Source organism: Oncorhynchus nerka, linkage group LG2, assembly GCF_034236695.1.
Source record: "Oncorhynchus nerka isolate Pitt River linkage group LG2, Oner_Uvic_2.0, whole genome shotgun sequence".
NCBI classification, from domain to species: domain Eukaryota; kingdom Metazoa; phylum Chordata; class Actinopteri; order Salmoniformes; family Salmonidae; genus Oncorhynchus; species Oncorhynchus nerka.
In genome coordinates this window covers 52,744,368-52,816,456 of record NC_088397.1, presented here as the reverse complement: position 1 = coordinate 52,816,456, position 72,089 = coordinate 52,744,368, and the positions used below count along the sequence as shown (strand labels likewise).

At 43.2% G+C, this 72,089-nt stretch overlaps 3 protein-coding genes across 3 annotated transcripts in view; 1 reads left to right on the top strand and 2 right to left on the bottom strand.

Annotated features, from left to right (window-relative positions):
• The window catches only part of LOC115145642 (potassium channel subfamily K member 15-like), a 3,736-nt gene extending 1,148 nt beyond the window's left edge, over positions 1 to 2,588 (bottom strand). The window contains exons 1-2 of the mRNA XM_029687164.2: positions 2,229 to 2,588; positions 1 to 91 (exon numbers count right to left, since the gene is read on the bottom strand). The exon at positions 1 to 91 is cut by the window's left edge and continues 1,148 nt beyond it. Coding sequence (XP_029543024.1) covers positions 1 to 91; positions 2,229 to 2,511 — 374 coding nt within the window. The 5' untranslated portion in view covers positions 2,512 to 2,588. The remainder of the gene's footprint in view (positions 92 to 2,228) is intronic.
• A 32,518-nt stretch (positions 2,589 to 35,106) lies between these two features.
• On the top strand, positions 35,107 to 63,585 carry LOC115137809 (death-inducer obliterator 1-like). The gene is made up of 17 exons (XM_065000088.1): positions 35,107 to 35,355; positions 39,252 to 39,365; positions 40,236 to 40,351; positions 40,629 to 41,291; positions 41,327 to 41,849; positions 42,108 to 42,426; positions 42,898 to 43,104; positions 47,436 to 47,652; positions 50,706 to 51,234; positions 53,210 to 53,369; positions 54,102 to 54,218; positions 54,438 to 54,593; positions 55,003 to 55,156; positions 55,323 to 55,996; positions 57,211 to 57,300; positions 57,409 to 57,604; positions 59,192 to 63,585. Exons 3-17 carry the CDS (start codon positions 40,270 to 40,272, stop codon positions 62,899 to 62,901), a joined length of 7,797 nt encoding a protein of 2,598 aa, XP_064856160.1. The 5' UTR covers positions 35,107 to 35,355; positions 39,252 to 39,365; positions 40,236 to 40,269; the 3' UTR covers positions 62,902 to 63,585.
• LOC115137871 (opioid growth factor receptor-like protein 1) lies at positions 63,584 to 69,525 on the bottom strand. Its single transcript, XM_029674154.2, has 8 exons — positions 68,906 to 69,525; positions 66,081 to 66,146; positions 65,900 to 65,938; positions 65,695 to 65,749; positions 65,533 to 65,611; positions 65,396 to 65,462; positions 65,101 to 65,249; positions 63,584 to 64,936 (listed from the first exon to the last, which is right to left on the bottom strand). The coding sequence occupies exons 1-8, from the start codon at positions 69,272 to 69,274 to the stop codon at positions 64,315 to 64,317; spliced, it is 1,446 nt and encodes a 481-aa protein (XP_029530014.1). The 5' UTR covers positions 69,275 to 69,525; the 3' UTR covers positions 63,584 to 64,314.
• Positions 69,526 to 72,089: the final 2,564 nt, after the last annotated feature.

The following is a 72,089-nucleotide window of genomic DNA, read 5'->3' as shown; positions in this document are numbered from 1 at the left end:
AACATGACCAGCGTCAGTGGGATGCCCAGAACAGCATAGAACATGCAGAATGTCCTGCCAGAGTCTGTGCCTGGAGCAGCATGTCCATAACCTGCAGAATATCATAGTTATAGACACATGTCCATTACGAAAACATATTGCTGTCAGAGTGCAGTATGACTGCAGTTATTCTGCAATTACTGTGTCCAACCATCACAGTCGACTGTAGTTACTGCACTTTTATTACAGCTTCAAATCTGCAAACATTTTTTTGTAAGGGGTGTGTACATGGACACACAGACAAACACAGTAACTCTTTAAAACATTTGTTATAGATATATAGATATACAGTACCAGTCAAAAGTTTGGTCACAACGACTCATTCAAGAGTTTCTTTATTTTTACTATTTTCTACATTGTAGAATAACAGTGATGACATCAAAACTATGACATATGGAATCATGTAGTAACCAAAAAAGTGTTAAACAAATCTAAATATACGGCTACCTGCCACCAAATAGCCCTTACACAGCCTAGAGGTGTGTTGGGTCATTGTCCTGTTGAAAAACAATAGTCTCACTAAGTGCAAACCAGACGGGATGGCGTATCGCTGCAGAATGCTGTGGTAGCCATGCTGGTTAAGTGTGCCTTGAATTCTAAATAAATCACAGACTGTGTCACCAGCAAAGAAACCACACACCATCACACCTCTTCCTCCATGCTTCACGGTGGGAACCACACATGCAGAGTGTCACGGCCGTTAAAAGATGAGGACCAAGGTGCAGCATGGTGAGTGTACATTTTCTCTTTATTTGGAAAATGACGCCGAACAAAACAATAAACACTACAAAAACAAACCGTGAAGCTAAAGGCTATGTGCCCTAAACAAAGTACACTTCCCAACAAACACAGGTGGGAAAAGGGCAGCCTAAGTATGGTTCTCAAACCTACCCGGCCAAAACATAGAACTACAACATAGAACATAGAATACCCACCCCAACTCACGCCCTGACCAAACCAAAATAGAGACATAAAAGGATCTAAGGTCAGGGCGTGACACAGAGATCATACGTTCACCTACTCTGCGTCTCACAAAGACACGGAAGTTGGAACCAAAAATCTCAAATTTGGACTCATCAGACCAAAGGAAAGATTTCCACCAGTCTAATGTCCATTGCTATTGTTTCTTGGCCCAAGCAAGTCTCTTCTTCATATTGGTGTCCTTTAGTAGTTGTTTCTTTGCAGCAATTCGACCATGAAGGCCTGATTCATGCGGTCCCCTCTGAACAGTTGATGTTGAGATGTGTCTGTTACTTGAACTCTGTGAAGCATTTGTTTGGGCTGAAATCCGAGGTGCAGTTAACTCTAATGAATGTATCCTCTGCAGCAGAGGTAACTCTGGGTCTTCCTTTCTTGTGGCAGTCCTCATGGGAGCCAGTTTCATCATAGCGCTTGATGGTTTTTGCGACTGCACATAAAATAAACTTTCAAAGTTCTTGACATTTTCCGCATTGACTAACCTTCATGTCTTAAAGTTATGATGGACTGTCGTTTCTCTTTGCTTATTTGAGCTGTTCTTGCCATAATATAGACTTGGTCTTTTACCAAATAGGGCTATATTCTGTATACCAACCCACAACTGGTTGGCTCAAACATTAAGAAGGAAAGAATATTGCACAAATGAACTTTTAACAAGGCACACCTGTTAATGGAAGTGCATCCCAGGTGACTAACTTATGAAGCTGGTTGAGAGAATGCCAAGAGTGAGCAAAGCTGTCATCAAGGCAAAGGGTGGCTACTTAGAAGAATCTCAAATCTCAAATATATTTTGAATTGTTTAACACTTTGTTTTATTACTACATGATTCCATATGTGTTATTTCATAATTGTGACGTAATTCACTATTGTTCTACAGTGTAGAAAATAGTAAAATAAAGAAAAACCCGGAAATGATTAGGTGTGTCCAAACTTTTGACTGGTGCTGTATATATAGGGGTCTATGTTATTTTATTCTCTAGAACAGTAGTATCTATCATGCAACCCTTTATAACTTCCAGTTTTGCTAATAATTCAAACCAAAGTGCAGCACCAGTCACTCAGCGCCCGTAAGGATAAACTCTAGGCTAGAGGAATTTTTTATTTTTTACATGTAAAAACAGATTTGTTGTGGTTAGTCATACCAGTATGCATGGTTTAACTTATAGAGCAAATAAACCCATAAAACATCGAGACATATCAAATTAACTTACCAATTGTTGTGATAACAGTGATGGCAAAGTAAAAAGATCCCGCAAATTTCCACTGTCTCCCCGCGCGATGTGGCTCCGACTGTAGAACCACTCTCTCGATCTCCCGGTAGTCGTCCTGAGTGAATCCGTACTTCTTCTTCAGCTCATTGCGCTTTTGTTCCAGGATTTTTTTCTTCGAGCTCTCGGTCTCGGACTCGAGGGCGTCGAACACCGCGGCTCCCACAAGCAGGTAGGATATCATACACAGGATGAGAGAAAGGGTCCGAATGTTCTGCACCTTCATCCTCACTCCGAGCGAACTCGAGTGGGCACTGAGAGGAGAGTGGGTGTGTTCCGGAAGAGAGACCGGTGTACACAACAATTCTGTTAGAACCAAGCGCGCATGAACTCATTCATCCATTCACATACCAATTAAGAGTGGCCTACATAGTTGATTGATATAACTCATCAGTGGCCTAGGCTTATAGTATTATGGTAGATTTAAGGTACATGTGCCGCTCTCTTTTTTTTTACACAGGCACTGCATACACTTTCCATAGGCTTTGGAGTTTGTGTTCTCATTTAGGCCCTATGAGTTCCGGTGTGTATAGTCTATTCCGAATGGCGCAAATTAAGACTGACTGGTGATCATCCGAGTCCAAAAAGGAGACACTTAGGTTAGGCTACTGGAACGTTTTTTTAGGAGGCTACCAAAGAGCATCCTCTAGCCTACATTGCTCTCACTCATCTTTAACCGAACCAACCTCTAATATGAGAAGGCAGCTTTGTAGAATTATACCATTATCTTTATTTTAACCTAAATTAGTTAAATAAACTGGGGGCCTTGACCAAAAGTCATACTGCGCTGTGATTGCATTGAGCTGGTGCTGTCGGTGATGCTGGGCCCTGTTTTGTCATTAATGAATGATGGTCAGTGGGATGGCTTCAGTTGGTGATTGCTGTTAAGTTCTTTTGGTTCTTATTAAAGGGGGCATGGCACTGTGGAAACAGCTGGCCTTTTCATACTCTTCTCTCTTGATTACTTTGCTTTGTGAAGCGTAGCCTACATGTGTGAAGTATTCACAAAACGCTTGGCTAATGTATTACTCTGACTGATGAAGCATGAGCCTGTGGCAGATTTGACCTTTATAAAGCACACTTAGTCCCAGAGTGATCAATGGAGCCTTCATAATTAAAGGAGCAATCAGCAGTGGAAACAATAACAAAGCATCTTCCCCACCCCTGTTTCTGTAAAGAAAAAAAGCTGAGTTATAGGGCTGGAGAAATGCAACCACTCTTAAATTCATAAACAGCTCCAAGGAAGGGCTGACCATGCATGATATTGAAAGTATAGTTTGCTTTGTTTACAAACACTGGAGTGAAACAAGTTTATATTTGGTGTTCTGATCTTGTACGACAGTTGAACTAAGCTCATGCGGCATTTATAAGTTATATTCTTCAATAATAAATCGGTACCTTTAACTAATTCAACTTGAACTAATTTAAGTCCAAAAATGGATGAAGCAACTGCAGATTGCCCTTTTAACTATGTCAGAGAGAGAGAGAGAGAGAGAGAGAGAGAGAGAGATGGAGAGAGAGAGAGAGAGAGAGAGAGTGTGTCAAGGTAGCTAACCATGTGTGTATTTAATGAGCCCCAAAGCATCAGGACTTAAATGTCACGATTGCTCTGAAATCCTCAAAGACTAGGACATGAGGTAAATTGGCATGGGTCTGATTAGACACAGAGACCATGATACAACATTTAATTGGTCACACCCAACAACACACCAAAGGTCAGAAGAACATAAGGAAATTATTATTACTATAAAACAAGTCTAACAGTGTTATTTTTGTTTTTGTGCATACCAGGTTACATTTAAATTTGTCCAGCATGGCTTTGTTTTCTCTACTGTAAAAAGGATGAGAACAATCATTACTATTTGAATGGATTTTGTCCAGTTAATCAGTTAATAACCAACATCTAATGTCCTCTCCTGTCCATGTGGCATCTACATGCATAGTTATTATGGCAGATCACTTATAAAACTACAGCTTTAAAGTAAGGTACAAATGATACAATAGAAATACACTGAGTGTACAAAACATTAGGAACACTTTCCTAATATTGAATTGCACCCCCTTTTACCCTCAGAACAGCCTCAATTCGACGGGGCATGGACTCTACAAGGTGTCGAAAGCGTTCCACAGGGATGCTGGTCCATGTTGATTCCAAAGCTTCCCACAGCTGTGTCAAGTTGGCTGGATGTCCTTTGAGTGGTGGACCATTCTTGATACACACAGGAAACAGTTGAGCGTGAAAAACCCAGGACTGTTGCAGTTCTTGATACACTCAAACTGGTGCACCTGGCACATACTGCCATACCCTGTTCAAAGGCACTTATATATTTAGTCTTGCCCATTCGTCCTCTGAATGGCACACATACACAATCTATGTCTCAATTGTCTCAAGGCTTAAAAATCCTTCTTTGACCTGACTCCTCCCCTTCATCTACACTGATTTAAGTGCATTTAACAAGTGTCATCAATAAGGGACCATAGATTTCAGCTGGATTCACCTGTTCAGTCTATGTCATGGAAAGAGCAGGTGTTCCTAATGTTTTGTACCCTCAGTGTATTGGCTTGTGATTCTATATAAAACAGAAAATGATCTTTGAGCATTAGTCCCCAAACCCTCTAATGACTTTCTGGCTGCTGATGCCTACGGAGTATTAGAGTTGTTATCTGATTTGCTAAGCTCCTATTTTATCTCTTTATCGCTCTCTCTCTCTCTCTATATATATATATATATATATATATATATATATACAGTGCCTTGCGAAAGTATTCGGCCCCCTTGAACTTTGCGACCTTTTGCCACATTTCAGGCTTCAAACATAAAGATATAAAACTGTATTGTTTTGTGAAGAATCAACAAGTGGGACACAATCATGAAGTGGAACGACATTTATTGGATATTTCAAACTTTTTTAACAAATCAAAAACTGAAAAATTGGGCGTGCAAAATTATTCAGCCCCCTTAAGTTAATACTGTGTAGCGCCACCTTTTGCTGCGATTACAGCTGTAAGTCGCTTGGGGTATGTCTCTATCAGTTTTGCACATCGAGAGACTGAATTTTTTCCCATTCCTCCTTGCAAAACAGCTCGAGCTCAGTGAGGTTGGATGGAGAGCATTTGTGAACAGCAGTTTTCAGTTCTTTCCACAGATTCTCGATTGGATTCAGGTCTGGACTTTGACTTGGCCATTCTAACACCTGGATATGTTTATTTTTGAACCATTCCATTGTAGATTTTGCTTTATGTTTTGGATCATTGTCTTGTTGGAAGACAAATCTCCGTCCCAGTCTCAGGTCTTTTGCAGACTCCATCAGGTTTTCTTCCAGAATGGTCCTGTATTTGGCTCCATCCATCTTCCCATCAATTTTAACCATCTTCCCTGTCCCTGCTGAAGAAAAGCAGGCCCAAACCATGATGCTGCCACCACCATGTTTGACAGTGGGATGGTGTGTTCAGGGTGATGAGCTGTGTTGCTCTTATGCCAAAAATAACGTTTTGCATTGTTGCCAAAAAGTTACATTTTGGTTTCATCTGACCAGAGCACCTCCTTCCACATGTTTGGTATGTCGCCCAGGTGGCTTGTGGCAAACTTTAAACGACACTTTTTATGGATATCTTTAAGAAATGGCTTTCTTCTTGCCACTATTTCCATAAAGGCCAGATTTGTGCAATATACGACTGATTGTTGTCCTATGGACAGAGTCTCCCACCTCAGCTGTAGATCTCTGCAGTTCATCCAGAGTGATCATGGGCCTCTTGGCTGCATCTCTGATCAGTCTTCTCCTTGTATGAGCTGAAAGTTTAGAAGGACGGCCAGTTCTTGGTAGATTTGCAGTGGTCTGATACTCCTTCCATTTCAATATTATCGCTTGCACAGTGCTCCTTGGGATGTTTAAAGCTTGGGAAATCTTTTTGTATCCAAATCCGGCTTTAAACTTCTTCACAACAGTATCTCGGACCTGCCTGGTGTGTTCCTTGTTCTTCATGATGCTCTCTGCGCTTTTAACGGACCTCTGAGACTATCACAGTGCAGGTGCATTTATACGGAGACTTGATTACACACAGGTGGATTGTATTTATCATCATTAGTCATTTAGGTCAACATTGGATCATTCAGAGATCCTCACTGAACTTCTGGAGAGAGTTTGCTGCACTGAAAGTAAAGGGGCTGAATAATTTTGCACGCCCAATTTTTCAGTTTTTGATTTGTTAAAAAAGTTTGAAATATCCAATAAATGTCGTTCCACTTCATGATTGTGTCCCACTTGTTGTTGATTCTTCTCAAAAATATACAGTTTTATATCTTTATGTTTGAAGCCTGAAATGTGGCAAAAGGTCGCAAAGTTCAAGGGGGCCGAATACTTTCGCAAGGCACTGTATATATATATATATATATATATATGAAAATACAGAAATACAGACTGTATTTCTGTATTATGGAAGTAATACATCTTGAAAAGCTGATTGCTGACATGCTGACATGCAAAACCATTTGGGACTATATCAACAAAATGCAGTTTTTGGGTGGAATTTTTATTTAAACTTTGTTAACAAAGCCTTTTATATTATGTTCTCCCCTTTGTTTAACTCCACTTACTTTTAACTCCATATTATATGTTGCTTTTTATTCTGGTTAGCCTTTTCTGGGTCAAATTGAGTGTGTCCTCATGGTGGGTGTCTTTTGGGACCCCGTTTCTTGTTGCTAGTCAACTTTCAGTGGACACCCCCATGAGTGTCTTTGAGAACCAGAGAAACACTCTTTTCACACCACTTCGATACAGCTATGACCAGAAGTTACTTTTTCGTGTCAGGTTACGAGAATTTACGCAGCAGGTTAAGATAATTAACGTAGCAGGTTATGAACATTTGGTTAAGGTTAGGGAAAGGGTTAGCAAAAATGCTCTCCTAACCTGCTATAAAAATCACTTCCGGTCATAGCTGTATCGAAGTGGCATGAGTGTGTCTAGGGCTGTGACGGCCACGGAATTTCGTCAGCCGATGATTGTCAAGCAAATAACTGTCAGTCTCACGGTAATTGACTGTTAATTAACATAAACACATTTAGCATCTCCTGGCTTCCACACAAGCCACTGATGCAGACCTTTGGAACATCTACATTTTAACAAGTCTAATAAATCCATGTAATATAGCCTACACCTTCACAATAAATCTATAATTTATTTTAGACAGGTCTAAAGAAACATGATATGAGACAATGTAGTATATTTCAGAAGAACAGAATACTATCCCCCGAGTTGTCCTTATGTTAGGCCCTGATCTGCCTATCCCAAATGGCTGTGGGCTACACTAGTTAATTTATCAGACAAGATTTGCTCTGAGTTCCATGGCATTATTTTATGGTATGAAGAATACAATTGAACAAAGCTGAATAATATAGACAATTTATTTTCTCCAAACGATTTGAGGGAGTGTGCACATTCGTCTATTCTGTGTTCAGCGGTTAACAAAGAAATAGGTATTCCTATATGCTTAATTTAAAGTTATTCATGTAACTTTAGTTGTTCAACAAACATTGAGCTATATGTCTTGATTTTTACAACATTGTAAGGGTGCATGATGCGACTCTGATGATTTGAAAAAAGTTGCTTGAAAGGCATGAGCTCTGCTTTGTTTTTTGTGCAGGCTGTACACACTAGAGGTCGACCAATTAATCGAAATGGCCGATTAATTAGGACCGATTTCAAGTTTTCATAACAATCGGTAATCGGTATTTTTGGACACCGATTATGGCCGATTACATTGCACTCTACAAGGAGACTGCGTGGCAAGCTGACTACCTGTTACGCGAGTGCAGCAAGGAGCCAAGGTAAGTTGCTAACTAGCATTAAACTTATCTTATAAAAAACAATCAATCTTAACATAATCACTAGTTAACTACACATGGTTGATGATATTACTAGTTTATATAGCTTGTCCTGCGTTGCATATAATCGATGCCGTGCCTGTTAATTTATCATCGAATCACAGCCTACTTCGCCATACGGGTGATGATTTAACATGCGGATTCGTGAAAGAAACACTGTCGTTGCACCAATGTGTACCTAACCATAAACATCAATGCCTTTCTTAACATCAATACACAGGTATATATTTTTAAACCTGCATATTTAGTTAATATGGCCTGCTAACATGAATTTCTTTTAACTAGGGAAATTGTGTCACTTCTCTTGCGTTCTGTGCAAGCAGAGTCAGGGTATATGCCACAGTTTGGGCTGCCTGGCTTGTTGTGAACTGTGTGAAGAACATTTATTCCTAACAAAGTGTTCATTCAGTATTGTTGTAATTGTCATTATTACAAATATATATGTAAAAATTGACCGATTAATTGGTATCAGCTTTTTTTGGTCCTCAGTATGAGGTTGAAAAATCATAATCGGTCGACCTCTAGTACATACTATATCGGTCACTCATTCAAGATTTGACAAGCACTTGATAATGCCTAGAATTTCACGGTGGCATCCCCTTTGTCAGGCCGTAATGCAGCCTAAAAAAATCCATGCCTTTTGTGGCCAGTGGCAATTGTGCCCTTTTCTCTGAGTACTGCGCGCTCCTCACAGACACATCAGGGACGCAACTGCACGAGTCCTTATCCAATTCCTATTAACATATTGAAGATATTATATAGATAACTGACCACATTTACTTTTCGTCAGACAACAAGATGAGCAGGCCTAATGAACAGCAAAAGCACTAGCCTATGTCAATCTACTATTCCCCATAGTACAAAGGTCGACCTATTCTATTCTGTGCGAGAAATAAATATTCCACAGTTATGGGATGCAATAGATCCCAAATTAATACAACCACTAGCATTAAAAAAACTTTTTTACACAATGTGGTTTACCCAACAGATGAGAACGTATAGCTTAAAATGTTGATGAACTACTAGGCTATTTCTTCACATTATAAGCACAGCAATGCACCCATGTTAATAAGCTATAAGCGCAAATGTTCCATTAGCGGGAAACACCATTTTTAAAAGTGACCGCAAATGCAATTATGCATGTAATGCTTTTATTATAAAGGTGCATTTTTATGGTGAAAATGATCTTCCCCAAACTTGAAAATCACGTGCTGCTTATGCATGCCAGTTAGGCTCTACACCCCTTGTAAAGCAGATTCATGTGGTTAATTTTAAGAAGTTATTTGGCCACTTTAGTTGTGATACAAACCTTATTAAAACATATAGGTCTATGAGGTGTGCAACTATGATTCGAAAAAGTCGCAAAAAAAGGCATTGTTTCTTATGCTGGGCATCATTCACAAGTGATAATATATAATTCACAAGTGCCGGGCTAATATTGTCACCCATCAGACTATTGTTGATTAATCTTGTATTTATATATACTAAATAATGTATGTGTGAAATTTGTTTTGATTTAGAATGGACCATAATCATGAACCTGTATCGATACAGTGGCAGCAGGAAAAATACATGTCATCTATGCACTTAAAAAAGTGAATGGAGGTCGCTTTTCCCCGTGGTTTATTTTCATGCCAGCCAGGTAGGCTATACTCCTGTTTTTAAATATTAGCAATGTACTTAATATTAGGAAAGTTGAAAAAAATATATAGTAGGCCTAGCTTATAGAAGCTGATTCTCCTCTTTTTAATAGAGGCCATCCCTCTGTTTTCTCTTGCAATTGCATAGCCTATTGAAATTTTGCACAGCATGAGCTCATGGGCTCTCATGAAGTGTTTGATTAGATTGATTAGCATTTATGTCAGAGTGATTAGAGGGACAACAGAGTGCTGAGTACCAGGCAGTTAGCAAGTTTGGTAGGCTACTAATGACCATCAGCAGCATCAGAGCTTGGAGAAGCCTAATTACCGTGACTAAACAGTCACGTGGAATTTGACTGACTTCATGACTCATGAATGCCAGTGTGGCGGTTTTACGGTCACCACAACAGCCCTAAGTGTGTCCCTTGAGAACCCATTTTAAAACCCCACCTGTTTTGTTCTCATTTGTAAGTTACTGGTCTCTGTTTAGTAACAGTATTTTTGGTTTCTTATTGGGAAACGTAACAAGTATACAGAGACCCGTGTGTAATACACATTTTATGCTGAGTTATTCAGAATGAAGGGGGATCAGTAAGATTTCGGGGTTTGGATGATGGTAAAAAGGACCCACTGACTTTTTCAGCTCTCTCATTGTGCTAATACCTAAGGCACTGGCTCTTTCCCCAGAGGGATACACAGGTGTCACAGAAGGACACTGACTTGAACTTTACAGATAATGTGAGTATGCTTTGAGGCTTATTAACCAAAAGGGCAGAATGACAGACCTTTCATTCCTCTGGGACAGCACCTTAAGGGAGGCCTGATGACTGTGACCAAGTATTCAACTGGAAGGATCACAGCACAAAATAAATTAGTCTATCTGGTTTATTGGGAGAAATGATGAACAGACATGAAACAAACAGCGAATACAATGTAGGCTATATTGTAGTACAGCATATTAATTTAGAGTATCATTTTGAATATGCCCCATTACTTTCCTTGGTGACTGCAGATGGAATTTAGCTAGATTTATAACTCAACATACTATACAACACACAAGTTATGCAAATAAAACACAAATTAAAAAAAGACATGTATTAATAGACAATTTACAACAAGGGACGAAAAGGTATCGTGCATGCAATTTCTGGACCACACATTTTGTATTGGTTCTCAAGTGCCCTATAACGTCAGCCCTTGAAATTCAGAGCTCCCACCCAGACCCTATACAAGCTCCCTGTGCAGATGTCCTGAATCATGACTACTAATTGATACTTAGAATTGGAGTGCCCTTCCTATGATGCTCTGAGAGGAAGGGTGGGAAAGGCGATGGCTGAAAATGGAGAACACTGTTCTACTGGATATTTTATATCCTGGATTTGGCAACAACAAGGAACATCGATGTGATCAGTCAATGGGGTCCAGCATGTAGAGTAACCTCTTCATACACCCCACAAAGGAGTGATTTGTTATTTATTCTTATCACTGGGCACTAAAAGCCCACCAGGTTGAGTTGTTCTCCTGTCTAGGCTCTAAAGATCTTATCACACCCCTATCTTAGACACATAGGCTGTTAGAACTGGTTAGAACCTGCTTTTATTTATTTTAATGATGTAAGGGAGTAGAGCTAAATACCCCTTATCTCTCATATTGTCACGACTCCTACCGAAGGTGGTTCCCCTTCCTATTCGGGTGGCGCTCGGCGGTCGTCGTCACCAGCCTACTAGCTGCCACTGATCCTTTTCCCCCTTTCTGTTTATTGGTTTCACCTGTTTTGTGTTTAGGCTGATTAGTCGGGCTATGTTAACCAGTAGGCCCGCATGCTCTTTGTGTGGGATTGTTTGTGTAACTAGTGTGCACGTTTGAGTTTAACGTGTTTCCCATTTCGTGTTTGGGGCATTTGTTTTGTGTGCCCCCTGTGTTTCGTGGGGTGGCTTATGTTCGCCGTTTGTGCATTAAATAGCACTACCCTGAACTCTCTGCTTTCTGCGCCTGACTTCGCACCCACTACACCCAGATCGTTACAGAATCCCGCACCTTGTAATGGAGTCAGCAGGAGTAGCTGCCAACCATCATACCACCGTCCTCCATCGGGTAGGATCGGCGATGGATCAGATGATGGAGAGAATGGACCGATGGGAGAAGAGTGGTCTCCTCTCTTCACCTCCGGTTCCTCCGATGAGTCCACCTTCTCCTCCTTCCACATCCGGCTCCAGCGCACTTCGTCTTGCGCTCCCGAGGGAGTATGATGGAGCGGCGGCTGGGTGCCAGGGGTTTTTGCTCCAACTCAAGCTGTACCTGACGACCATGAGACCAACTCCCTCGCGGGAGGAGTGTGAGTGCCCTCGTCTCCTGCCTGACGGGTCGTGCTCTGGAGTGGGCCAACGCAGTCTGTTCTAGATTCCCCACATCATAGTTCCCGTCAGCAGGGGTAAGACAATGGGAGTGAAAAGCTCAGGGGTGCAGCTATTGGTCCTGGGCAGAAAGCTGGGACAGGGCGACCCCCACTCCGACATGCGAGGCGTCGACCTCCACCACAAACTGACAGGAGGGTCTGGATGGATTAAGATGGGGCTGTAGTGAATCAAGACAATCGTGAAGCGGGCACGACAAAATCTAGATTTGGCATACGTCCTCAGATCCACTGCACCATCGAGAGCATCCTGACGGGTTGCATCACTGCCTGGCATGGCAACTGTTCGGCCTCCGCCCGCAAGGCACTACAGAAGGTAGCGCATTCGGCCCAGTACATCACCGGGGCCAAGCTTCCTGCCATCCAGGACCTCTATACCAGGCGGTGTTAGAGGAAGGCCCTAAAAATTGTCAAAGACTCCAGCCACCCTAGTCATAGACTGTTCTCTCTGCTACCGCACGGCAAGCAGTTTCGGAGCGTCAAGTCTAGGTCCAAGAGGCTTCTAAACAGCTTCTACCCCTAAGCCATAAGACTCCTGAACGTCTAATCAACTGGCTACCCAGACTATTTGTCCCCCCCCCCCCCACGCTGCTACTACTCTCTGTTATTATCTATGCATAGCCACTTTAACAACCCTACCCGCATGTACATAATTATCTCAATTACCTCGACACCGGTGCCCCCGCACATTGACACATTGACTCTGGACCGGTACCCTCTGTATATTGCTCCGCTATTGTTATTTACTGCTGCTCTTTAATTATTTGTTTTACTTATCCCTTACTTTTTAAAAACTTTTTTTACGGTATTTTCTTAAAACTGCATCGTTGGTTAAGGGGCTTGTAAGTAAGCATTTCACTGTAAGGTCGACACCTGTTGTATTCGGTGCATGTGACAAATACATTTTGATTTGATTTGATGTTTGAGGTCAGAGAACGCCCGGTCAGCTGCTGGAGACCACGTGAATGGAACCTTGGGAGAGGTGAGTGCTGAGAGGGGGGAGGCCAGTGTTGTGACTGTCATTAATCTGATGACAGTTATTTTATTTTATCAACTAACTATGTTTAATTGTTACTCGATTAAAGGAATCATGTAACAATTAACACATTAGGAATTTGAGACACCACGGGAAACAACGGGATCTCCCAACTTAAACTCTAAAGATATATAGATATCTCTTACATCAATAACAGTCACTTATTAATCATTATTACCTCATATCAGTCTCATTCTGTACGTCGCATACTCCTTCATATCTGCAACAACCCTAACCTTATTGATGAATCATCTATACACAAAATGGCTTATTTATTTATTTACTAACTAACAAACGGTATAGGTTATTGATTACTAACGTAATACAATTTATTTTACCAGGTAAGTTGACTGAGAACACATTCTCATTTACAGCAATGACCTAGGGAATAGTTACAGGGGAGAGGAGGGGGATGATTAAGTGACCATGATCGTATGAAGGACAGCTTGGGAATTTAGCCAGGATACCAGGGTTAACACCCCTACTCTTACGATAAGTGCCATGGGATCTTTAATGACCTCAGAGAGTCATGACACCCATTTAACGTCCCATCCGAAAGACGGCACCCTACACAGGGCAGTGTTCCCAATCACTGCCCTGGGGCATTTTTTAGACCAGAGGAAAGAGTGCCTCCTACTGGCCCTCCAACACCACTTCCAGCAGCATCTGGTCTCCCATCCAGGGACTGACCAGGACCAACCCTGCTTAGCTTCAGAAGCAAGCCAGCAGTGGGATGCTAGTGGACTAACAAAAGCATGACCATTTGGTTATAAAATATGGCGGGATGGAAATAGAGGGAGAGGGAGAGACAAAGAGAGTGAACTATCGTTGTTACATTTGGAAGCTACACTCATGGAAATATGAATACGTAGCACCCTAATCACCGCTCATTTGGATTAGAAATGCAATATATATTTACGCGTAGCTGTCTTTCTCTTGAACTCGATGGGTCCTATGGTGAAGTTGTCGAGGGATGTAAGACTCTGATTTGTTCACCAGAGTTCACAATGTTCTTTGTAGAGCTTCTCTGGTAGTGGAGTGGTTGTTAGACAGATACTTCAGATGTACCAATGGTTGTCTGAGAGGGATCTGTTCTCCCCTCATGCCTTTGGTCAAATGTCCTAGACTACTTTACATGCCAGCTGCAGACTGGTAAATGCTACAGTCTAGTGAGTTTCTTCTTCTTGTGTCGAGATTGAGAGTTTCGGAGTTTCACCTTTTCAAACATATGGACTAAAACCATTTGTCTCATTCAGCTCGCGCTGTACGTTCTCTGGTCTCGTAGTGGTCTCAAGGTTGAGATTCAGGCTCCTGACCACTTTACACGCCAGCAGCAACCCGGTATGTTTTGGTCTCATTGTGGGGGTTATCTCCTCATCTAGTGTTGGTTTTCAGAAGTTCCAACAATTTCGTAACGTTCAGCTTTCGTAACGTTGCTTACACAAACACTTGGACATGGCTACTGACTGTGCATAGCTTATGTGAAAAACAATTATCTCATTAGAATACTAAAATCACATTTCTATCTTTTCAAAAATACTCTCATACTTAATAAGGATTCCCTTAATTCCCTTAATTTGTTCAGAGCACTTTGAATAGCGGGTAGTTAGAATGCAAGAATACGTCTTTTTGCGAGACTGACCTTGAGGGAGAGACGTTGAAGACCTCCCGGAGGCCCAGGTACTCGGCGGGAATGGAGGAGAGATCCAAGGCTTATCCCAAGCCTGCAAGAAGATCTCCCGAGGCAGGCTATGCCGGCTTAAGACACTGCACATGGCAGAACACAGTCCAACCCACGATAGAACCAGTAGCCCAGTCGATCAGAGGATTGTGCTTCTGGCCGTGAATACCCCATAACCGGGGTGGTATGGAGAGGGGTACGAGTAATGGGAGATTGGAAAATCCCCGAAAAGGCTCACCAGAGTACTCGTACCTACACGTGAGCCTGGTCTTTTTAATGGACAGGTAGAAATAAAATGTTGTGTAGTCCCGCAATACAGACAGCTCCTGGTGCTCAACCTGTATAAACATTAATCCGGAGACAATCTAGCCCTTCCCAGTAGCTTGGGTTCTGGAGGAGGCGAGTCGACCACCCTCTGTGATTCCTGTGGGAACTCGGGTGACCTCGGATTCTCTCAGGAAGGTAGACATCAGGAACTTCCGGGATTCCTCGGAGGTGAGGTGGGAGCAGTGGACGAGTGAGTGTGACCGGGAACAGACCTCCTCTCCCTCCTACGTTCCTGTAGCCGCCAATCGATCTATACGGTCAAGGCAATGAGGTCCTTGGGAAGCTCCCGGGCTGCGAGCTCATCTAATCTCATCGTTTACTTCCGGGTTGGAGCGAGCGAGCGGTCGCATCTGCACTCGGTCCGCAGGTAGTATTACATTTCATTACATTTCATTATAGTACAACGGTTTGATTTGTCTAATCTTAGCAATTTCTTCTTAGCTAGCTACATAGCCGTCTTTGTATCATAGATAATTGCGTAATTATCGTATTTCGTCGTCCTAACGCAGTCTACACTGCCCTGCAGCTAGCCAGCTAGCTAACGTCCACCGTTAGCTAGTCCACCGTCTACCGATTAGCAGCACAACTATTACACTCAACTGAACGACTTGATTAGTGTAGTGTTAGCTAGCTACATAGTTGTCTTTGCTGTCTTCGTATCCAAGATAATTGTGTAGTTTAGAGTGTGTAGTTTTATGTCGTCCTTAACATAGGAGACTCTGCTAGCTAGCCAACAGCTAGCCAACGTCTACCGAACAGAACTTCTGCACTCAACAATCCGGTCGCATTTCGCTTCGCTCCACAGGTAGTATCACATTTTTCATTTCATTTCATTACAGTACAACGGCTTGATTTGTTTGATCGTAGCTAGCTACATAGCTAGCTACATAGCCGTCTTTGTATCAAAGATAATTGTGTAGTCTAGAGCGATTTCCTAGGTTAGCTAGCCAGCTATTGTCGTTCTTTTAACGCAACGTAACGTAATCAACACTGCTAGCTAGCCAGCTAGCCCCGAATAGCAGCACAGTAGAAACTATTACACTCAACGGAACGACTTGATTAGTGTAGTGTCAACAACGCAGCCAATGCCAGCTAGCCTACATAGTCAACAACGCAGCCTCTGCCAGCTAGCCTACTTCAGCAGTACTGTATCATTTTAATCATTTTAGTCAATAAAATTCTTGCTACGTAAGTTTAACTTCCTGAACACTCGAGACGTGTAGTCCACTTGTCATTCCAATCTCCTTTGCATTAGCGTAGCCTCTTGTGTAGCCTGTCAACTATGTGTCTGTCTATCCCTGTTCTCTCCTCTCTGCACAGACCATACAAACGCTCCACACCGCGTGGCCGCGGCCACCCTAATCTGGTGGTCCCAGCGCGCACGACCCACGTGGAGTTCCAGGTCTCCGGTAGCCTCTGGAACTGCCGATCTGCGGCCAACAAGGCAGAGTTCATCTCAGCCTATGTCTCCCTCCAGTCCCTCGACTTCTTGGCACTGACGGAAACATGGATCACCACAGACAACACTGCTACTCCTACTGCTCTCTCTTCGTCTGCCCACGTGTTCTCGCACACCCCGAGAGCTTCTGGTCAGCGGGGTGGTGGCACCCGGGTCCTCATCTCTCCCAAGTGGTCATTCTCTCTTTCTCCCCTTACCCATCTGTCTATCGCCTCCTTTGAATTCCATGCTGTCACAGTTACCAGCCCTTTCAAGCTTAACATCCTTATCATTTATCGCCCTCCAGGTTCCCTCGGAGAGTTCATCAATGAGCTTGATGCCTTGATAAGCTCCTTTCCTGAGGACGGCTCACCTCTCACAGTTCTGGGCGACTTTAACCTCCCCACGCCTACCTTTGACTCATTCCTCTCTGCCTCCTTCTTTCCACTCCTCTCCTCTTTTGACCTCACCCTCTCACCTTCCCCCTACTCACAAGGCAGGAAATACGCTCGACCTCATCTTTACTAGATGCTGTTCTTCCACTAACCTCGTTGCAACTCCCTCCAAGTCTCCGACCACTACCTTGTATCCTTTTCCCTCTCGCTCTCATCCAACACTTCCCACACTGCCCCTACTCGGATGGTATCGCGCCGTCCCAACCTTCGCTCTCTCTCCCCGCTACTCTCTCCTCTTCCATCCTATCATCTCTTCCCTCTGCTCAAACCTTCTCCAACCTATCTCCTGATTCTGCCTCCTCAACCCTCCTCTCCTCCCTTTCTGCATCCTTTGACTCTCTATGTCCCCTATCCTCCAGGCCGGCTCGGTCCTCCCCTCCCGCTCCGTGGCTCGACGACTCATTGCGAGCTCACAGAACAGGGCTCCGGGCAGCCGAGCGGAAATGGAGGAAAACTCGCCTCCCTGCGGACCTGACATCTTTTCACTCCCTCCTCTCTACATTTTCCTCTTCTCTCTCTGCTGCTAAAGCCACTTTCTACCACTCTAAATTCCAAGCATCTGCCTCTAACCCTAGGAAGCTCTTTGCAACCTTCTCCTCCCTCCTGAATCCTCCTCCCCTCCCCCTCCTCCCTCTCTGCAGATGACTTCGTCAACCATTTTGAAAAGAAGGTCGACGACATCCGATCCTCGTTTGCTAAGTCAAACGACACCGCTGGTTCTGCTCACACTGCCCTACCCTGTGCTCTGACCTCTTTCTCCCCTCTCTCTCCAGATGAAATCTCGCGTCTTGTGACGGCCGGCCGCCCAACAACCTGCCCGCTTGACCCTATCCCCTCCTCTCTTCTCCAGACCATTTCCGGAGACCTTCTCCTTACCTCACCTCGCTCATCAACTCATCCCTGACCGCTGGCTACGTCCCCTCCGTCTTCAAGAGAGCGAGAGTTGCACCCCTTCTGAAAAAACCTACACTCGATCCCTCCGATGTCAACAACTACAGACCAGTATCCCTTCTTTCTTTTCTCTCCAAAACTCTTGAACGTGCCGTCCTTGGCCAGCTCTCCCGCTATCTCTCTCAGAATGACCTTCTTGATCCAAATCAGTCAGGTTTCAAGACTAGTCATTCAACTGAGACTGCTCTTCTCTGTATCACGGAGGCGCTCCGCACTGCTAAAGCTAACTCTCTCTCCTCTGCTCTCATCCTTCTAGACCTATCGGCTGCCTTCGATACTGTGAACCATCAGATCCTCCTCTCCACCCTCTCCGAGTTGGGCATCTCCGGCGCGGCCCACGCTTGGATTGCGTCCTACCTGACAGGTCGCTCCTACCAGGTGGCGTGGCGAGAATCCGTCTCCACACCACGTGCTCTCACCACTGGTGTCCCCCAGGGCTCTGTTCTAGGCCCTCTCCTATTCTCGCTATACACCAAGTCACTTGGCTCTGTCATAACCTCACATGGTCTCTCCTATCATTGCTATGCAGACGACACACAATTAATCTTCTCCTTTCCCCCTTCTGATGACCAGGTGGCGAATCGCATCTCTGCATGTCTGGCAGACATATCCGTGTGGATGACGGATCACCACCTCAAGCTGAACCTCGGCAAGACGGAGCTGCTCTTCCTCCCGGGAAGGACTGCCCGTTCCATGATCTCGCCATCACGGTTGACAACTCCATTGTGTCCTCCTCCCAGAGCGCTAAGAACCTTGGCGTGATCCTGGACAACACCCTGTCGTTCTCAACTAACATCAAGGCGGTGGCCCGTTCCTGTAGGTTCATGCTCTACAACATCCGCAGAGTACGACCCTGCCTCACACAGGAAGCGGCGCAGGTCCTAATCCAGGCACTTGTCATCTCCCGTCTGGATTACTGCAACTCGCTGTTGGCTGGGCTCCCTGCCTGTGCCATTAAACCCCTACAACTCATCCAGAACGCCGCAGCCCGTCTGGTGTTCAACCTTCCCAAGTTCTCTCACGTCACCCCGCTCCTCCGCTCCCTCCACTGGCTTCCAGTTGAAGCTCGCATCCGCTACAAGACCATGGTGCTTGCCTACGGAGCTGTGAGGGGAACGGCACCTCAGTACCTCCAGGCTCTGATCAGGCCCTACACCCAAACAAGGGCACTGCGTTCATCCACCTCTGGCCTGCTCGCCTCCCTACCACTGAGGAAGTACAGTTCCCGCTCAGCCCAGTCAAAACTGTTCGCTGCTCTGGCCCCCCAATGGTGGAACAAACTCCCTCACGACGCCAGGACAGCGGAGTCAATCACCACCTTCCGGAGACACCTGAAACCCCACCTCTTTAAGGAATACCTAGGATAGGATAAAGTAATCCCTCTCACCCCCCCTCCCCCTTAAAAGATTTAGATGCACTACTGTTCCACTGGATGTCATAAGGTGAATGCACCAATTTGTAAGTCGCTCTGGATAAGAGCGTCTGCTAAATGACTTAAATGTAAAATGTAAATGTAATCCGTGAAGGAACATGTTGAAAAGGGCTTCTGGGTGTCAGGTACTCTCAGCCGCCAACGTGCGAAAATCCACTGCGTAGTCTGCCACACTACGGGAGTATTGATGTAGTTGGAGCAGTTTACGAGCAGCCTCTCTCCCGGACAAAGAAGAATCTAACACTTTTCGTACCTCTGCCTCCAGACTGAGGCAAACGGTGGACTGTTGCTCCCACACCGCCGTAGCCCAGGCATGTGCACTCCCAGACATCATCATTATGAGGTACGCTATCTTCGAGTGGTACGAGGGGAATGAAGAAGGCTGCAGCACAAAGATGAGGGAGCACTGGGAGAGAAAGGCCCGGCAGGTTCCAGAATCCCCAGCGTAGCTCTCCGGAGGAGGTAAGCGAGGTTCTTGGGACACCGGGGTAGGCTGGGAAGAAGCACTGCTTGTTTGGCGGGGTTGCTGAGAGTCTGGGGGATTACTGTTGTGGCTTGCTGCCTAGTAGGGAATCCACAGAATTGCTCAAGCAATGTATTGAATGCATGGTCATGGAGTTCTGCCAGTGTATGGAGTCCCTCAATAAGGCTTTACAATAACTCCTCGTCTTCCAATGATGGCTCCTTGGGAGGAGACAGCGTTGTGGAGCTGGTCGAGTCTGCTGGGCCAGTTCGTACTGGTAGTCTCAGAGTTTATTATAGTACACGGGGCAGGCAAAAGGTAAGTCAAGCCAAGCAAAGAGTCATCGTTTTTTCTTAAGTACACAATCTGGATCCCTGCACATTGAAGATCTTGATCACTTTTCTAGCCTCTTTGGACTAAAACCTAATTATGACAAGTATACCATAATACGTATTGAATCATTAAAAATCAGTGTTTACACTACCTTGTAGTTTACCAATAAAATGGGCGGATGGTGAAGTAGACATGATTCCAAATCAAATCAGACTTTATTTGTCACATGTGCAGAATACAACAAGTGTAGACCTTACCTTGAAATACTTACTTGCAAGCCCTTAACCAACAGTGCAGTTCAAGAAGGGTTAAGAAAATATTTACCAAATAAACTAAAGTAAAAAATAAGAAGAAGTAACACAATAAAATAACAATAACAAGGCTATACAGGGGGTATGGTACCGAGTCAGTGTGCGGGGTGCAGGTTAGTTAAGGTAATTTGTACATGTAGGTAGGAGTAAAGTGAATCTACATAGATAATAAACAGCGAGTAGCAACAGTGCACAAAACAAATGGAGGGGGGTGTCAATGTAAATAGGTGGCCATTTGATGAATTGTTCAGCAGTCTTATGGCTTGGGGGTAGTAGCTGTTATGGAGCCTTTTGTTCCTAGACTTGGCGCTCCGGTACCATTTGCCGTGCGGTAGCAGGGAAAACAGTCTATGACTTGGGTGACTGGAGTCTCTGACAGTTTTGTGGGCTTTCCTCTGTCACCGCCTATTATATAGGTCCTGGAAGGCAGGAAGCTTGGTCCCAGTGATGTACTGGGCTGTACGCACTACCCTCTGTAGCAACTTACGGTCAGATGCCGAGCATTTGCCATACCAGGCGGTGATGCAACTGGTCAGGATGCTCTCGATGGTGCAGCTGTATAACTTTTTGAGGATCTGGGGACCCATGCCAAATCTTTTCAGTCTCCTGAGGGGGAAAAGGTTTTGTCGTGCTCTCTTTACGAATGTCTTGGTTGGTGTGTTTGGACCATGATAGTTCCTTGGTGATGTGGACCACGATCAGCTCCTTTGTCTTGCTCACATTGAGGGAGAGGTTGTTGTCCTGGCACCACACTGCCAGTTCTCTGACCTCCTTGTAGGCTGTCTCATCGTTGTTGGTGATCAGTCCTACCACTGTTGTGTCGTCAGCAATCTTAATGATGGTGTTGGAGTCGTGTTTGGCCATGCAGTCGTGGTTGAACAGGAAGTACAGAAGGGGACTAAGTGCTCACCCCTGAGGGGCCAATGCTTGGTGTTCACATCTCAAAAAATATAAATGAACTTACCACAATCAATTTCAAAAGAAAGTTAGCAAAAATACATAAGATTCTGCAACCATGGAGAGGTAAAATCTTGTCTATTTATGGAAAAAACACATTGATTAACTTTTTGATCCTATTACAGTTGATTTACTTTCTAATGGCACTGCCTACTGAAGACGACTCGTTTAAATAAATAATATGAGCAAAAAATATTTCATTCAATATTTGGAATGCTAACCAGTAAAAATTAAATGTGTCTATTTATATAATGAATATGAGTTTGGGGGGCAAAAATGATTAAATATTAAAGCATTAAACCTCTCACTAAAAGCTTCACTCATACATAAATTATACTTAAACCCGAAATGGCTCTCCAAGTAGATTATTAATAAAGGTTCATCCTTTGTTCAAAAATTGCATTTTTGCCTTTATACAGATTACAACTTGTCATTTCCGACTAATTGAAAAATAAATGTTGTTTAAAGTATCGCCCTTTCTTAAACAAGCCATACAAAGCTGGATACAATTTCATGTTATGGTTAAAATGTTATGGTTAAACTCAAATATACTGATTAATAAAAAAGCATTCTTTATGTATTAAAAAAATTGTATTATATGTATTAATGATATTATGAATAGAAACGGAGGAGCAACTATCGAAAATATATGTGAATATCTGCTCAATCCAAACTTACAACCAACTGATTGCAGCATTACCACGAAATTGGAGGAGGCAAGCGGAAAAAAGGAGAAGGTAGGGATCTTGTTTTCCTGCCACATAATAAAGATACAAATTGGCTGTAAGGAATTGGCAAATTTACCAGTTTCATTTGAGGACAAAAATGTTGACAGCTGCGCCATAGAGGTTGCAAAATAAATGGGAAGAGATTTTCGATGTACCGATTCCATGGCACATGGTTTATGAACTGGTACAGAAAAACAACACTTGATTCAATACATATAGTTTTTCTATTTAAATTATTATATACAATTCTTGCCACCAACAGAATGCTATATATATGGGGCATACAACAAAATCAGTTCTGTAGATTTTACTGCGGAGACAGGATCAACAGATAATATATTCTGGTATTGCCCCTATGTAGCTTGTTTCTAGTCACAGGTTCAGGAAAGGTTAAAAAATCACAACTTACGCTTAAAATTAACCTTACAAATAGCAATATTGGGCGAATTGGAAAGCCATAGTCAGTCAATGAATAATATAATAATACTGGTAGGAAATGTTTTCATCTTTAATCAAATCAAATTAAAATCACATTTTATTGGTCACATACACATGGTTAACAGATGTTAATGCGAGTGTAGCGAAATGCTTGTGCTTCTAATCCGACAGTGCAGTAATATCTAAGAAGTAAACTAACAAATTCACAATGACTACCTTATACACACAAAATAGGGGGATGGAATAAGAATTTGTACATATAAATATATGGATGCGTGATGGCCGTGCAGCATAGGCAAGATGCAATAGATGGTATAAAATACAGTATATACTTATGAGATGAGTAATGTAGGATGTGTAAACATTTTTAAAGTGCCATTATTTAAAGTGACTAGGGATACCATTATTAAATCCATTAATTAAAGTGGCCAGTGATTTGCGTCTGTATGTTGTCAGCAGCCTCTCTATGTTAGTGATTGCTGTTTAACAGTCTGATGGCTGTTTTTCAGTCTCTCAGTCCCAGCTTTGATGCACCTGTACTAACCTCGCCTTCTGGATGATAGCGGGGGTGAACAGGCAGTGGCTCGGGTGGTTGTTGTCCTTGATGATCTTTTTGGCCTTCATGTGACATCGAGTGCTGTACGTGTCCTGGAGGGCAGGTACTTTGCCCCCGGTGATACGTTGTGCAGACCGCACTACCCTCTGGTTGAGGGTGGTGCAGTTGCCGTACCAGGCGGTTATACAGCCCGACAGGATGCTCTCGGTTGTGCATCTGTAGAAGTTTGTGAGGGTTATAGGTGACAAGCAACATTTCTTCAGCCTCCTGAGGTTGAGTAGGAACTGTTGTGCCTTCTTCACCATGCTGTCTGTGTGGTTGGACCATTTCAGTTTGTCTGTGATGTGTACACCGAGGAACTTAAAACTTTCCACCTTCTCCTCTACTGTCCCGTCAATTTGGATAGGGGGGTGCTCCCTCTGCTATTTCCTGAAGTCCATGATCATCTCCTTTGTTCTGTTGATGAGAGGTTATTTTCCTGACACCACACTCCGAGGGCCCTCACCTCCTCCCTGTAGGCCGTCTCGTCATTGTTGGTAATCAAGCCTACCACTGTAGTGTTGTCTGCAAACTTGATGATTGATTTTGGGAGAACAGGGAGTACAGGAGAGGGCTGAGAATGCACCCTTGTGGGGCCCCAGTGTTGAGGATCAGCTGGTGGGGATGTTGTTTCCTACCTTCACCACCTGGGGGCGGCCCGTCAGAAAGTCCAGGATCCAGTTGCACAGGGCGGGGTCGAGACCCAGGGTCTCAAGCTTAATGATGAGTTTGGAGGGTACTATGGTGTTGAATGCTGTAGTCAATGAACAGCATTCTTACCTAAGGATTCCTCTTATCCAGATGGGATAGGGCAGTGTGCGTTGTGATGGCAATTGCATCGTCTGTGGACCTATTGGGCCGGTAAGAAAATTGGAGAGGGTCTAGGCTATCAGGTAGGGTGGAGGTGATATGATCCTTGACTAGTCTCTCAAAGCACTTCATGATGACAGAAGTGAGTGCTACGGGGCGATAGTCATTTAGTTCAGTTACCTTAGCTTTCTTGGGAACAGGAACAATGGTGGCCATCTTGAAGCATGTGGGGACAGCAGACTGGGATAGGGATTGATTCAATATGTCCGTAAACACACCAGCCCACGTGATCGAAGCAATCTTGAAGCATGGAATCCGATTGGTCAGACCAGTGTTGGATAGACCTAAGCATGGTTTTTGTTTTAATGGTCACAGTGGGTGCAACATCTCCAATGCACTTCCTAATAAACTCACTCACCGAGTCAATGTATACGTCGATGTTATTGTCTGAGGCTACCCGGAACATATCCCAGTTCACGTGATCGAAGCAATCTTGAAGCATGGAATCCGATTGGTCAGACCAGCGTTGGATAGACCTAAGCAGGGTTTTTGTTTCTGCCTATAGGAGGGGAGCAACAAGATGGAGTCATGGTCAGATTTGCCGAAGGGAGGGCGGGGGAGGACCTTGTATGCATTGTGGAAGTTAGAGTAGCAGTGGTCCAATGTTTTGCCAGAGCGGGTGCAACAATAAATGTGCTGGTAGAATTTGGGTAACCTTGTTCTCAAATTAGCTTTGTTAAAATCCCCAGCACCAATAAATGCAGCCTCAGGATCTATGGTTTCCAGTTTGCATAAAGTCCAGTGAAGTTCTTTGAGGGCCGTCATGGTATCTGCTTGCGGGGGAGGGGAATATACACGGCCGTGACTATAACCGAAGAGAATTACAATTACAAGTCCACTCCGAATACCTCTTCTCCGCCGGCGGTGTTTTGGATCAGCCTCTGGAATCAATTCAATTGCCCTGGGGGGTACGAACAAAGGATCCAATTCAGGAAAGTCGTATTCCCGGTCGTAATGCTGGTGAGTTACCACAGCTCTGATATCCAAAACTTTCCGGCTGTATGTAATAACACAAAAAAAATCCTGGGCTAATAATGTAAGAAATAACACAGGAAAAAAATACTACAAAGTTGCTTAGAAGCAGAGCTGCCATATCTGTCAGCGCCATCTTACTTTGTGATAACAGTTTGCGGAAGGCCATTTCCTGTTTCAGTTTGACAATGCCCCCGTGCACAAAGCAAAGTCCATACAGAAATGGTTTGTTGAGGTTGGTGTGGAATAACTTGACAGGCCTGCATAGAGCCCGGACCTCAACCCCATCGAAACACCTTCGGGATGAATTGGAACGCCTACTGCGAGCCAGGCCTAATCACCTAACATCAGTGCCTGACCTCACTAATTCTCTAGTGTCTGAATGGAATCAAGTCCCCGAAGCAATGTTCCAAGATCTATTGGAAAGCCGTGCCAGAAGAGTGGGGTTGTTATAGTACCAACTCCATATTAATGCCCATGATTTTGGAATGAGATGTTTGACAAACAGGTGTCCACATTCTCATATATGGCCATATATTACTTTTCCGTATAGGTGGCAAAAAACAAATTGGTCTTAATTTAAGTTTAGAGTTAGTCATAACGTTAGCAGTGTGGTTAAGTTTAGGGATAGGTTTAAGTTTCAAATAAAATGTATGAGTAACTTTCATGAAGAATAAAAGTTCATGAAAAAAAATGGTGTTTTAAGATTAGTTATAGTGAAACGTAAATTCTGGTCTTAATTTTGACAGTCCGTTGCAAAAGTGATATACACTGAGTGTACGAAACATTAGGAACACCTTCCTAATATTTAGCTGCACCCCTTTTGCCTTAAAAACAGCCTACATTTGTCGGGGCATGGACTCTTCAAGGTGTCGAAAGCGTTCCACAGGGATGCTGGTCCATGTTGACTCCAATGCTTCTCACAGTTGTGTCAAGTTGGCTGGATGTCCTTTGGGTGGTGGACCATTCTTGATACACACGGGAAACTGTTGAGTGTCTTGCCCATTCACCTTCTGAATGGCACACATACACAATTAATGTCTCAATTGTCTCAAGGCTTAAAAATCCTTCTTTAACCTGTTTCCTTCCTTTCCTCTAAACCAGTGGTTCCCAAACGTTTTATATTCCGTACCCCTTCAAACATTCAACCTCCAGCTGCGTAACCCCTCTAGCACCAGGGTCAGCGCACTCTCAAATGTTTTTTTCCCCCACCATTGTAAGCCTGCCACGCACACACTATACAATACATTTATTGAACATAAGAATTAGTGTGAGTTTTTGTCACAACCCGACTCGTGGGAAGTGACAAAGAGCTCTTATAGGACCAGGGCACAAATAATACAACTGAAGGACTTCTGCGTTACTCTGGACCGTGATCTCTCTTTTGAAGAACATATCAAGACTGTTTCAATGACAGCTTTTTCCATCTACGTAACATTGCAAAAATCAGAAATGTTCTGTGCAAAAATGATGCAGAAAAATTAATCCATACTTTTGTCACTTCTAGGTTAGACTACTGCAATGCTCTACTTTCCGGCTACCCGGATAAAGCACTAAATAAACTTCAGTTAGTGCTAAATAACTGCTAGAATCCTGACTAGAACCAAAAACTTTGATCATATTACTCCAGTGCTAGCCTCCCTACACTGGCTTCCTGTCAAGGCAAGGGCTGATTTCAAGGTTTTACTGCTAACCTACAAAGCATTACATGGGCTTGCTCCTACCTATCTCTCTGATTTGGTCCTGCCGTACATACCTACACATACGCTACGGTCACAAGACGCAGGCCTCCTAATTGACCCTAGAATTTCTAAGCAAATAGCTGGAGGCAGGGGCTTTCTCCTATAGAGCTCCATTTTTATGGAATGGTCTGCCTACCAATGTGAGAGACGCAAACTCGGTCTCAACCTTTAAGTCTTTACTGAAGACTCATCTCTTCAGTGGGTCATATGATTGAGTGTAGTCTGGCCCAGGAGTGTGAAGGTGAACGGAAAGGCTCTGGAGCAACAAACCGCCCTTGCTGTCTCTGCCTGGCCGGTTCCCCTCTTTCCACTGGGATTCTCTGCCTCTAACCCTTTTACAGGGGCTGAGTCACTGGCTTACTAGGGCTCTTTCATACCGTCCCTAGGAGGGGTGCGTCACTTGAGTGGGTTGAGTCACTGATGTGATCTTCCTGTCTGGGTTGGCGGCCCCCCTTGGGTTGTGGCGGAGATCTTTGTGGGCTATACTCGGCCTTGTCTCAGGATGGTAAGTTGGTGGTTGAAGATATCCCTCTAGTGGTGTGGGGGCTGTACTTTGGCAAAGTGGGTGGGGTTATATCCTTCCTGTTTGGCCCTGTCCGGGGGTGTCCTCGGATGGGGCCACAGTGTCTCCTGACTCCTCCTGTCTCAGCCTCCAGTATTTATGCTGCAGTCGTTTATGTGTCGGGGGGCTAGGGTCAGTTTGTTATATCTGGAATACTTCTCCTGTCCTATTCGGTGTCCTGTGTGAATTTAAGTGTGCTCTCTCTAATTCTCTCTTTCTTTCTCTCTCTGAGGACCTGAGCCCTAGGACCATGCCTCAGGACTACCTGACATGATGACTCCTTGCTGTCCCCAGTCCACCTGGCCGTGCTGCTGCTCCAGTTTCAACTGTTCTGCCTCATTATTATTGGACCATGCTGGTCATTTGTGAACATTTGAACATCTTGCCCATGTTCTGTTATAATCTCCACCCGGCACAGCCAGAAGAGGACTTGCCACCCCACGTAGCCTGGTTCCTCTCTAGGTTTCTTCCTAGGTTTTGGCCTTTCTAGGGAGTTTTTCCTAGCCACCGTGCTTCTACACCTGCATTGCTTGCTGTTTGGGGTTTAGGCTGGGTTTCTGTACAGCACTTTGAGATATCAGCTGATGTACGAAGGGCTGTATAAATACATTTGATTTGATTTGATTTTGATGAGCAGCAGCAACTTTTGGCTCCATACGGACCGCCAGTGGTATTCCCGTGAGAGAGTAACGGTTAATGTGATTGGATGTTAATTATTTGACTAGGTTACCTGTATTTGACATTGTGTTGTTATTTCGCTGAACACTAGATTAATTTTAGGCGGTGAAACGAGGCTACTCAGACGAGAAAAAAAACTCACCCAAATGTATAGCCCCATTGGAAAATATAAATGGACTGTTTGAAAATGTGAAGAAAAGTTAATTTGGCGTATCCCGACGGCATTGTGTGTACCCTTGGGGGAACACGTACCCCAGTTTGGGAATACCTGCTCTACACTGATTGAAGTGGATTTAACAGGTGACATCAATAAGGGATCATAGCTTTCACCTGGATTCACCTGGGCAGTTTATGTATGTCATGGAAAGAGCAGGTGTTCTCAGTGTATTTTGGTCTTTTAGTAGTAAATCTAGCTCTTTTTGCCACTAGCGGTTCAACACCACAATTGAAATTGTGATGGAGAAGCACCTTGAAAAGGTGCCTCTATGTCATCTCAAGAGAGGGGTTCTGTATGAAATACACTACCTTCTAGATGTGCTAAATGGTAACACCTCAATGCCTTATCACGGAGTTTGTAAACTCAGAGGTGCAACATCACAAGACTTCTGGGAATTTTTGTGAAACAGACCAGACCGGGGTTTAGGTTTGAGAAGTCAACGGGAGAAGTGAAAAATGCATCCCTAAATGTTCCTTTTCTCGAAATCCAAAGGCACAACCTAGATTTGAAGTGAATGTCTTAAACCTGTTATGGATCATGCAAATTTTCGCAGCTTTTGGTTAAAAATCGCGCAACATTTCAAAGTCCTGCTACTCATGCCAGGAATATAGTATATGCAAATGATAAGTATGTGTGTATAGAAAACACTCTGAAGTCTCTAAAATGGGTTAAATCGTGTCTGTGGCTATAACATAACGTGTTTAGGAGTAAAAATCCCTCGAAAAACTGTTCTCCAAAAACACAAAAAATATATTAATCCGCCAGTCAATGTATTGTTTAAGGCGACAGCAAATAAATGAAAATGCCCTGTAAACGCCTACAGCTTCCACACGATGTCGCCAGTACTGGCATTTCCAGCCTACTTAATCCTTGGTTGTATGACGTTTTGGCCTTTCCTGTTTTAGTCTCTCCACAGGATGTTGTGAAAATGGAAAACATGGACGCTGATTTCAAGACTAGCTGCTATCGAATACAGATCACCCCATGATGAATTGTATAGATTATTAACGTTTATTAATACCTAAAGTTGGTTTAGAAAAGTAGTTTGAAGTGATTTGTAAAAGTTTATAGGCAACTTTTGTAATTTTAAAAAGTGACGTTGCGTCTTGTAAAATGGAATATTCCTGGATCAGACCGGTCTAAGGAAAACGACATTTTGGCTATACAATGACGGATTTAATCGGGAAAAAGACCCAATTGTGATGTTTATGGGATATATAGGAGTGCCAAGAAAGAAGCTCGTCAAAGGTAATGAATGTTTTATATTTTATTTCTGCGTTTTGGGTAGCGCCGGCTACCGCAAAATCTGTTGTTTTAGGTGACGTTCCAGTACTTTGGGGGTGCATGCTATCAGATAATAGCTTCTCATGCTTTCGCCGAAAAGCATTTTACAAATCTGACTTGGTGGCTAGATTCACAACGAGTGTAGCTTTAATTCAGTACCTTGCATGTGTGTTTTAATGAAAGTTTGAGTTTTATCAAAAACTATAGGTGGCGCTCTTGAAATTTCCGCTGATTTGATCCCGACAGCGGAACCAAATCCCTAACAAGTTTTAAGTAGTTGAACATGTTATTACTCCAATCTCGTGAAAGTGGATAAACTGACACATTTTCATTTTACTAAAAAACAACTTCACAGTGCATTCGGAAAGTATTCAGACCCGTTGAATTTTTCCACATTTTGTTACGTTACAACCTTGCTTTTACACCTGCATTGTTTGCTGTTTGGGGTTTTAGGCTGGGTTTCTGTACAGCACTTTGAGATATCAGCTGATGTACGAAGGGCTATATAAATAAATTTGATTTGATTTGATTTGATTCTAAAATGGATTAAATAGATTTTTTCCCTCATCAATCTACACACAATTTCCCATAATGACTAAACAAAAACAGATTTGTAGAATATTTAGCTAATTTATTTTTAAAAATGTAAAAATGAAACCACATTCACTTACGTATTCAGACCCTTTACTCAAGACTTTGATGAAACATCTTTGACAGCGATAACAGCCTCAAGTCTTCTTGGGTATGACGCTACAAGTTTGGCACACCTGTATTTGGGGAGTTTCTCCCATTCTTCTCTGCAGATCCGTTCAAGCTCTGTCAGGATTGAATGGGGAGCGTCGCTGCACAGCTATTTTCAGGTCTCTCCAGAGATGTTCGATCGGGTTCAAGTCTGGGCTCTGGCTGGGCCACTCAAGGACATTCAGAGATTTGTCCCGAAGCCACTCCTGTGTTGTCCTGGCTGTGTGCTTAGTGTCGTTGTCCTGTTGGAAGGTGAACCTTCACCCCAGTCTGAGGTCCTGAGCAGTCTGGAGCAGGTTTTCATCAAGGATCTCTCTGTACTTTGCTCCGTTCATCTTTGTCTCGATCCTGACTAGTCTCCCAGTCCCAGGCTCTGAAAAAAATCCTCACAGCATGATGCTGCCACCACCATGCTTCACCGCAGGGATGGTGCCAAGTTTCCCCCAGAAGTGACACTTGGCATTCAGGCCAAATAGTTCAATCTTGGTTTCATCAGACCAGAGAATCTTGTTTCTCATGGTCAGTCCTTTAGGTGCCTTTTGGCAAACTCCAAGCAGGCTGTTATGTGCCTTTTACCGAGGAGTGGCTTCCGTCTGGCCACTCTACCATAAAGGCCTGATTAGTGGAGTGCTGCAGAAATGGTTGTCCTACTGGAATGTTCTCCCATCTCCACAGAGGAACTCTGGAGTTCTGTCAGAGTGACAATGGGGTTCTTGGTCACCTCCCTGACTAAGGCCTTCTCCCCCGACTGCTAAGTTTGGCCGGGCGGCCAGCTCTAGGAAGAGTCTTGGCGGTTCCAAACTTCTTCCGTTTAAGAATGATGGAGGCCACTGTGTTCTTGGGGACCTTCAATGCTGCAGACATTTTTTGGTACCCTACTCCAGATCTGTGCCTTGGCACATTCCTGTCTCTGAGCTCTACGGACAATTCCTTCTACCTCATGCCTTGGTTTTTGCTCTGACAATCACTTTCAACTGTGGGACCTTATATGTTCAATCAATTGAATTTACCACAGGTGGACTTCAATCAAGTTGTAGAAACATCTTAAGGTTGACAATGGAAACAGGATGCACTTAAGCTCAATTTCAAGTCTCATAGCCAATGTTCTGAATAGTTATGTAAATAAGTTTTTTTTTTTTTTTAAATGTGTAAACATTTCTAAAACCCAGTTATCGCTTTGTCATTATGGGGAATTGTGTGTATTTTGATGAGGGAAAAAAGTATTTAATCCATTTTAGAATAAGGCTGTAACATAACAAAATGTGGAAAAGGTCAAACGGTCTGAATACTTTCCGAATATACTGTATATCAAAGGAGTGCTTTGATTTGACGGCCTGTACTTGCGCAGTTCAGCTCAAGACAACCATTAGACTTGATGCCGTGTTCCTACGCATGAATTTAGCTAGCCGATTTCTATTGGAGAAGCAGTTTTAGCATATCTTCATACAGTACTGTCTTTGGCCTTACCTGAGATAGAACAATGAGACAGATATTTCAGCGGATTTATAAATGTGAAGCTTCCCGTTAGCGATGATGGTGATGAGAGGAAGCCCAGTGGCTGGCAAGTGGCAGAAGATAGAGTGTGATGGATTTTGGCCAACATTCTGCACATTTTCTCATCAATGGAACAATTGATCTCCATACAGTTTTCTGTTTCCAAAACTAAATAGTTCTAAGAAACAGAGGGGACTGCGTTTTTGTAGACTTTACCCTTTGCCAAAGTTTCTAAAAAATTGTGTGTTTAGAAGAGTGAAAGTGCGAATTGAGATATTGCACAGCGCACTTCACAGAGTAGGTGTTCCCTAACGGAAATATGCAAATAAATGCTAGAACGCGCCAATAGGATCTCACTTGCTTGTGCTTGGCTCTGCCCACCTTCCTGCTTGTTTTGCCCACTATGATTAATTTTCTCCATTTGGAAAGACATGATCTGGTCTATCTTGGGTTAGTTATAAAAATCTATGTCCTTGCGATCCACCTAATTTTCTAAAATTGCTATAGGAACAGCCAAACAACAGAAGTGATGGATTATTTATATACATGCCATGACTTGTTCAACTACAAATATTTGTTTTTTGAGGATACCAGACAGACCTTTTTTTCTTTTTTACTATAACACATTTTGATTATGTAATAATTAATTTTAACAACAAATTCCAAATGCAAGCTTCATAAGAAAATTATGATTTTCAAGCAATTGTTACACCAAAGACCAGTACTAGGACTATGCAAGTAATTGTTGATTGAAGCCCCATTGCTGGTGAGCTTGCAAAGTTAACAGTTAATATTCTTAATCACCAACATTTTTTGGGAGCTAGATATTTATTTATGGCAATCCTTTCTCCCTGCAATTTGACGAGTGCCCTGCACCTGATGCTGTAGATGTACAGCAAATCTGCAATCTGTTCGCAAGTGCTTTCTGGTCACAAATCTTTCGATACGCGCGTTTGCCTTTGCGCGCAAATGCTGTTGACTGGTCATTGGTCAACAATGAAGACAATCAACTTTTTGGTTCTGAAGCACAGGTGGGATGTTTTTGAGACAAAGGTATAAAAGTCAAATGGTAGGCTATATGTAGCTTATTAAAATATCTAAGAAAAACATTAATTTTCACACATGCGACCCGACAAAAGAACCACTACGCTAGCTCACCTGACCTGTGTTGATTGACAGGTTACTGGTCCAATCAGAGGGCCAAGTGTGCGTTTCACTAGCCAATCTGTTGCACCTTTTTTTACAAGTTGATTCTGCATCTAGTGTCTGGCTGCGTGGAGAGTAATCATGGAGACTGTTCCACAAAATGAGTGACAATGTTACAAAACCTAGCTAGATCATTTAAAGTAATCTTAAATCTTAAGTTAAAGTCGAGTCCCAAGTTTTGAGGCTCCAATTTCAAGTCAAGTCTCAAGTTACTTAATTTTCTATCAAGTTAAGTCTTCATGAATATGCATAGACATCATTTTTTATTTAACTAGGCAAGTCAGTTAAGAACGAATTCTTACTTACAATGACGGCCTACCCCGGCCAAAAATCTCGAGACAACTCCTATATTAATTTTTTTTCTCAAAGTTACCTGGATAGACAGTATATCCATACACGAATAACAACTAAGGTATTACGAAACTTCTATTTGATCAATAACCCATTTTTGGTTGACCACTCTCATTGACCTCCATACAAAAAGTGCAAAACAAGGAAAAAACTTCACCTGCTGGAAGGAGACAGATTTTCCTGCGAGTTGGGCTTCTCTCTTCCTCTTTGTCCACACCTCTGCCATTCAGTGCTTTCAGAGTGTTCATTGTCATAATGACAACTGCAAATAATACTTAAATGTAGGCTACATGTAGGCCTAATGAAAAATAATATAATAACTGATATTTAAAGGTAGCAATTAAACAACAAACGCTGTTTAGTCTGCGCATCTATTACAACATGTCATTGTCTCCTTGCTCAAGTGGTTTACAAGTGATTTCCATTTTTGTAATGGTTGCCAATTCCTATGGGTATTTTTTTTTCACTGTGCTCATCTTTCTGTCTGTCCTGTGCAACTATTTGCAATGCATCAGTGCAATAATGTGATCATAACCGGCCAAAAGTGATAACACCAATGCACTTTTTCTCCACAACATTACCGGACATGCATTTTCTATGCTTCTTTCCTTGAATAGGCTATTAGGCCTACATTTTTAGACAAGAAAATGATTATCCCTCGGCTACAACAATGCAGTGCAATGAGGAATGTATTATTGTTATCAAGTGAGGTCACCATTATTGTTCATTGGCTGTAAACTGTAATGATGTAGGGTCATTTGAACAGGGGGGCAACTTTCTATTTATTTTTTGTCCTCCCCCTCCCCAGTTTTATCATTGTACTGTGATACAAAATGTGGCATCCGGGGGCCGAGGGGTTCGTGCTGATTGTATGGAGATTGTGCAGCAGTGTGTAAGAGGAAGGTTACTAGGTGTGAGAAGTGTGCAGAATGGCATGAGACAAAATAATGTGTAGCATTGGGGAAAGAAGTGGTATGTGTTAATTGTAGGGGTGCTCATGGGGCTGGGGATCAGAAATGTCCAGTAAGAGAGTGGCAGGTTGAGGTTTCCTGGGTTAGAGTAGTGCAGTAGTTGTCATATGCTGAGGCAGTGAAGAAAGTAGAGGAAGATGGGTCAAGGGGGAGGGATCCTGAGAGGAATGGTGTGAGTAGTAGATCTGTACCAGTACAGAGATAAACCAGCAAGTGATATATGTTTCAGTAAGATTGGACTGTACTGCAGGGATGGAACGTAAGCCACAAAAAATGAGATTGTGGATGGCAGTTGCAGAGAGGTATTTGGGTGTGTGAGACTTTGTCAGAAGAGTAGCAGGGTGTGTTAAGTGGTGGTGTCCCATCCTTTCAAGTTGTTGGCCTGCGGTAGGACTAAATAGAGGAGTAGGGTGATGTTTATTTATTATTATGTATATATATATTTTTTGTGAGTGTAGTGTTAAATGGTAGGGTATTTGTTTATTTATTTTTCAAGCAAAGTATAAGGGAGTTTATACTCCAGTCTAGTAGGTGGCGGTAATGCAAAATGTATTGGATGTCAATAGCCGTTAAACCTCATGGAATAATACAATTTAGCATCGGTGTGTTTTAGGACCATGCAGACCCCTCAGAGCAGTCGGGTAGGCTGTTTGGTGGTTTCCGCTGGCTGAATTACAGTGCACTCGGAATCATGAGGCCCACCGTCTGCACAGTTTAAACATGGACACGTATTTTACATTTCTTACAGTGGTTTGCGGACAAACGCGCTTAAAGTGTATCTTACATAACCAAGTTTCACATGCGTAGGTAGTTTCTTTAAAACAGGACAGACATACTTTTATTTTTCTCCATTCACCCTGCGGGTCAGACGCCGGCCACAAACACACCAGGAATTCTCTTCAGGTAGGCTACTCAACCTGAACATCCGTCTTCACCTTGGAGATGACTCCTTTGACGAGTGCTCTACTCCTAGATGCAAAGCACAAAACTTGACTACACTTTTCCCAGCTCATCGGCAGCTTCATAATTTGACAACTCAAAATGGGTCTCCCACATATGCATGCATACTCAACCAACGCATCCAAACACAAAACAATTATCATTCATACACGTATCCTCCATTCAAGTTTTAGGCAACTTCCTTTTTGATCCAGTTTTCGACAATACTGTTATCCATTCAGGACGTTCATCTAAACCAACTTTGCTCGACGCACTGCTTAATTCGAACTCATCATCCACTTCCACCATCTCTCCCCGGAAAATGTTGATATTGTTGCGTTCAAAACAAACTGGCAACTCGGAAAGATACGGGTCAAATCATTACGTCAGCGACCTTCAAGTCGGCGCTCTAGAAAGAGGCCCGATTCAGTTAAGAACAAACTCCTATTTACAATGACTGCCAAAACCGGACGACGCTGAGCCAATTGTGCGCCGCCCTATGGGACTCTCAATCATGGCCGGATGTCATACCGCCTGGATTCGAACCAGGGACTGCAGTTACGCCTCTTGCAATGAAATTCAGTGCCTTAGACCGCTGCTCCACTCAGTTCTCGAGTTGTATGACCGTTCAAATAGATGATTCCCAGTCACCTCGTTTTATTTCGAGTTCCAAATTGTTTGTACTTGTGTTTTTAAAGAGGATGAGTCGGTTAGTTGACACAACTACTTGTACATTTTTTTGTTATAAAACGAAGAAAATATATTGATGATGGGTGTACGGCTCCTTCAAGCGTGTGTGCTTGTTGTGACTGTCATGCTGATATTGGCTACCTAGAGGTAGCTACTTCCCACGCCATTGCTGGACAGTTGTCAATATATTTTGGTATTACTTGTCAAGCGGGAGCTAAGGGCACTTTGTCCTCGTTGTTGCCGTTCATGCTCTCTACATTGAGTGGTAGACTGTATGTCTGTATCAATGTGTAGGCTGCTATCTTGAAATAAAGTAATGTGAGAGGAAAATGGCCACGTAACTACCATCGCCGACACGACCATGATATGATACACAGTACGAAGCACTTCAAATCCGTAGGCACAACACCAGAGGTAATGGTCGTTTTACTATCGACCAATAGTGAAGCCCAATCAGTCAAGCGAAACGGTCTTGAGTGGCAAGAAACATACCCAATTAGCGGATTCACTTTACATACACCCATTCTTTTCGACACACCCACTCCCCCGGTCGCCATTGGGCTGCAGTTACCCATACTTGAACTAGCGCGAGTCAACCAACACTACATGAAAATGGAGGACTGAACGTGGACCGTGCAAGAACATAACGTCGAGGTTTACAAGTGGGTCGAATTGTACGTTATTTATCCAAACGATACTTGATTAGCATTATTTGTAAATTACAAGCTATGTTTCAATAATGTTTGTTTGAAAGTATTGGATAGCTAACTAGTTGAAAGCTAGCGTCAGCTATCTAGGCGAAGCGCATGGTTGTGGCCTAGCTTGTTCGCGTACGTTACGCGTTTTGTAGTGACGTCAGTTACGGGTGATACAGCACGCTAATTAGTAAACTATATGTTCGTAAATGATTTAGCTTTAAACGAGACCTTGTCTGTGTGTAGTAACGCATGTTGTCTTGTGGCACGAGCTAATGTTGAGGTCACTGTGGTGATAGTTAGCTAATCCCAGCAAATGTCTACTAACGGTAACGTTAGGTTAATTTACCGTGTGACTGACTAGTTGCGCCATCCAACACGAATCTCGTCGTTAGCTAGCATTGTAGCATGCCGTTTGATTTACCCACCGCGATCTAGCTATAGTAGCTCGCAATCTATGGTGTCGGAGTTCTCAGTGCACGCAGACTCCTTGCGACGTGTTGGCGTTTCTTCGGTGTGGCAGCCACATTACGACGATCAGGATTCTGTGCGGCCTGAAGAGCTATCCGGCATCTAGTTAGCACAGTCGGAATGAAATGACGTTAGGTATTTGTTTAAATAACAATTCCCTACGCTTTAGAATAACATTGTAGGTCACCGAACGTTAGCTAGTTAACAATGTTGCATTGACCACCCCTCCCCCACACGACAACTGGGGTGGGTCTGGGAGTGTTTCCCCTCTTTCTCACGTGGCTGTGTGCGGTGACCATAGTCAGGGAACAATCTGTGGTGAACCTCTCTTTCTCTCACCCAACATCGTAGTTCTTAAATAGTTTATGTTGAGTCACTGCTTCTTCAAATCCAGACATTTCAAATTCCATCTTGTTTTTGTTTTTTATGACGATGTTTCCAAATGGTATGGACGGTAGGAATGATCAAAAGGCCTGAAGTTACCACTCAGCCTTTTGTTTGCGCCCCATCTATTGGTGAGTTGGAATAATGTGGTGGGCCATTTTGCATTGCGTTTGCAAACCATCAATGTGGTGCTTTGGAGAAAAGGATACCGTTTCAGAGATGAGCAGTGAATATGAAAAAGATCAGACCAATTATTGAATGTTCAGTGAAAGTAAATGTCAATGTTTGTCTGTCATTGAAACATGGATCAGGGTACACATTTAAAACTGAAGAACTGTTGTGTATTGGGCTACTTCGATAGAATCAAAAGCCATCCCCAGAGCTGTACTAATGTAATCAAGTGGATTTTGACTTGACGTTTTTGGTGTGGAAAGCGTTCACTGTGTCATTGTGCACATTATGGTGCAATGTTTCTTAATGTACCAATTCACAAAATAAAAATATGACCTACTTGTATTCCAAACAACCCCAACAAAAACGTCATAAATGGTGTCTCCATTTCATGCTATATTTGTATATCCCCAATCCCCCTTTTTCATTGGGATATTATCATGCTGCATTGATTTATTTGAATCACTCTTGCTGTAGAAGGATAGTACCCATGTTTTGATTATGTTTGTAAAAATCCATGCTCTTACCACAATTCTACAATTGCAACATAGTTGGTTCTGTTTATTCTCAGACATGTTTTCAAGATTGTGGTGTTGTCAGTTGGATTCAGGCCAGACTGCTCTTCTGAAAGTTGTACATGTATAGCAAGCTGCTTTGATCATGGGAAACATGTTCCACTTTGTTGATTTGAATAGGTTTAATTTTTTTTTTTTTTTACTTTAGATACACTACTAGGAATATTTTATTGAGCTGTGGATTGATACTTTAGCTAATTGTTTATCATGCTACAGAGTTATTGCTCAAAATAATGATTGAAATGCTACCGTTAGCTGTTTTCAGTTCAACTGCTCTGATTTTTAAGCAGGCCAGAATTATATTATTTTTGGGCAACATTTGTTACATACTGCATTCTGTTGCACAGGGGAAAGAGCATGCATGGTTTGTAACATGTAAGGTCTACTTGTTGTGTTTTGTGTGATTTGATAGTGTAAACTACAATGTGGGATTTATGTTAGTTGGGATTGGGACACATTTTTTGTTACTCTGAATGAAGTTAGGTGGGGCTGATAATGATTACCTAGCCTCTTTCTTGAGTACTCCCAAAATCTTTTCTGACAAGTTGACTTTGTCACCTTACATTGAACATCATTTGCAGTTGCAACTATTGTTTTGCAACCCATTTATTTAAATATATCTGATTGAAGTGAACTATCATGAGACTAAAGGAAGTCAATCTGATAATGGCAAATTGTCAGTGATGACATACTGTTTCAGCAGCGTCTTGAATTTTTAATCGGTGACCTATGATCTGAAGTCCCTGACATTGAACAAAGTTAGGAGTTGGCTGGGTGCCAATAGGTTGTGATGTATTGTGCTTTTCAAGGCTGCATACTGTTGCAATTTCCAAACCCTCAAATACTTAACAGTTGTATTCTGACTTATCTACAGGTCCAAGATCCCACTACCAGGCCTGTGATGATTACTGATCAGAACCTGCTGTGTGCGGAATCTGAAATCATCAGATAAGCCCTCGGTCAGTGTTCCACCACAACAGATCAGCAGGTTGGCTCTTTTTTTATTCTGTGAAAGGACAACTGTCATGTACTCATTTGACTTTTGTAAACAGTATTTGTAGTGTAGATGTTTCAACAGACTTGTCCCAGTAGTGGTGTTTTTGTTTTTGTAAGAATTTGATGACATTTGAGTACTTTGCCTAATTAGTGAACTTCCTCAGATTTTCTGAGCTTCCAAAATTATTTCCAATAATAGATATCTTTTGTTAGTGAGTTAAGATGTATCAATGAGCAGCAAAGTCCCAAAATATGGCTTTGTAAAACCTGTGCATTTACAAATATTGTTCTGTGGAGGGGTTTTAGAATATTCATAACTTTGTTACATGAAAATGCTCCTGCTGTGGTTTGGTCATCTGGGGTGGGCAAACTACGGGCCATATCCTGCCCACCAGCCGATTTGAAATGTGTCTTGCGGGGGATTGAATTTTTTTTTTTTTTTGTGGAAATGGTAATGGACCTATTTATAAAGAACTGCCCTTCTCTGACCCGCAAATCGATTTTGACGAACAAATCGATTTTAAAAAATTCTAAATGTCAAAATCCAGATGTGGCCCAGAGCCAAAATGTATTGCCCACCCTGATATAGACTAACAACTGGAGCGTTATCATAACTACAGCAGCCAGCCTGCTGTAGATTGTTTGTGGAAAGGAAGAAAATTGGTATGCGAGGACTGCACTCGCTGTCACAAACAAATCTGTGATTTTTTTTTAAAGGGTTGTCTGTGGATATAAAGAAAGTAGTTGATCATGACAGTGCTGCTCCAACCCCCCTCCCCAAAACAACCACGCACTTCAGTTAAATGGAGTTGAAGAGTAGCTGTCTCACAGTTCGTCTCTTGTGCTCTTCTCTTAACTGTAGATATTCTGTTTGAAAGTAGTGAGTGACTCCATCTATGGAGGAGAATGTGAGTCCTGAGCTCTCTCTAGCTCCTGAGCCAGAGCAGAGCCAGGACCCTATGGATAGCAGCTCTCAAGGTACCTTGGACTAGCTTCTTTTCCCCTTTTCAGTGAGGGGGGGACGTCATGATTGTCTCACTTTAAAAGGCACTGCACTGCTGGATCCTCTGCAAATCATTTGTAGGTTGTTAATTAGGGTATAGGGTCAGGATTGCTAGAATCATGACCAGCACAAGGGATTTCACTATCCCCTTATACGCTTTGAATACCTAATTAGCTTTCTAGTCTTTTGATTGGCAAAATCTGCTACTTTACCTAAATGTATTGTCCCTTAATGTGGCATTTACATCAACAGCTATTCTTGAGGACTATAAAGCCGAGAAGGAGGACGGAGAAGATAAAGACCAAGAGCATGGTAACAATGATACGGAGGAAAAGCTAGAGAACGCAGAGCAATCTGCTAAGACCACCAACGAATTCAAGAAAACCTGGGGATTCCGACGGACCACCATAGCCAAGAGAGAAATGCCCGGAGACACTGCTGCTGAGAGCCAGGATGGCCATGCAGGGCCTGTACGTCGCAGTGGGAGGCAGGCAAAACGCACTGACAAGCTGGAGGAGTTCCTGCTCACCACCAAGAGAGCGCGCACAGTAGGGAGGAGGAGTGCACCTGGCAGCATAGAGGCTGGGGATCCTCCCTCCCAGACCCCTACAGATGCAGAGACGGCCTCCGAGGCCAGTTTTGACGGCAATGCAGAGGCCAAGTCTCTGGACGATAAGCCAGATTCTCCAGTGAGGAAGACGAGGAGCAGGAAGAAGACCACTCGGAAGGCTAAAGGCCGTGGCAGAAGCCGAGTTGGCTCTGTCAGTGATGATGGAAGCTCTGACAATGAGAAGTTTTGTGGCGATGCACTCAAAGAGCTCCAGGAGGAGGAGAAGGGTAGTGGGGATACACCCAAAGAGCTCCAGGAGGAAGAGGGTAGCGGAGATGCACCCAAAGAGCTCCAGGAAGAGGAGGGTAGCACAGATGTATCCAAAGAGCTCCAGGAAGAGGGGGTAGAGGAGATGCACCCAAAGAGCTCCAGCAAGAGGGGGGTAGAGGAGATGCACCCAAAGAGCTCCAGCAAGAGGAGGGCAGCGGAGATGCACCCAAAGAGCTCCAGGAGAAAGGTAATGGAGATGCACCCAAAGAGCCACAGCCCGAGGAGAAGGAGCAGCAGGACAAGAAGACAACCAGCCCTAAGGAGGAAGAGAAGGATGACATAGTGCAGCCAGAGCAGGACTCTGTGAAGAAAGAAAAAGAGGAAGAGCAGGAGAAGGGAAAAAGGGGGTGCGTGGAGAAGCCCATAGACGCCAGTGGCGAGCGTGCCTCCAGGTCCAGGAGTCCTGCTAAGGCTAGTAGGGGAACCACCCCCAACAAGAGAGACACCAAGTCCAGAGGAGGGATAAAGACCCACAATGACCAGGAGGAAGATGAATCCCCATCGTCATCCTCATCATCCAGTGACTCCGGTGACGATGAAGGATACGACCCTAATGCACTGTACTGCATCTGTCGACAGAAACACAACAAGAGGTATGTATTTGGATGTCTTTCAATTGGAAATCCAATGCCTCTAGTTCTTACAAATGCTCTGTCTGATCCTTCATGGATTACCTCCGTTGCCCACCTACAAGGGGATGAGTGGTTAGTGATTAGTTGGCCGGAGTGATGTGCTTGACTTGTATTCTATGCTTTAGCAGCGATTTTGTTCCACATTGTTAACCCACTTTCGGACTAGCTGTTTTTTCACATCTGTCTCTGTGCTCTGCTAAGTGTTCTGTGTGCACCCAGGTTCATGATCTGCTGCGACCGCTGTGAGGAGTGGTTCCATGGAGACTGTGTGGGCATCACTGAGGCTCGTGGACGTCTAATGGAGAGGAACGGGGAGGACTACGTCTGCCCCAACTGCACCACCAAGAAGAGCCAGACGACCAAGCCCAATGGCAAACCCAAAGCAGCTGCCCCCGGGGCCCTCAAGGCAGAGCAGAGCCCCTCTGTGGCATCTCCCTCAGCTGGGATGGAAGAAAAGGGTGACGACTTGGGGATCAAAGGGAGGATAGAGAAGACCACCAACCCCAGTGGGAAAAAGAAGATCAAGATCTTTCAGGCGGTAGGTTTCTGTTACTTTTCTCACAGCCCCGGTGGATGAAATCAACAAATGATCTATTCAGGCTTATTATGTCATGCCAATAATGACTTACTTAAAGATGTCTGAGAGCACCATATTAGGGATGGGCGTGAGTACTCGATTCAAGGTCTGTATTTGATTATTAATAATTGAGTAAAGCACTCAATGTATATGCACAGATGTAGAGAATGTCAAGTGTAGTGAAAAATTCCTTTTCAGTTGTGTATCAGAACAACCAGTAATTGGAACAACCAATGGTGTACCGCAAACTGTATTTCCATCAGCTTCTTAAATAATTGAGTGTACGAACATACTTTCTTTGAAATGACCATCCCTACTCCATATGACAATTTGTATATTGTAATCACTGACACTTTTGCCTGTACAAGAATCCGTCTGTGGCATTGTCTGTGTTGCACTGTGCACCTGTGTGACCTGTTTGAATTTCATCAGGCGGCAGAGGAGTCTAAGCTGCCCAAATGCATAGGGCCAGGCTGTGAGAAGACCGCCCTGAAGGACTCTGTCTACTGCGGCAGCGAGTGCATCCTGAGACACGCCGCCGCAGCCATGGCAGCCAAGTCAATTTCTGAACCCAAGCAGAAAGATCAAGACAAGGCTAAGGGACAGAAAAAAACACCTGGTGCCAGGGCAACGACCAAGGTAAACAAAGGGTTCATAAGATAACAACGATGTTCATATTTACCCCTATTGTTCTGGAGAGTTGAGAAACATTTCACTGATCTTATTGGAACCAGTGCACTGGTTATTAATACAGTGAGTGGAGCATAAATTAAGCGCAATATGTATTCCAATGTTTTTGAAATAAGTTTTCTAAATCTGCCCCAAAAATGTACACCAATTTCTTATATGAAATTCTATATTTCTTTCTGTGAAATTGTGACTCTCATTACCAATGACTAACAAGGCCAGGCTAGATTTTTTTCCTGAAATATCTGAGTAATTATAGTGAAATGACAAAATGTCTGTTTACTTACTAGATTATTTTTTCCTGAGTCATTGTTAACATTCATGGGAAGGTTGGCAATTGATTGCATCAGCAGAAACTACAAAACAGAATTCTGTTATGAGGAACATCTTGCCGAGGAGGGATGGGGTGACGTTGCCCCAGGAGAAATGGTGCCGTCAGAAAGTTTTCATGCCTTTTGACTTATTCTACATTCTGTTGCAGCCTGAATTTAAAAAACTAATTTAATTTAAAAACAAACAAACATCCAAACCCATCTACACGCGATACCCCATAATAACAAAGTGAAAACATGTTTTTAGAAATTTTGGCTAATTTATTGAAAATTAAATGGAGCTATCTAAGTATTCACACCCCTTTGCTATCAGCATCAAAATTTAGCTCAGTTTAAAGACCTACACTGGTCCTAGGACAACTAGACCCATTTGATATAGACCTGGTCGGGTCTGTTCCAAGTGAGGGAAGCAACAGAAAAGTCAATTTTTAAGCTACCTTATTAGCCGGAGCTGATTAAGCTTGAGGTAGGAAGTGGTGACACGAGCAGGGGCCTTGCTGTGTGTGTATAGGCTACTGTGAGAGTGAGCAAGGGACACTGAGTGCAGGGAGGAGGGAGAGATGGCAACCACCAAGCCGACTTGAGCTATAGTAGACTAATAGCTGCCATATCTAGGTTATTTCATTCAATATGATTACGTAGTATCTGTCTTGACTGCATCAAACTGAGAAGCTACTCCATTCAGAATATTTAAGTAGCAGCCTACATGTTGGCTCTTGGTTGTTGTAGCCTATCCTTCAACTTTTAATTCCATCTTCCATTGATTTTTAGGTATCTCATAACTTTTGCCAAACAGGGAGGCTCTGACTAGCCTATTTTCATGACTTATGATTGGCCAACAACAAGCTACACTCTCCACTCTTGTGAAAAGCAAGACCCGCAGCATAAATTATATAATATTGCTCTCTACTGCAGTGGTCATGTTTGGATATGTATGGATCCCTCCTGACAAGCCAGTTAAAGTTACACTGACTTGTGACATTTATTTAGAATTCTGGCTCCGGACCCCCTCAGGTATTTGGGTAGAGGTAGATCTGTGATGACCTCAGGCACAGGTGCATCCAATTTCCTTTGATCAACTTGATTGGAGTCCACCTGTGGCCAATTAAATTCTTTGGACATGATTTAGAAAGAAACACACCTGTCTATAAGATCCCACAGTTGACTGCATGTCAGAGCAGAAGCCATACCATGAAGTCCAAGGAACTCTCCGAAGATCTCCAAGTTGGAATTGTGATGAGGCATATAGTATCTGGGGAAGGGTATAAAACAATTTCTAGATTGTTGAACGTTTCCAAGAGTAGTGGTCTCCATCGTTAGGAAATGGGAAAAATCTGGAACTACCCAGACTCTGCCTAGAGTTGGCCATCTGACCAAACTGTGCAACCGGGCAATAAGGACCTTGGTCAGGGAGGTGACCAAGAACCCAATGAACACTCTGACAGAAATAGAGAGTGCCTTGGCTGAGATGGGATAACCTGGCAGAAGGACAACAGTCTCTGGTGAAGTGCTGTAATCTGGGCTCTATAGGTTAGTGGCCATTTGGAAGCCACTCCTGAGAAATAGGCACATGACTGCATGCCGGGAGTTTGCAGAAAGGCATGAGAAATATTTTTTTCCCCTCCTCGATTTACACACAATACCCCCACAATGACGAAGCAGGTTTTTTAGAAATTTTAGCAAATGTATTACAAATACACTGATCACCTTTATTTACATCGGTATTCAGACCCTTTACTCAGTACTTTGTTGAAGAACCGTTGGCAGCGATTACAGCCTCGTCTTTGGTATGACGTTACAAGCTTGGTACACCTGTATTTGGGGAGTTTTTCCCATTCTCTGCAGATCCTCTCTAGCTCTGTCAGGTTGGATGGGGAGTGTCGCTGCACAGCTATTTTCAGGTCTCTCCAGAGATGCTCGATCGAGTTCAAGTCTGGGTTCTGGCTGGGCCACTCAAGGACATTCAGAGATTTGTCCCGAAGCCGCTCCTGCTCCGTTAATCTTTGCCTCGGTCCTGACTAGTCTCCCAGTCCCTGCTGCTGAAAAACGGGCCTTTCATCTTGCCACTCAACCATAAAGGCCCTGACCAAGACCCTTCTCCCCCTGATTGCTCCGTTTGGCCAGGCGGCCAGCTCTAGGAAGGGTCTTGGCGGTTCCAAATGATAGAGGCCGCGGTGTTCTTAGGGACCTTCGATGCTGCAGGAATCTTTTGGTACCCTTCCTTAGATCTGTGCATCGACACAATCCTGCCTCGGAGCTTTACGGACAGTTCATTCGACCTAATGGCTTGGTTTTTGCTCTGACATGCACTGTCAACTGGAACCTTTATTTAGACAGGTGTGCCTTTCCAAATGATGTCCAATCATTTGTATTTACAGCAGGTGGACTCCAATCAAGTTGTAGAAACATCTCAAGGATAATCAATGGAAACAGGATGCACCTGAGCTCAATTGTGAGTCTCATAGCAAAGGGCCTGAATACTTATGTAATTAAGGTATTTTATTTTTTATAAATTTGCAAACATTTCTAAACATGTTTTTGCTTTGTCATTATGGGGTAGTGTGTGTGTATTGAGGAAACATTTAGTTAATCCGGTTTAGAATAAGGCTGTAATGTAACAATGTGGAAAGGTCTAGGAGTCAGAATACTTTCTGTTATCCACTGTGCCTTAAGAAAAAGGGCCGTGGATCAGAACCTGTCAGTATCTGGTGTGACCACCATTTTTATCATGCAGCCTGACACATCTCCTTTGCATTGAGTTGATCAGGCTGCTGATTGTGTTCTGTGGAATGTTTTCCCACTCTTCAATGGCTGTGAGAAGTTGCTGGTAATTGGCGGCAACTTGAACACGCTGTCGTACATGTCAATCCAGAGCGTCGCAAACATGCTCCATGTCTGGTGAGTATGCAGGCCATGGAAGAACTGGGACATTGAGCTTCCAGGAATTGTGTACAGATCCTTGGGGGCCGTACATTATCATGCTGAAGCGTGAGGTGATGGCAGCAGAGGAATGGCATGACAATGGTCTCAGGATCTCGTCCCGGTATCTCTGCTTTCAAATTGCCATCGATAAAATGTTGTTTGTTCGTTGTCTGTAGCTTATGCCTGCCCATAACATAAACCCACCGCCACCATGGGGTACTCTTTACGGAGTCTTCCATCATCTCGGTGAAGTTGAAACTGGCATTCGTCCTTGAAGAGCACACTACTCCAGCGCACCGGTGAGCATTTGCACTCTGAATTCAGATCAAAACCTTGGTGAGGACGACGAGCACACAGATGCGCTTCCCTGAGATGATTTCTGACAGTTTTTTGCAGAAATTCGTTGTTTGTGCAAACCTATAGTTTCATCAGCTCTCCGGCTTGCTAGTCTCTGACCATCCCTCAGGTGAAGAAGCCGGATGTGGAGGTCCTGGCCTGGCATGGTTACACGTGGTCTACTGTTGTGAGGCCGGTTGGATGTACTACCAAAGTCTAAAAACAATAACGTTGGAGGCGGCTTATGGTAGAGAAATTGCATTTAAATTCTCTGCCAACAGCTCTGGTGGACATTCCTGCAGTCAGCATGCCAATTGCACGCTCCCTCAATTTGAGACATCTGTGGCATTGTGTTGTGTGACAGAACTGCACATTTTAGCATGGCCTTTTTTGTCCCCCAGTACAAGGTGCACCTATGTAACAATCATGCTGATATGCCACACCCGTCAGGTGGATGGAATATCTTGGCAAATGAGAAATGTTCACTAATAGGGATGTAAACAAATTTGTCCACAATTTGAGATTATTTTTTTTGCGTATGGGACATTTCTAGGATCATTTGTTTCAGCTGATTGGACCAACAGTTTAGATATTTTTGTTCAGTATACATCCTGCATTACACAAATCAAGTTTTGCTATGGAACCTTTCCTGTGCCCTGTTACTGATTTTTGACTGAATGTCTCTTCATGCAGAAGAGTTCCACCACCGGAAGGAAGACCAGCAAGAAGTCCACAGAGGAGGAGTCGTCTGACAGTGAGGATGACAAGAAGGATGGTGATGAAGAGCAGAATGCAGAGCAGCAGCCACCACCACCCACCATGTCGTCCTGGTCCAGCGACCATAATTACAATGCAGTAACGCCAGAAAAGACTACACCCATAGCACCACCAACAGTGTTAAACAAAACGTGTATGTATCTCTTTGAAGGTCTTAATAATCCACTTTTAAACATTTTGTCGTCTCTCACTATAGGGGTTGTCAAGTGAGCCATCTGAATGTATTTGCATCGCTCTATTACGACTTCTTAAACAAAACCACATTATTTTCCCATTGATAAATGTGGTTGCTGTTATGGCAACGTAATGCCTTCGATCAGTGGTGTCACGTTTATTTCCTGGAGGGCCTAGCTTTAGTTCATCAATCAAGTACAAGGGAGGAGCGAAAACCCACAGACACTTGGGCCTCTTTGGAATGAGATTGACACACGTGCCTTAGATTAATTGCCCAGATCTTTGGGGAAAGCACTAATGAGAATGGGTCCCCAAATGTATTTGGAGTTTGAAAGTGTGTTTCATGGTTACTTAGTCAGGTATACAAAGTTACTGAGTGGGTAAGTACACATTTCTATGAAAGGATACAAACGTGACTATTTTAGGATTTATTTCTAAAGCTGTGTTTAAAAAAAAAAAAACTTAAACACACAAACGGTAACCATGAACAAAGCAATGATTGGGGATTATTTATGATAAATGAATCAAAGGTTACTGTATGCAGTGCGAATGTGTGTTGGCACTCGTGTGGTGTGTGTGAGAATCTCCACGTGCTCCTCCAAACTGCTGTTCATCTAGAGGCAGTCCCTCTCGAGCAGGTAGGTCTCAGCGTTTTTTAAAGTTTTTAATCCTGGATTTATACAGAAATACAGCTCACACTGTTGATGAATTGAGCTATAAGTATTCGGTGCAACCAAGGAAGTATTCACGATTAGCATTGTGAATGGTGTGCTGTTTCTTTATTGAATGTCATGCATCCAAACTCCCTCTGGGGCACTGGCGATAAAATAAAAGGTGTTAAGACAGATTTTTTGGAAGCCTTGATTGATTATATGAGGGGTCTTGGATTACTTAGGATGTCCTGGCCAGTTTCTTTCGGACAGCATGTGACACAGATCTACACGCCACAAGAGGAAGTGAAAGTCTGAAGCGGACTGACTCGGACAGCTGGAACAGGAAATCTATTGTTTCTTCTACTGAGACAAGTCCTGCTGAAGACACTGCCCAGAAGTCTTCAGCACAGAAGTATTAGATGACCAGAAGAAGAGTGGAACACCAGAGTCGTCATCAACTAAACATAAAGAGCAGGGTGGCAGACCATTATTACCTAAGTTCTACCACACTTCTGTTTTACTGATATGAAATTACTGAGACTTTTAGGGACAATTTAGTATTTTTTGCTATGAACTCAGCTTTGTTTCAAAGCTTTAGCCAGGTTTCTAATTTTGAGGGAAGTAATTATAGACAGGTTATGGATAGTTTGGAATGCAAGCATTTTAAATTTGTGTATTTGCATTGGTAGTTCATGACTTCAGGAATCTGCTTAGCCATGTAATTACAGCTGCCTGTTCTTCAGATGTATGGGGAGAGATGCCATATGTTATTAACTCATGACCTGCTTGCATGTCTATACACTCAGATCTCCAATATATTATTTTGCGCACATACATTTTGATAGTTTGCCAAGTGTTTTTGTGAGCAAATCAGTAGCATTGAAATTCCTATTGTGGCCTGTTTGTCTAAAAGGGTCTTGTTTGAAATCTGTGTATATGAACATATTGGTGATTTTAAAAGAATGCAAGTGATAATTGTACAGGTAAGAACAGGTTTAGTAGTTAGGGCTGGAGTTGAATGATGTGTGCCTTTGGCTCAACGAGCAATTGTGTAATTGGACATGGTAGTAGCATTTTCTGCTGATGGCACTCACAGGTATTTCCCTTTTTAATGTACAGACATTTCTCATACTTTGGTAATGAGAAACACCGACGTGGCAGAAAATATCTGCTTTAACAAAGCTATGACTAACATCGATGTCCAAATGTTTACATATCAAGTCATACAAAAGCAATTGGTACTAGTATACTTGTCACACACAACCAGTGCCCCTGGGGAAAGATGTTGCATCGATCTTGAATTGTTCAGCTTAATATGCCTTGACAAATATTTTGTCTTTATTGAATGCGCATTAGATGTGTGTACAGCTGAAGGTAGATGGTATTGTTAGAACAACCCTAGCTCTGTGTGCTGGTCTCACAGCAATATGAATTTTCAGTGGTGAAAATATCAGATTTGGTGTGGGATGTATGAAGATATGTAGAAGGAGATGAACGTTCAGACATTCTTTGCCCAAACATGGTAAGTTGGACTATTGGTTGTTTTCTGGCCACTTGACACAGTGGGTCAACTAGTGGGATCTTCAAAGGGAGAGTTGCATCCTAATGGTATCTAATTTTAGTTTTGTGTAAACCCCTGTACCCAGTGACTTTCCAGACAAGTGTTTTATTTAGGGCTTGATATCTGATGGGTTGTTGATCGGGGTCTAGTGCTGTAGTTCAGGAACGGATGTAAAATGGTATGCATTCATACTGTGTTGCTTTTTTTTTTTGTGCTAATTTAGTACACAGTCGGGCCTAGGAGAGTTTAGTACTTCTGATAACACTGAAGTGGTGTCTCGCCTACATTCTTCATGAAGAGGATCACCACCATTTGAACTAATGTTGAGAAGATTGGAATTGCAGCACCCCAAAAATGGGTCCTTTTTATCCAAATTCATTTTACATCAATTTTAGCCAGAGAATAAAATATTTCCAAATTCTGTTTTATATTTATTTAACCTATTTTATGTGCATGCTTATTTATGGTTGGCTTTCTCTGTGTGTGGAAAGATGTATTTTAACCAGGTTTATTTTGTGTTTGTCGAGGTATTTAATCATTAGATCCAAAAGGGGGAGGAGGTCCCATCTTCAATATTTTGTTCTTTGGATGCATTCTGGTGTTTTTTTCTGGCAGTCTGTCAATAAGTGAATCTAAGATCACATTACATATGCCATCGTAAATAATTATGTGTTAACTGATTTGCTATTTAAATGTTTTAAAATTTTCTCCCTGAATTCAATTGTTTTGTTATTTTTTCATGGTGGGTCATAAACTGTTTCTACTTGTGTTTAATGCTAGCTGTTTTACGCTCCACAGCTCCTGTAGAGAAGGAGAGTGAAGAGGACCAGAGTGAGAAGGAATCAACCCCTTCTGAGAAGAAGTCACCTGCTTCTACAGCGCCGCTCAAAGGAGGAAAGAAGTCCCCCGGCCCCAAATTATTAAAGACATACACCAGACGCAATAAACCAGCAACTCCAGGCAGCAGTGCTAAGGCACCAAAGAAACAACCACCCCCCCCTCCTAACAAAACCAAATCCAAGAAACCACCTCCACCGCCTGCTGTCCTGACCCCTTCTGCCCCTGGTTCTTTAGATGCCCCACGACATCACGTCACAGGAGCCCTGAGGGTTGGCAAGTCCAGCTTTACCATCCCTAAGAAGCAGGCCCAGCCCCAGCAAAGGGACTCCTCAGGTCGTAGTCCGTCCAGAGTCTCATCCTCAGCCCCTTCTACCCGACACCATGAGCCAGGCGCTTCTGCACCTTCCATGATGTGCCCGACAGCTCCGCCCAACAACCAGATGAGACAGAACATCCGCCGCTCGCTCACAGACATCCTCTACAAGAGGTGAGTATCCCAGAAGACCTAGACTGATCCACGTTTCGAGAGAATGGCTTACATTGTCTCTTGAACTTCATGCAAGGTCATTCATCTGATTTATGGTTTTAATGTAAAAAAAATACAAATTAAGAGAATACTAAGAAGTTGTTGTAGGCCAATGGAAAATACATTTGAAGTCGGAAGTTTACATGCACTTAGGTTGGAGTCATTAATACTAATTTTTTAACCACTCCACAAATTTCTTGTTAACAAACTATAGTTTTGGCAAATCGGTTAGGACGTCTACTTTGTGCATGACACAAGTTATTTTTACAGCAATTGTTTACAGACAGATTATTTCACTTATAATTCACTGTATCACAATTCCAGTGGGTCTGAAGTTTACATGCACTAAGTTGACTGTGCCTTTAAACAGCTTGGAAAATTCCAGAAAATTATGTCATGGCTTTAGAAGCTTCTGATAGGCTATAATTTGAGTCATTTGGTGGTGTACCTGTGGATGTATTTCAAGGCCTATCTTCAAACTCAGTGCCTCTATGCTTGACATGGGAAAGTCAAAAGAAATCAGCCAAGACTTCAGAAAAACAATTGTAGACCGTCACAAGTCTGGTTCATCCTTGGGAGAAATTTCCAAATGCCTGAAGGTGCCTAGTTCATCTGTACAAACAATAGTATGCAAGTATAAACACCATGGGACCACGCAGCCGTCATACCGCTCAGGAAGGAGATGCCTTCTGTCTCCTAGAGATGAACGTACTTTGGTGCGAAAGTGCAAATCAATCCCAGAACAACAGCAAAGGACCTTGTGAAGATGCTGGAGGAAACGGGTACAAAAGTATCTCTATCCACAGTAAATCAAGTCCTATATCGACATAACCTGAAAGGCCGCTCAGCAAGGAAGATGCCACTGCTCCAACCGCCATAAAAATGCCAGACTACGGTTTGCAACTGCACACTTTTGGACAAAGATTGTACTTTTTGGAGAAATGTCCTCTGGTCTGATGAAACAAAAACAGAACTGTTTGGTCATAATGACCATCGTTATGTTTGGAGGGAAAAGGGGGAGGCTTGCAAGCCAAAGAACACTATCCCAACCGTGAAGCACGGGGGTGGCAGCATCATGTTGTGGGGGTGCTTTGCTGCAGGAGGGACTGGTGCACTTCACAAAATAGATGGCATCATGAAAAAGCAGGAAAATGATGTGGCTATATTGAAGCAACATCTCAATACATCATTCAGGAAGTTAAAGCTTTGTCATAAATGGGTCTTCCAAATGGACAATGACCCCAGGCATACTTCCAAAGTTGTGGCAAAATGGCTTAACGACAACAAAGTCAAGGTATTGGGAGTGGCCATCACAAAGCCCTGACCTCAATCCTATTGTAAATTTGTGGGCAGAACTGAAAAGGCGTGTGTGAGCAAGGAGGCCTACAAACCTGACTCTGTTACACCAGCTCTGTCAGGAGGAATGGGCCAAAATTCACCCAACTTATTGTGGAAGGCTACCCAAAACATTTGACCCAAGTTAAACCATTTTAAAAGCTTTGCTACCAAATATTTATTGAGTATGCAAACTTCTGACCCACTGGGAATGTGATGCTGAAATAAATCACTCTACTATTATTCTGACATTTCACATTCTTAAAATTAAAGTGGTGATCCTAACTGACCTATGACAGGGAATTTTTACTAGGATTAAATGTCAGGAATTGTGAAACTTAGTTTAAATGTATTTGGCTAAGGTGTATGTAAACTTCTGACTTCAACTGTACATGTTCCCCACATCTTTGACGTGCTTCTACACCTGCATTGCTTGCTCTTTGGGGTTTTAGGCTGGGTTTCTGTACAGCACTTTGAGATATCAGCTGATGTACGAAGGGCTATATAAATACATTTGATTTGATCTTTACAACTACATTGTCTAGAATGTATAGCTCTAAAATGTGTGTGACCAATGCGATTTGATTTATTGTCCCACCAGGGTGAGTGACAGTGATGATTTGAACATGTCTGAGAACGACGTGGGGAAACTGGCGGTCAGCATTGAGAAGGAGATGTTCAACCTGTGCCTTTGCACAGACAGCAAGTACAAGAACAAGTACAGATCCCTCATGTTTAACCTGAAGGACCCCAAAAACAAGGTGAGTCCACAGGTGTCTGCAGAAGTGACTAGTCAAGTGATAAGTTGTGTAGGCAAAACCAAATATGGTAAATGTTGGAAAGCCATGTACATGTAACTGCCAAAACAACGTAAATACCAACATAAAGTGTCTTAATAGGGCATTGGGCCACCATGAACCAGAACAGCTTCAATGTGCATAGATTCTACAAGCATCTGGAACTCTATTGGTGGGATGCGACACCATTATTTGTTCTACAGGAAATTCCTTTGTGTTTTGTTGTTGTTGGTGGAGAACGCAGTCTCGGGCGCCACTCTAGAGTCTCCTAAGTGTTCAATTGGGTTGAGATCTGGTAAATGAGATGGCATATGGTTTACATCGTTTTCGTGCCCTGTGGATGGGGGCATTGTCATCCTGTGGGGGTGTAACCATGGTAGACAAAATAACTGGGCCTGCCCAACATTTATACATGACCCTAAGCATGATGGGACATTTAATTGCTTAGGAATAGCTCAGGAACCATAACTGTGGAAGCACCTGCTTTCAATATATCCCTCATTCACTCAATTGTTTCCTTTTATTTTGGCAGTAACCTGTACATTTGAATGAGTATTTCTATATTATAGTATTGCGTTGTTGGTATGTGGGTGAATTGATCGTGAGTCATGAATTCAATTTAAATATTACTGAAATGTTTTATATTCACACGCCATATGTGCCAGGTGAGTAAACGGTATGTTGTGCTTGTCTCAGGGCTTGTTCTACCGCGTGGTCTGGGGAGAGGTCAGTCCCTTCAGGCTGGTGAGGCTGAGTGCAGATGAGCTACTCTCCAAAGAGATCTCAGAGTGGAGGAAGCCTGACACCACTGAGGTAAGAAGGAACTCCTCTGTTGACCTATTAGACATCATGATAATGAAACCAATAATTCTATAGACAGAGCAGTACTAGGAATGGTATTTATTGTGCAACTAAATATCACTACTAAAGAGACCATATAATTAGCCTAATCTTCGCATATTTTATATTGTTAGACACTATATGTTCAATAAGGCCTACATCCAAGTTGTTGACCTCTGTTGTATCCCATAGGCTCCCAGTGCTAGATCCCAGACAGGGCAGTCCAAATCGGGCCGTAGGCTTGATTCTGGCCCCCTTGATGTGGACATGGAGGACGCTCCTCCAATGTCTGATGGAGACGTATGTAACTCTGGCACCTCTCCATCTCCTCGCATGGCTTTTTCTGCAGTAAGTGGTGGCTTTCTCACCCTTTATTTCACTTCCGCTGGTCTTTCATCTTCATTTTCCTTGCATAAGACAATTAACCATGTTGTCCTGGGTGTTAACGTGTGGGTAACATATTGTGCTTTTACAGTTTAATTCTCTTGCCGACCTGTCCCATACCTCTTTAAACTGTCGCTTTGTCCTACTGAAGCTCACTGCCACCCGCCCCGTGCATCACTCAAATCATGTTTCACACCCACTGTGCGTCAATGTAGCTATTGTTTTAGAGATGATCTAATGATTCATGTGCTCAGATTATTTCTTACATTCAGGACCACATCATATTTGGCTGTGGTTTGATGTGCTATTTGAGATTCCATTGTCAGTTTGTAGTGTTGACTGTCTCTCTGTTTTCATTTTACAATGTGTTCAGGAACTAGAGGAAGCTAGCTCCGCTCCCTCTTCTGGCTCTGTTCAGGTGGGGGTGAAAAGTGGCAGTTCCCTACCAGACATCTTCAGCATGATGCGGGACACCACAGCCGAACACAGGGCCCACCTCTTTGACCTCAACTGCAAAATCTGCACAGGTACAAATAAATGATGCAAGAAACGGTGGCATAAAAACTTTACGCGTACCTAAATTCCCCTCGCATATGTCCCTCATATTTTCATTCTTATTACTCCATGCTTAACTTTGATTAGTGGATTTGAAGGTTTAGGAGGTTTAAGTAACATCTGTCTCCCCTCTTCCAGGCCAGAAGTCTGCAGACGATGAACCAGCCGCCAAGAAGGCCAAACTCTCCAAGAAACCTGAAATGAGGCAAGAGGTGAGGCGCTTGTCCAGGTCCTCCTCAGGTGAAGGTGCCCCGGTCTCTTATTCCGGCAGTGAGACGCCAGTCCCTGAGCCCCTGCCCTACCAGGAGGACACAAGCATCCATTTTCCTCCGCCCCAGACCCCAGCCCCTATCACCGCACCAGCCGTCTCCTCTGTCAGCATCACCCGCAGAGATCCCCGCATGGCAAGACACAGCTCTGGAGTGACGGTCACCCACTCTGCCCCAGACGCATCCATGGTAGCATCCATCTCAACAGATACCTATTCAAGACCCATTCCAACAGAGTCCTATTCAAGACCTTTCCCAGCAGATACTTATTCAAGACCAGCCGTCTCAGTAGAGCCCGCTCCTGTTGCAGTGATGGAGGTGGTGCCCAAGGGGCCTCTGCCCATGCCGCCGGCTCCTCCACCTTCCATCCCCAGGCCCATCGTGCAGAAAGCTGCCTCGTCAGAGACTCCTCCAGAGGGCGAGACTGCCATCTTCCTCCATGGCCAGGAGATGATGTGGAAAGGATTAGTCAACATGCACACCGTGGCCAAGTTTGTCACTAAAGCATACCTAGTCTCAGGATCCTTTGAGCACCTGAAAGAGGTTGGTTATTAATTTGTTAGAAAAGATTACATCCCTGGTAGTTGTAGTTTGTTTATGTGAGCTAAGAAAAACCACAACGAAGACAACAGCTGCTAAGATAACTGTTATATTTGATAATAGGGAAAGTCTCACTACATTTTGGCCTTCAGTGCCTTCAGAAAGTATTCACACCCCTTGACTTTTCAACATTTTGTTGTGTTACAGCCTCAATTTAAAATGGATTAAATTGAGATTGCGTGTCACTGGCCTACATAGTGTCATTGTGGAATTATGTTTTTAGACATTTTTACAAACTAATTAAAAATGAAGAGCTGAAATGTTTTGAGTAAGTATTCAACCCCTTTGTTATTTGAAGTCTAAGTTCAGGAGTCACAGAAATTGCATGGACTCACTCTGTATGCAATAATAGTGTTTAACTAGGTTTTTGAATGACTACCTCACACATTTAAACTTTATTTAACTAGGCAAATTCTTATTTACAATGATGGCCTAGGAACAGTGGGTTAACTGCCTTGTGATGGATTTTAAAGTAAAACTGCAAGAAATGTGACAAAGAAATTCACTTTATTTCCTGAATACAACGCATTATGGTTGGGGCAAGTCCAACACATCACTGAGTACCACCCTTCATATTTTCAACCATGGCGGTGGCAGCTTCATGTTATGGGTATGCTTGTCATTGTCAAGGACTAGGGAGAACAGAATAGAGCTAAGCACAGGCAAATCCTAGAGGAAAACCTGGTTCAATTTGCTTTCCAACAGACACTAGGTGACAAATTCACCTTTCAGCAGGACAGTAACTTTAAACACAAGGCCAAATATACACGGTTGCTTATCAAGATGTCATTGAATGTTCCTGAGTGGCCTAGTTACAGTTTTGTCTTGAAAATCTATGGCAAGACTTGAAAATGTCTGTCTAGCAATGATCAACAACCAACTTGACAGCTTGATGAATTTTGCAAAGAAGCTCATAGACATATTTTCATTAAATTAGCTACAATTTCTACATGTTTTCCCTTTGGCATATGGGATATTGTGTGTAGATGAAAATAAAGATTTACTCCATTTTGAATTCAGGCTGTAATAACAAAATGTGGAATAAGTCTAGGGTTATGAATACTTTCCGAAGGCACTGTACTTGTTTGAATTGTTTGTGAATATATGGTAATATCATCTGAGTTTAACACAAAGGTGACATTGTTAATCCTGTACAGGATCTGCCTGACACCATCCACATTGGAGGCCGAATCTCTCCCAGCACTGTGTGGGACTATGTGGGAAAACTGAAGACATCTCTGTCCAAGGTAAAGCTTCCACCACAATCTAATAATGTGCGGTATTTATACACAACCTACTTCCTGGTTGAGGACCCTAAAGTTACACCCCTCTCTTTGTTTTTGCCTCATCTCCAGGACCTGTGTCTGATCCGGTTCCATCCAGCCACAGAGGAAGAGGAGGTTGCCTACGTCTCTCTCTTCTCTTATTTCAGCAGTAGGAAGCGTTTTGGAGTGGTCGCCAACAACAACCGCCGGATCAAAGACCTGTACCTCATCCCCCTGAGCTCCAAGGACCCCCTGCCCTCCAAACTGTTACCTTTTGATGGGCCAGGTAAGCATCTGCAGGGAGACGCACAGAGGCCTCTGATAACCCGAACACCCAAACACTGGATTGAATATGATGTGCCAAAGTCTCTATACCTCAAGACAATTAAGTTAGGCATAATGTCAGTCGATAGTTTTGTCCAGAGTGGTCACTATGTTCAGGATTTTATTCATTTACTTAGTTTTCCTCTGTGTGAAAGGAGAGCTTGTTTCATGAAGTTGATTTATGATATACATTGTAGGGGGCGAGCATGTACTTCTGCTGTTGCCTTCCTCCATAAACATCCCTCTGTACTTGTTCTATGCCCCCAGTGTACTCTCTGTGTGTATATCACCTTGTATCACACGTCGGTCTTAAATAAAGGATGTTGTGCATCACAGGTTGGTGCGGCCTTAGACGTCAGTCTCAGCCTGTTGTTTTTAAGGCTCAGCTTTTATTCTGTAGATACTCGTGTGAAATGTTTGGGTAATGATGGTGTTTCTGAAAATGACATCTGCCACAGTGTGTTACATTTAAATGACTCCTCACTGCAACTTGGTGTACTGTGTTAGTGGATCTGCCTGCATCTCCAGTACCCACACATCATAACTGAATGGGCAGCACCTGACCTACACCTAGTCCATCCCATACCACCAATGTCTGGAAAGCCATGGTAAGTTATTATGAGAGGTCCAGCTTGGAGAGCCTTGGACAGAGATGGTTCTACTCATGTTGGGGTTTTAAAGAAGATGAAGGACAAGAGAAGAATCTATGGATCTCAAACATTTACTGAATTGAAGAAACAAACACTTAGCCATCCATATAATTAGTTGTCAGCAGAGGTTGGATAAGTAGTGTCATAATTAAAAACGTTGCATATAAGTTCAGTGGAATTGCACTGTACAACACATATTGTCCGTTTTTATATAGAATAGTAAAGAATATGGAGATGTCCACTAATATTGACATGTGACTTCATGAGAATGCATGCTAATGACAATCTAGCAAGATGAGAAGCTTCGTGAAAGTGGCGAATGTTGCGTTTTTGTGTACCTGCAAAATGTGATGTTAGATCAACAACGGAAACATGCAGTCTAATGCAGAGCACCGTCAGTTCTCAAAGTATCATGGGGAGTTTAAGACTGCTCAGCAGTGTGATGACTAAGCACTCTTATAAAGGTTGTCTGTAGCTTACAACTCTTGTTTGTATTTTTTTGACACATTAATATTTTTAATTTAATGGTTATACTTGAAGCTGTGGTTATACATGTGGCGTTTTGTGCTCATATTTTTTTCGTTAGAACAATTCGAAATGGAGAGTGAAGACCACAGCTTGTGGCTTTAAATCAACAGACCTTTTTGTGATCCGTTTTGGTTTGTTGTGATCTGTGTGATTCCCGGTCTGTGAAATCCTGTTGTCGTCCATAGCATCTGGCATTTGAAACAAGCTCTCATTTCAGTTTCACTTCAAACAAATTATCTCTGGAAATATTAGTCATTAAGCAGACAAATCTATCGGAGATATACAGTATACAAGTATGTAAGTGGATAAACGATATGTTCTAGAATGCTTTTTATTCAATTTTCACTAATTGTTTTAACTTTGCCTTGTAGGACTTGAACCAGCGCGCCCTAACCTCCTGCTTGGGTTGGTGATTTGCCAGAAGGACAAGAAGCGTGCTGGAGCCTCTTTGGAGACTGAGGAGAAGCGTTCCAAGATCCAAATCAGAGACCTAGATGATACTGGCCTTCCAAAACCAACCACCACCATCAAAGCTGAAGTCAAAGCTGAGAAAGCCTTGCGGTACACCCAGGATCTTCCCTTTAGCACAACCCCCCCAGGTACACCTCCCCCTCTCAGCTCCTCAGAGACCTCCTCCACGTCCATGGCAGCCTTATCAGTGCTGTCTTTCCTGTCCTCTGTCAAAGCCCCTGCTACAGACAAAGAGTCACCTGCCTCAAGCTCTGCTGCATCATCTGCTGCCAATGCCACTCCCCTTCAGACCATCCTGAAGACTTTGTTTGGGAACAAGAGGCAAGACTCTGAGGCCTCCATGTCTCCCTCAGAGCATGGTGCTGTTGACATCTCAGCCGTGCCTGCTACTCTGCTAGATCCCATTGTTCAGCAATTTGGACAGATTTCTAAGGAGAAGCAGGTGGAGGAAGATGAGGATGACAGACCATACGACCCAGAGGAGGAATATGACCCAGGCATGGGCTATGGAGCACCCCAGAAGTCAGTTAAAGAACCTGAGGTCATCAAGCAGCCAGAGGCTACAGATGTGGATGATGTGGCTTATGACCCAGAGGATGACACCATCTTTGAGGAGGTCAAGACTGAGGGCCCTGGTCAAGCCAAGGCCACCGGGGATCTGACCAAACAGCAGAAAATGGTGGAGGATCTCAACAAACAGATTGAGGAGCAGAAACAGCAGCTGGAGGAGCAGGAGGATTCCATCCACGAAAAGAAGTTGACCACAGGGACATCAGCTGCCTCGTTCTCAGTCACAGACGGTTTGATCTCACCATCCCTACTGGCCAACAGTCGGCTCCTGCAGCTGGGCAAAAAAGTTGAAGAGTTTGTGAAATCTGCTGCTGCTGCTCCTTTGATTAACCAGAGAAGGGACCCAAGGCAGAGTAGGGATCCCAGGAGGCTAACCTCAGACTCAATAGAAAAGGTGGAGATGCCTCCTGCCAAAGACACCACGCCACCACCACAGACTGATGTCCAAGAACCAGAAACACCACTGCCCCAAGAAGAGGTTATAACAGATTCTCTTCCCTTTCTGGAATCAGACGCAACAGAGGTTTCCATTCCCCTGTTAGGTGAGCATGTAGAACCTGCTACGGAGGTCAATTACATGGAGGAACAAACTGTTGAATCTGAGGAAGTCGACCCAACCAAGAGTGACTTGGACAAATATAGTATTTGGCCAAATGCAGACAGCATTTTAAAAACAGGGGAGATTTCTAGTTTTGAGAAGAACCATCAAGAGCCTACCTCCTCTGGCTACTTCAACATGTCCACAAACAACAACTCCTTAGCTTCACCTACAATTAATGTACTGTCTCAGAATGTCACCCAGGATAGCTCCACCCTGGTGAACACTCAATCCTCCCACATGTCACATATGGGAACATCAAGCTACATGGACTACGGCGCTCCTCCTGATATTCTCCCAACAACCACCTTTCCACCCCAGCTTGTACCACCACCAATGCAGGGTCCACCCCCAATGCTTGGGCCACCACCCATGCAGAGTATTCCTTCCTTGTCAGGCCCTCTACCTATGCAGAGACCTCCTCCACCCATTCAAGTTCCTCCACCCATGCAAGTGGAGAGCAACCAGTCTCCGTACTCCCAATATGGGCCGCCTCCTGCTGCTTATCCTCCCTATCAGAACCAATGGGGAGGCTCTCAGCAGCAGTATGAGGCCCCCCCTGGTCCTCCACCCCAGACCATGATGCCACCCAGGGGACCCCCTCCATTCCAGCCGATGGGCCCGAGAGCCCCACCTCCCCAGATGTTCAATGCCCCCATGGGCTCCATGCCTCCCCAGCACATGGGGCAGCAAGGCCCCCCTCCAGGCCAGTTCATGGAGAGCCATGGCCTGCCCAGACCTAATTTTGACGGGCAAAACGGTTTAGCTCCACCAAGGATCAGTGGACTCCCTCCTCCATTCAACTTCCCTGGACCCAGAGCACCCCCTCCACCCTTCACAGGGCCTCCCCCAGGCCACTTTGACAACAGAGGACCTCCTCCATCCCACTTCCCTGGGCCCAGAGGTCCACCTTCTCATTTTGGGGATCATGGGTCCCAAGCCCACATGATTGACCCACCAAGAGGCCCTGTAGATCAGTACAACAATGTCAGTGTTGGGTCCTACCAGCAGGGCATGGACCATCACCAGGGTCAGACCCCTCCACACATGTACAAAGACAACCAGGCTCCCCCACAAGGCCCCTCTTACAGAGGACCTCCACACAACCAGTATGAGGGGCGGAGAGGCCCGCCTCCCAGTGGAGATATGGGTGGACAGCGCTTCCAGCCACCTAACCAGTTTCGGGGCTCTATAGCACCCTCCCCAACACCACACAGGGGGTCTTATGATGACCAGGGACCCCCTCAGGACCAACGTGGGGCCCCACCACAGCATTTTGGAGGACCTGACCAGTATCGCCTTGACAGTCCAGGGGACTTAAGACCAGTTCGCCACAGTGGGCCTCTGCTCCCGACCCCACCAGAGGGCCCCATACCTCTACCAAACCGCATGGGGGGTCACAGCCCAGAGTCCCACAGGGATGACCACTGGCGACGACACTCGCCTGATATGAGGAGAAGGAGCAGCTCCACCAGAGAGGGCTCAGAACCTTGCGGTGGAGACAGGCCCAGTCGGTTTGAGGGGGGCCACAGAGACCGGGAGCCAATCCCTGGCTCCTCTCAGTTGTCTGAGGAAAGGCAAAGGGACCTGTCTGAGGACCGCAGGAGGGAACGGGACAGAGAGGGGCCCCATGGAGCCAGGCCATGGGACAGGGGCCAGGACAAGCCCTGGAGCCGGGAGAGAGAGTGGGACAGAGGCCGGGAGAGAGACAGGGGAGAGAGGGAACGAAGCCGGGAGAGGGAGCGCAGCAGAGGGAGGGAGGGAGAGCGACATGGGGAACCCGAGGGTGACAAACGCAGGGAACCCGAGGGTGACAAACGCAGGGCGCCGGAGGGTGACAAACGCAGGGCGCCGGAAGGTGACAGACGCAGGGCGCCGGAAGGTGACAGACGCAGGGCGCCGGAGGGGGACAGACACAGAGCGCCGGAGGGGGACAGACACAGGGCGCCGGAGGGGGACAGACACAGGGCGCCGGAGGGGGACAGACACAGGGCGCCGGAGGGGGACAGACACAGGGCGCCGGAGGGGGACAGACACAGGGCGCCGGAGGGGGACAGACACAGGGCGCCGGAGGGGGACAGACACAGGGCGCCGGAGGGGGACAAGAGAAGGGACAGGGAGAGAGACCGAGACAGGGGCAGGGAGAAAGAGCCTGACAGGAGAGACTACGACCGAGACAGACCCAGGATCAGAGACCGGGAGAGAGACCGCGACAAGAGAAGGGAAAGGTCCAGGAGCAGAGACCGGGACAGAGGCAAGGAAAGAGAGTCTGACAGGAGAGACAACGACCGAGACAGAGCACGAGACCGAGAGAGGGATAAAGACCGGGACCGGCGTGACAGCAAAGAAAAGAGAGAAGACAAAAAAGAAACAAACAAATCTGATGTCCCAAAGGAGAGCGATAAACCTGCAGAGGTTGAAACTGATAAAAACACATCGTAATGTCTTACTTTTGAGGACAATTCACTGTAGTAAATCAATCATCCTGTAACTTTTACTTTCAGCACCATAACTAAATGTAAATAGACATTGGGAATGTGTTTCTACATGACAAATGATTTCATGGTACAATACTCTTGTAGTTCGAAAGGTCGGAACATTTTTTGCCACTTCATATTTTATGAATGTTATCACATTTGAAACTAATATTGAGGTCATTTAAGTTCATCTGACTATGATACCATGTCATTTACATACAAGTACCTTTCTCCTGTCAAAGTACCTTTTCTAAGAAACACATGAAAGTAACTGATTAACTCCCTGACCTTTAATGTAAATATGAATGTATTTGTGTATATATCGGTATGTTTTTAATCACATTTTTCTAAGTAGAGAAATTATAAGCCATATATCTGGAATGGATAATGTGAGAATTTAGGAAACATTGATTGCTATAGTCTGAAGTCATTGGACAGTATGTGCTATGTGTTCAGCAGTTACCACTGAATGGATGTACCTATAGTATTGCTAATTACAGTTGACATTAATTTTGTTTAAACTTGGCCAATTAAACCTTCTTTATGGCAACCTTTGTCATTAATGGGTTCTGTCTTTCCATTACATCTGACTTTAAAAAAAAAAAATGTAATGTTCAAAGACTGTAATAAACACCACATAGACTCCGTTTATCTATTTGTTTTATTAAAATCAAATGTATACAAATCATTAGGCACCCCTGGTGGTACATGGTTAGGCACTAAAGATATTTTAAGCAGTAGAAAGTATTTTGAAATACCTTCTGAGGCAAGCATAGTCATTCAAAGCTGAACATTTACCCAAAACTCCATATAACAAATTCCCCAAACTAAAAATATGCTATTACAAAATAAACCACTAACATAATCGTTACGGGTTTGAAAACCGTAATCAATAGTATAACATTTGTGTTGTTTTGAAAAATGTGGTTAACATCCCACTGATATTATACATGAAATCAGATATAATAAATTGATTCACTAACATTTGTTCATATAAATGGAAATGATTAGAATACATGGCATACATAATGTTCCTTTATTAGTGCATGACATGGTTGAATACTCTAATCAATCGTCACTATTACGTCAAACACTGAATATTTCCTTTTGGCATCTTCTCTTCATTTTCCTTTGCTGGGCTCAGCAGTACCTCTTCGGTAGGTTTCTTATTCAATTAACTATCCCGGGATGTGCTAATATTGCCCTCTGAAATGTCAGTGCATGGTTCGCTCTCTAAATGCTTACTTGCAGCTCCCTTATTCTCCCCATCACCATAATTTTCATATTTTCTGTCTGTTTCCCTCCAAATCTCCACTGTCCCTCTCTGGTTGCTCATCTGTACTCATGACCATTGGTGTTAGTCATTCCCTCTGAAACGTCATTGATCTGCTCCCTTATTTTTTCTTTCATCATGATCAGCGTTAGTCGTTCCCTCTGAAACGTTGATACGTTTGGGAAGTTCATGCTCTGTTGACTTATCTGCACCTCTCTTTCTCCCATTATTAGTATTTCCCTCTGGATGTCCACTGCTAGTTTGATAATCTGATTGCTTCAGAGAATCGATGGTGGGGTGCTGACTAGTGTTGGGGGTAGTTATAGAGCTACCTCTATCAGAAGCTTCATAACTGGATTGCGCAGTATCGATTTGCCGATAACTGGCAGTGTTGTCGTCAGTGTCATCCTGTTTCAGATCAATTGGGTTATTATCATCTGGGAATGTCTCTCCCCTGAATATACTCTGGATTGTCTTGGGGCACCACACAAACTCATGTTTGGGCTCATAGTGTGCGTAGGCATACTTAACTAAATTCCTGCGCTCTTGCTTATCAATGACAGCGAAGATGAAGTAGTTGAGGGCACTTTCCTTCACATTGTACAGCTTGTCTTTGACAAGAGTCTGCTCTAGGAAGAAGCGGACCAGTGGGGCCTGGTAGTGGGTGAACCCCAGAGTGCCCAGGCACTTCAGGATGCGGGTGATGCGCAGGTTGTTGTGTGTGTTTCTGCCATGAACAAAAACACAAGAACAACAAACATACAAGGGTACTGTTAACCTCAAAATCACTTATTCTCAAAGGTTAATTTGAAAGCTGAAATCTTAGCTATTATGTATTGCAATCACTATATAATAATAACAGTTATATGACCAAACGAAGACATTTCTAACCTTTCCAGGTTGTCAAATCTCTCACGCCAGTTATTCGCAAGTTTCACTTCCCCTGTAATGTCATTTGACAGCTCTATGCCGTAGAAGTCCAGCATGAGCTTGTAGGATGCAACCAGCCTCTGCTTTGCTGTGCCATCTTCAAGGAAAGCCTGAGGAGGAAGCGGATTGTCATTCAGAACGATTATGAACACATTTTCATTTGTCTCTAAGCCCCCAGTCAATAGATAATGTATGACATATGTAAATGCAGTATGCAGAGAACACTTTCCTTGCTCAAAGAAACTACTAGAAGTACCTCAATTTCCTTCTTGGTGAGTTCCTTGGCTTGATAATTCATTCCTGGTTCTTGAAGTGGGAACAACCTAAATAAAATGTTTGTGTATTAAACAAATATTTTAAACAACTTAACTTAGAAATGTAAAGGAAACTGACCATTGGATGTATGAGTGAACTTCTTCCAGTTTTGAATATTTCCTGTGCCATTTATTGTGAAAGTCCTCAATGAAGACACCTAATCAGAGCAAAGTTTACAGTTAAACATGTCCATGTCTTGTCAAATTGAAACTGCGCTGAAAGAAATAGTAAATAGTTTACCATCAGGGGAGGAGGGTATTTGTCCACGGTAGAACTGTAAATTAGGCATTTCATCCTGGGGGAGTAATGCAAATTCAGAAATGAGGATATTTCAGAGAGCTGTATTAAAACAGTACAATAATCTCAGAGGAATTGGCCATTAAAATTATGACTCAAATCATCCCGCTTTTCCATGTACTACATAAAGAGATGAGTACTTGCTTACTTGTTGTTGCCCGCCAAAGTACAAATTTGATTCTTGCCCCTGTGGAAACAAGAACAAAGGTCTAAAGACTGTACAAACTATTGACTGATTGATAGTCAGCAGCAGCAACATACTATGATTGAGGTGGATATATTTTATAGCATAAAGTGTGTAAGATTGTGTGAAGAGAATAATGACTTACTGGATAATCATGCCTGTACTTCTGCATGTCCCTTGCTGCACTTCTGAATCTGTTAAACTTGTTTGACTGAAAACACATTCACTCCATGAGTTCACAAAATGGCAGGTACTGGAAACACCTGACCAATACTGATACGCCCACGTGTCTGATCTATATAAAGTAAAACAAACTTGGAGGGAAACTTTTACTAGCTGCAAAGGCCGGCTTGTATTCTACTTGGCTACCGACGGGCCTAGCAGACTTTATGAGTCATATCCATTTTATGTATCTGGAAGTTATTAGATCACATAGACAGATGTAATAAAAACATCATTAGACTTAAACCCTTGACTAAAGCTTTGCATGGTGAACAGACGCACCACAAGTCCTCAACTGGCATTAAATAGTACCCGCAAAACCACAGTCTCAATGTCAACAGTGAATCTGGGATGCTGGCCTTCAAGGCAGAGTTGCAAAGACATAGCCATATCTCAGACTGGCCAATAAAAAGAAAAGTTTAAGATGGGCAAAAAAAACAGACCCTGGACAGAGGAACTCTGTCTAGAAGGCCAGCATCCTGGAGTCGCTTCTTCACTGTTGACATTGAGACTGGTGACTTGCGGTTACTATTTAATGAAGCTGCCAGTTGAGGACTTGTGAGGCGTCTGTTTCTCAAACTAGACACTCTAATGTACTTGTCCTCTTGCTCAGTTGTGCACCAGGGCCTCCCACTCCTCTTTCTATTCTGGTTAGAGTCAGTTTGGGCTATTCTGTGAAGGTAGTAGTACACAGCGTTGTACGGGATCTTCAGTTTCTTGGCAATTTCTAGCATGGAATAGCCTTCCTTTCTCAGAACAAGAATAGACTGATGAGTTTCAGAAGAAAGTTATTTGTTTCTGGACATTTTTGAGCCTGTAATCGAACCCACAAATGCTGATGCTCCAGATACTCAACTAGTCTAAAGAAGGCCCATTGTATTGCTTATTTAATCAGAGCAACAGCTTTCAGCTGTGCTAACATAATTGCAAAAGGGTTTTCTAATGATCACTTAGGCTTACAAAATGATAAACTTGGATTAGCTAACACAACGTGCCACTGGAACACAGATGGTTGTGGATAATGGACCTCTGTACACCTATGTAGATATTCCATTAAAAATCTATCTGCCGTTTTTAGCTACAATAGTCATTTACAACATTAACAATGTCTACACTGTATTTCTGATCTATTTTATGTTATTTTAATGGACAAAAAATATATATTTTCTTTCAAAAACAAGGACATTTCTATGTGACCCCAAACAAATTGCACATTATTCTTGAAAAAAAATATTCAAGCCCTGTCATGTTTATCATTGCTAGTCAGTCCTTTTTAAGTCTTGCCATTGATTTTGAAGACAATTTAATGCACAACTGTAACTAGGCCACTCAGGAACATTCAATGTCATCTTGGTAAGCATTTCCAGTATATTTGGCCTGGAGGTTATTGTCCTGCTGAAAGATTCATTTGTCTCCCAGTTTCTGTTGGAAAGCAGACTGAACCAGGTTTTCCTCTAGGATTTTGTCTGTGGATAGCTCTATTCCGTTTCTTTTCATCCTAAAACTCCCTAGTCCTAGCCGATGACAAGCATACCCATAACATGATGCAGCCACCACCATGGTTGAAAATATGAAGAGTGGTACTCAGTGATGTGTTGTGTTGGATTTGCCCCAAACACAAAGCTTTGTATTCAGAACTTAAAGTTAATTTCTCTGGCACATATTTTTTCTCAGTTTTACTTTAGTCCCTTATTGCAAACAGGATGCATGTTTTGTAATATTTTTATGTACAAGCTTCCTTCTTTTCACTCTGTCATTTACTTTCATTTTTTGGAGTAACTACAATGTTGTTGATCCACCCTCAGTTTTCTCCTATCACAGCCATTAACTAACTGTTTTAAAGTCACCATTGGCCTCAGTGTGAGATCCCTGAGCAGTTTCCTTCCTCTCCGGAAACTGAGTTAGGAATGACGCCTGTGTCTTTGTAGTGGCTGGGTCTATTGATACACCATCCAAAGTGTAATTAATAACTTCACAATGCTCAAAGCAATATTCAGTGTCTGCTTCTTTTTTTTGTTTACACATCTACCAATATGTGCCCCTCTTTGAAAGGCACTGGAAAACCTCCCTGGTTGTTGTGATCCAATCTGTGTTTGAAATACATTGCTCGGCTGAGGGACATTACAGATAATTGTATGTGTGGGGTACAGAGATTAACTTGTCATTAAACAAATCATGTTAAACACTATTATTGTACACATAATGAGTCCATGCAACTTATGTGACTTGTTAAGCAAATGTTGACTCCTGAACTTATTTAGGCTTGGTATATCAAAGGGATTAAATACTAATTGACACAAGAGATTTATTTTTTCATTTTTAATTCATTTATAAAAATGTCTAAAAACATAATTCCACTTTGACATTATGGGGGTATTGTGTGTAGGTCAGTGACACAAAATCTAAATGTAATCTATTTTAACTTCAGGCTGTAACCCAACAAAATGTGGAAAAAGTTAAGGGGTGTGAATACTTTCTGAAGGCACTGTATGAGAGAGCACATGTATGAGCCATTGAAGCAAGCATTTTATGTAATACATTTATCTATCTGAAAATTCTGAAAGATTGAGTTATAGATTGGGGAATTTTGTTTTAAATTTAAATGTTTTTGGGGGAAATTAAATATGCCAGTTGTATTTTATGCGGCCAATAAGAGACGTTTGATGATGAGCTACAGTATTCTGAAACTCATCTTACTGAGAGACCTCACCAAAACCATTATCAGGGCCCAAGGGCCTGCATACGTACATGTTTGGTCCTTCTTTCACTTGTTTCTTCGCTTGGATGATCCTCCCATGTCGAGTCGTACATGCAGGAGTATTCATCGGTATCTTCAATATCAAATGACCTGAGAACCGGAACCTCCACTTTTCCACTGGGAATGGATTCAGACTCCACTACTGCACTTACTTGAGAGTCTTGACTCTCCACTTCATCTCTGGGAAGGGAATTCGGACTAGGATAACTTGGCATGATAAATCTCCAGATGCGTTTCAGCCAAGGCCAACAAGTTGGTATGAACGACTTCCAGCGCAGGCCCATGTAGGCGAGAACTGAAACCAGTAATAAAGTGCGTTTCTGCCTAAACCGTTCAATCCCGGGAAACATCCTAGACATGTGTCGTCTCAATTTAGTAGACAATTTCAGCTCGCAGACCTGTTCCAATTATCATTAGAAGCCCACTAACTCCGGAGCGGCGCACACGATAATGATGTAGGACTCCGCCGTAGCCTATACAAAATGTTCCAAGGTAACAAATATTCGTTTTATCACTAACTAAATGACGAGAGCCACCACGATATCTTGCATTCGGATTCGAATAATATGTTCACATTTTCACTTTCGTTTCTTCCTGTCACTATGTTCTATACTCAAACACTGGCGCAATATCGCGAGACTTCCGGGAACGCTTGCGAAACAGACCAAGCAGACCGGGATTTGAATGAGAAGTCAATGAGAGAATCGAAAAATTCTTCCTTAGTAGTTCATTTTCTCGAAATCTAAAGGCATAATCTAGATTTGAGTTCATGGGTCCGTATACTTTTTGTCCAATTAATATTTCCTATCAGATGACAAGATAAAAAACGAATAAAACATGTAAGTGCTCGTTTATTTCATTTGAATCAGAAATCAAACAAGGCATAAACGGTTTTGTTTTTTGTTTTTATTGTCTAAAGGAAATATTAAAAAACGAGAAAATTAATAATTATTTGATTATTTATATGTTGTGTTTTTAAATTAACGATTCTGGTTCGACCCCTGCACCATAGGTGTTGGTCAATGAAAAGTCGTGGTTTCTTGACAACACAGAAAATGATGAATGAGTCTTTCTTCATGTTTTTGATCTGCATATGTAATCGAATAAACAATTAAACGTTATATATATTTGTTGAATGTATCATTCCAATGATTTGATGATTGACAGTCAACTGTAGTGGGTCATGTGACATGTCCTGAGTCAAAAAAAATCCTAACTTTTTTCATTGTTCCGCTCTAATGAGGGACTGATTTAGACCTGGGACACCAGGTGTGTGCAATCAATTATCAGATAGAACAGAAAACCAGCAGGCCCCGGACCTCGTAGGATAAGAGTTAAGTACCCCTGCTCTATAACACACCACCGATCACTACATTTACATTTAACATTTTACACTACAAGAATAGACGACATAACCACATGGGCAGTCAGCCTTAAACACATAGGCAGTCAGTCTGATGAAATTTGCCTGTCATGACCGATGGAAAACAGTTTTTAGTGTTTCCTATATCAGGATCTGGCCATTTGTGATGAGCCTATAAGGTACACCAATAACAAGGTATTATATATTTTTTAAAGATCTGTCAATTGACCTATAGCATATGACACGTCTTTTGAAACTCGCTGATGCACAACCATGGGTAAAGACCAAGGGCCTGTTTCCCAAAATCATATTTGGTTCGGTTCATCGTTAGAACCATATGATCCGATGGTTCTTACGATGAACTTCGCCTTAAGATGCTTTTGGAAAATCGAGCACTAGGCCTCGTTTCCCAGAGCCTTCGTATAGTGTTAAAATACTGGATCTCCCGCCCTTACCTAGCGTCAACAAATCATGTCAATGGGGAGCTATATGGAGCCCCCGCATTGATACAAAATTTGGGCGGCGCAGTGATGCGGAACAGAGCTCAATTTGGCCCCTGCTCCAGAGGCTCCGCGATTGCGTCACAACTTCCATACGACGCATCTGACCACATTTTCAGATCAAGCATAAAATGACTTTTAGTGGTGTTTGATTATGACGCAGGCTGCATCGATTTCAACACCAGGGAACTGGACAGCTCCCCCAAAGGAATCGTGAAAAAGCAAACATTGCCCAAACAACAACGCTCTTAGCTGACACTCTTACAGGTTAACTCAACGTGCTTGCTTGGGAAACTATTAAAAAGTTGAATTGTAAATAACGCATCTTCTACGACCATGAAATGCTTAATACGGTAATCAGCAGTATAGCAACAATAACAAAGTGGACTCCTCACCCTTGGTTTGGTAAAAAGTCGAGGGATGGGGCTGGAAAAATGATACCATTCTCAAATTCATAGACGGCTATGGACGCCAGGACCATCCATGATATAAAAATTGTTTTTGTGACTATACGTTTGTTCATTTTTTTCGTTTTCTAACGTTGGAGTAAAACAAGCTTATATTTTGGTTTCTGATGGGGTATGACAGTTGAACTAAGCTTATGATGATATATAAGTTATATTCTTCAAGAATCAATGGGTACATATCTTTAAATTATAAATCCAAAAAATGTATGAAGCAACTACTGATTGCCCCTTGAAGTTACATCGCAACTGCGAAACTAGGCCCTGATCTATCCGTCGGTCTCTCTTGGACTGTCACCTTCAGTGTTCTCCAGACAGTCCCGCGGAAAATTGCCAATTTGGTTTTCAAAGTGTGAGGCAATGACGTAGGCTACGCTATGGTTTACAATGGTTATTTGTCCAATTATGTAGGCTATATGCCGTGGTTCGCCATATACGATGGATAAAAGTAGCCTATGCCTACAAGTGGATATCGATCAACTTGAAATGCACTTTACTCTGCCTCTCTCTGAGCTGCTATTTCACTGACGACCAGCAACTATTTTCTAGAATTCCTAGCTTCCCGAATTTCCAGCGATTTTACTATTGCCCCTATTCTTCGCGCAGGCCTAGGCCTATATGATCCAATGCGTCGGATAAATTACTTCAACGATTTCACAAGTTAGCCTATTGTGAGGGAAATGGTTCATAGAAATAGGCCTATAGGCTACTGTGATTGGACAATAGCCCACGATTTGATTACGCTACAAATGAATAGACCTACGATAGCATACATTTTATAATCGAGGACGGGGTTTATGCAGTATTCCATGGCGTCCGTCTCTATAGCCTACCAGTATTGTCTGCC

Coding starts and splice junctions, on each gene's coding strand:
- LOC115137809 (XM_065000088.1), top strand. CDS start 40,270: ATGGAGGAGAATGTGAGTCCTGAGCTCTCTCTAGCTCCTGAGCCAGAG. Junction 42,427..42,897: donor AGATCAAGATCTTTCAGGCG/GTAGGTTTCTGT, acceptor GAATTTCATCAG/GCGGCAGAGGAGTCTAAGCT. Junction 43,105..47,435: donor GTGCCAGGGCAACGACCAAG/GTAAACAAAGGG, acceptor CTCTTCATGCAG/AAGAGTTCCACCACCGGAAG.
- LOC115137871 (XM_029674154.2), bottom strand. CDS start 69,274: ATGTCTAGGATGTTTCCCGGGATTGAACGGTTTAGGCAGAAACGCACT. Junction 66,147..68,905: donor GTGAAAGAAGGACCAAACAT/GTACGTATGCAG, acceptor ATGTGTTTTCAG/TCAAACAAGTTTAACAGATT. Junction 65,463..65,532: donor GTTCACTCATACATCCAATG/GTCAGTTTCCTT, acceptor CATTTTATTTAG/GTTGTTCCCACTTCAAGAAC.